We start from the raw sequence: 72089 nt of genomic DNA, 5'->3' as shown, positions 1-72089 counted from the left end.
TTGGCACATATCCTTCTAAACCCTTGCTGTTCATGTACACATCCAAGTGCCTTTTAAATGTTGCAATTGTAACTGCCTCCACCACCACTGGCAGCTTGTTCCTAACTCGCTCCACCCTCTGCATGAAAAAGTTGCCCTCAGGCTCTTTTTAAATCTTTCCCCTCATCTTAAACCTATGCTGTCTGGTTTTAGACTCACCTACCTTGGGAAAAAAGACCTTGGCTATTCACAGTATTCATGCCCATCATGATTTCATTAACCTCTATAAGGTCACCCCTTAGCCTCTAACATTCCAGGAAAAAAAGACCCAGTGTATTCAGCCTCTCCCTGTAGCTCAAACCTTCCAATCTCAGCAAAGGGAGTTAGTGATTTTTTTTCCCCCAAAAAAGAACATGCAGAGTTACAGGGTGAATGCAGGAGAATGTCAGCTCAGGAAATACTTGTTCAGATCACTGGTGCTGACATTATATGCTAAATGGCCTCTGATGGTTCTGTAACAATTCTGCAATTGTGAACAGAACATCTCTTCTTTTTTGATTAAGCTCTTTATAGCCTTCCAAGTCCAACGTTGACTTCACCCAATTTCAAATAATAACTAGCATTTTTATTTTCTCAGACTGCAACTGTTGCAAATAACAATGACACCGTGCAGATAAGTAATTTGTTATTTTACTTGTGTCCCATCATCTCCTTTTGCTTTGCGCATTGCATTATCATTTAATTCCTCCTTCCCCCTCATCTTTCAACTTTGTTCTCCTCCCTGTTAGCTCTGTACTTACTTAAAACCAGTAAGTTTGTTTTTGCAGTGGTCTTAAATTGGATTGCCTTCCTTAGGCCATTTGTCACTAACATAATCCTATGCAGAAATAACATTTCTATGATGCAGAAGAACATAATTAACCTGAAATGTTAACTCTGTTCTTATCTTCTTGGATACTATCAAAACTACTCAGCATTTTTTGTTTTCATTCCCTAGAGTGGAATTGAGTTGATTTCTCCCATTGCAGTGCATAAAACAGATTGAAATTAGAACCAACAATAGACGGGTAAAACAAAGAACTGTGATGCTAAACATCTGAAACAAAAACAGAACTTGCTGGAGAAACTGGTAGCATTTGTGGTGAGAATGCTGAGTTAAAGATTCAGTTAAAAACTCATTTTTGTCTCCACTGATGGTGCCAGTCTCTCCAGAAATTTGTTTTGATTTCAGCAAAGAATGAAACTTGGTAAATCTTACAAACAAAGCGCTTACTGCCTATCATTTTGTGGGAACTGGTGTTGCCGACATTCCATGTAGCCTCTTTGAGGCGTGACCGCTCCTCCACACTGTCAGAATCTGAATCAGACTCCACACTGGCCGCCGCCATCTTCGACCTCCCTCCGCACTGCTTGCGGTTGGGTTACGGTAGAAGGTAGAATAGTTGCAGTATCAGCCATGATTGAATGGCACAGCAGACTCAGTAGGCTGAATGGCCTTATTCCCACATATATTATACACTTGCTGCTGTACTTTTCGTACCAAGAGTGAAATGCTTTCAGCATTGACTAGATTTTGCCTTGTTGAATTTTTCTGTGAATTGCTCTTCTGCAGATGACAGTTCAGCTCTTTCAGCTACTGATGTCTACACAAGTTACTCTCTTACATTCTTCTGATATCACTGGATCCAAAGTGCTATCTACTCTTTGTATTGTTCAAATTTGCAACAGCGCTCACCATGTTATAACATGATGTAATGCCCCCTGCTGGCAACATGTTGTATAATGAATCATACACCATGGCTCATTGTGTTTATGTGCTCACTGGATTCTTTGCCTGGTAGATTTAGGAATGATAGGACCTGCTTTGTCTAGTGGGATGAGAGGAAAACCACTGGGCAGGGTAAATAGAAGAGACTCATTTCTTCAACAATGTATTTTATTACATGTTGGCAATTTACAAACAAGTTACGTTGGATGATAGACATGGTTCCTAAAAGTACCAGGAGACTGGATCTGTCTCCTTCCAGATTCAGAGCTGTTTCCCTATCTATGTCCTCCTGATATCATCATATTTGCTAGGGCTTAATGCACTCTGCAGCATTAACCCTTTTAGAACCAAACATCTCATACAACACATGAAGACACTCATTTAATAGTAACAACAATAAAGTATACAATTCTAGTGAGGGTGCACTAGCAGAAGATCCTGCGTGTGTATGTGCATATAGCATTAAAAGTGGCAGGATAAAGTGGTTAGAAATGTACACAGAGTCCTAATAGGGGCATAAGTGATGAAAATGTGGGCTTGTACAGAACAATTTTAACTTGGCGTCTCTGGGGAAATGTCCCTTGGAAAGGATGTCGGCCTCGGGGCCCCATCGGGATCAAACATTCTACTTGCGAGTCTCAGTTGGATCTGCCACAACACGGAAGCTGAGTTCTCAGTATCTACCGGTACAGTTACCGATCACATTTACAACATCCGGTAGCCAAAAGTACTCTCTGACATCATGCGGATGTTTTTGTTGTCGCAATTTCGTGGTTGCTCTGTAACTGGCCGTCCCCAGTTCCGGGAACAGAATCGTCCAGGTCAACAGAAGAGGAAGAAGGCCCTTCAGCCCATCGGGTGTGCACTGGTCATAAACAATCACCTAACTATTCCAATACTATTATCCAGCACTTTAACCAATTGTAAGCCTTGTCATTCAGATAAGTACATTTCAATATTTTTAAATGATGTGAGGGAAACGCGATTTCTAGAAATTGAGAGTATGTTAAGGCTGAAATTGTCTGAATTAAACAGGAATTCGGAAGGGGAAGCGGTTTAGGCAATTTGGGGAAAAAGCGTTGTAACTTTTTGCGTCGATGAACTTTGTCACTCGCTGAATTTTTATTCCGAAGTTAAACAAGTCAGTTTCACTTTCACAAGTTCACTGCGTCAACAGTTATCGTCAAACGAATAGTGCCAGAATAGATCGCGAACTTTTCTCCCGGGTCGTAAGACGCGTTTGTTTTCTCTCTCATTTTGGGGATCAGGTACAGAATCAGAATTTACCTCCCACTTCGTGTTTTTATTGCTCCATCGATCGGTTTCGTTGTTGTCAGGTGACCAAATGATCATCAGAAAAGAACTGTAAATGAGAAACAAAAATATAAATTACTGGAGCAGCTCAGCAGCGTCCTGATGAAGGGCTAATGCCCTAAACATCGACTCTCCTGCTCTTCAGATGCTGCCTGACCTGCTGTGCTTTTCCAGCACCACACTCTCGACTCCGACCTCCAGCATCTGCAGCCCTCACTTTCTCCCAAATGATGATAGTAGCTCACGACAACTGAATAAATGACAGAACTCAAGGAAATTGGGACCCGGGTCCTGGAAGGTTGGGGAGTGATGGGAATTCTCCAGTTCCCTCTCCTGTTGCAAACAAATCTCTAAACTGCTCAGTGAGCATTGCTTCTCTATCGGTTCTTCTTGCTGAAATAATCCAATAGTAATCCCACTCTCCTGGAATATTAGATGTTTCAAAGCAGAGAACTATAAACATTTCAGAGACATTAAAACGAATCTTCTGCTTGTTCAAGTTTGCAGGCACTTGGAGCTTTTTAAGCCACTGTCATTATGCTAAGTGAAACCAGCCTTTCGGAAACCACGGGCTGTTTTTGTGTGCATGATCTAAATTATCACAAAGGACTCTCCAAGGTACTTCAAGGATCAGTGAAACAGATGACCAAACAACAAGACGTCTTATTTTAAGAAGGGTGGTCTTTAATTGGAGATCCCTGGAGTGAATCATATTGCGACGATTGATGACTAGTTGGTGAGTTTATTTTTATAATTGAAGAGAATGCAAACTGAGAGTCAAATGAAAGAGCTAAAAAGAATAGTTTTCTTTGATCCTAAAGTTGGATGCAGCCAGACAGATGTGACAGAGTTGGGGGTATGCTGTACTGCAGCAAGTTGGAGTTGGAGTTGATCACTGCGATCTTAGATGTTCATATCTGCACCATGTGCTTAGCTCACAGGCCTTCGACTCAGAATTCTTGAGCTGGAGTCTGACCTGCAAATATTGCAGAGTATCAGTGAGTGAGGGAATTACCTGGACAATTTGTTACTAGAGACAGTTGTGTTCCTTCAATTAAGTGAACCTTTAGAGTTGGTTCATGGTCAGGGGCAGGAGGGTGTGATTGCAAGTCAGATTGGTATGGGATACATTAGTGGAGGAGGTGTAGCCATTCACTTTGATGAACAGGTGCAAGTTACTTGCTGTGTGAATAAGAACAACAATTTCATGTGAATGGAAACTGACTGTAGCATGATGACACAAGCACATTCAAGTGAAGATGGGAGGGATAAAAGAATTATGGTGTGATTGGGGACACTGTAACTTGGGAAATTGATACTCTTTGATTTACAATCAAGGTCTAGAGTTCGAAAGATTCTGTTGGCAGGATTAAAAACATCATCTCATGGCTAAAGAGGAACTTGAAGACAATGATCCAGTTGTCCTGGTCCATGTAGGAAACAATGACACTGCAAGGATGAAAAATGCTATTATGCTGAGAGAGTTTGAGAAATTAGGATTCAAATGAAGAAGCAGAACCTTAAAAAGTAATCTCTGGTTTGCCACTGAAACCACATCCCACTTAACACCGGAATAAACAGATTATAGGGTCAGATGCATTGCTGAAAGAGTGGTGTGATAGCAAGGATTTTGCTTCATGGATCATTGGCACATAGAAAGAGGGAGCTGTTCCTTTGCGATGGGCTCCACTTGAACCAAGTTGGGATTGGAATCCTGGCAAATCTTAACAAGTAGGGCTGGAGAGTGCACTTTAAAATAATGAAGGCCAGGTAGGAAGATTCAGAAAAGGACAAATTCAAAGGAGAAAGGGAAATGTTCTTTAAAGTTCTCTAGAGTTGCACACTGTTTTAAGTAAAAATAAGGAGAGTAGTTCAGGAAGTGACAAAGAGAAATGAAGTTAAAATTGTATTCGTGTATAAGGTGATGTCAGAAAAAACAGAAAAAGTCAAAGCTTAAGGCACTTTATGTAAACGTGTGAAGGATTTACAACAAATTGGACACATTAATAACAGAAATTAATTGGCTTAATCCAATAATTATTACAAAGATGTAATTGCAAAGTGATCAAGATTAGGACCTAAGTATTCCAGCGTACTTGTATGAGAGAGATTAAAAGGATGATGGAGTATTCTTGATACTAAGGATGAATGAAGACAGCAGAGAGAAATGATCTTAACTCAAAAAAAAAGGAGGGTCAGGTTGGTTGGAACTATTAAGTAGCGAGTCTGAATGATTCTTTTAACTTAAGGTGCCAGTGAAGCACCTATCACCTTTTGTTCTAATCATCAGTCACTCTGGACACACAATTGCCACAAACCTTGAATAGCTATTTGGAAAAATCTTTAATGACTCATTTCATTCCAATGGATTTTTGGTTTTCAGGCAATGGAGAGTCCACTGTGCATCACATTGTGGTCACTTCTGTTCCTTCAACAGCTTTTCTTAGGTAAGTGCCTTGTCTTTTTTTTCAGGAGTTTCTCACGTGTAATTGACTGTCTGGTTAAATCTGTCTGGATCATGTTTAGTTTTGGTTTTAACAAGTGATCTCTTGCTGAAACACAATGCTGCAGATTTTGTTTTAACAATAAACCAAAAGTTTACTAACAAAGGAAACAAAGATAAAAATGAAGAAACTAAATCATCTAACCGTAACACACATTCAAAGATCTTTAAATGCTTTGTAAGAGTGTAATCCCATAAATCCCAAAATGCACTTTTATAAATTGAAAATAAAATAAAACAGCTTTTGTTTTTACAATACTCATGAAATACATACATTAAAACCCCTGTATCTAACACCATGATAGGTTTAATTTGCTGTGACTTCAACTTACTGACTTGAACTGTGGATAGTTTCTTCTTGGAACTATTATCCACCTTAGTTTGAATATAACCACTTCAGGGTTTTATCCCAACATTCTGGTCTGTGATAACATTGCTCTTCATTCTATAAGGATACTGAGTTCCCTATGTCCTGTCCTTGCCTCTTGGGCTGTACATCCATTCGAGGGCTTTCCAGGACTTCCTCAGTCAAAGAAAACCTAAGAACAAATAGCTGCCTGTCAAAAGCTATGTTTTTTTCCCTTAAGCTTAAACAAACAAGTTCCAAAAGTCTCTAACAAATGTTGAAACTCCAGTATTTATGTTGGTGAGTCCAAAACAAGCCAAAATAATCAAACTTTTATTAATGGTGTACAAAAAGTTTGGCTCCAAAACTGCTTTACTAACAAAAAAAATCACTATGGCTTCGGAAATATTTAAGTTAATTATTAATTTCAGACACACAGAAAACCCACAGGCCGGTTACTCAAAACCAAAATCCCAAACGTAGAATAAATGGCATTACATATAAATGACAAGAGTTTACACCACACTGATATATACAATGAATGAGAATCTAAGGAAGACAGATATGAAATTAGTAAGCCTGTAGAGAAATTGATGTCAGTGAGAATTTGTTTTGGATCAAACTGCAATAGTCAAGCAGAAAAATAGTTAGTGCCATTTGTGATTCTTTTCTTTGAAAGGAAAGCAGTATTAATGGCACATGAACAATGGGGCTATAATTTAAAAAGTTAAGCTCAAGCTGAGGGAAAACAATTTACATTAAATAGCAATACATCACTTCTTTTCAGAAATCCCAAATGCTGAAAATAATAAGTTTTAAAGGACAATTACCACTCTTGTGTGGACAAATACATCAGCCTTTGTGAACAGTAAGAAAACACAAGCCATATATGTAACATTTGGGATTCAGCAGTCATACATCCTTAAAATAAGTTTGACTATTTGTAAATAATTTTAAGGTGGTTTATTACATTTATAAAGAAAACAGTTTAGATATAGTGCTTAGCTAAATAGGCAGGAAAAGTTTACAATCTGTGACAGGGGAAGGCAGTTCTCCAATACCAGTGACAAACGGACACTTGGCACAGAACGTATTGACCTCAGGAGGGAGTGATGGAAGCATTCTGCTCTCTCCAGGTGAAGTGTTGGGGTGGTTCTCCTTTCTTGGTCCATTTTCTATCTGAAGAAAACAGCAGTCTGGTGAGAACTGCCACATCATGATGACTGCAATCCATCTCTGAACCCTTCTTGATTTACTTTATTTCCAGGTGATATACCCTATTTCAAAATCATTCCTTTGAACCTTTCTAACTGCTGAATACAGGCTTTGCATTCTTTCCAAGACGAAATACATAGGGCCTCAGTATAATATCCAAATGGTAGCATTTTATTCAGTAACACACTGAAGTGGCAGTCATGCACTCAAATCCTGAAATAGGATTTGAAACTGTCCATATTGACCAATTACATCACAATCTAAATATTGTTGGTCCAGATACTAGAGTTGAGTAATCATGATTTTACATTTAGACAGGGTTGTAATGGCAGATTGGAAGATAAGATTTGACTTGTGTGGGAAAGGGAGAGCTTTTACACCTTTATCTTGTAGATTGGTTCCTTTTGGGAATTTCAATAGATTGGGCAGAAACCATTAAATGGAATGGATGTTCTGAATGGGGCAAATGACCACTTCTTGTTTCATCCTTATTTGTATATTGTATGTCTAATATTTTCATTAGGTGATGGATCCTTCATCCAGATCTGCGGCGTCTTAGGTGAAGACATCTTACTGCCCTGCACCTTTACTGTTGCATCCAACTTTAGTCTGCAGCAACTTGTCATTACCTGGCAGTGGACAGTCAGTTTAATTGTGGTTCATAGCTACTACAATGAGAAAAACCATCCAGAGTATCAGGACCCAGCATTCAGAGGACGTACTGAACTATTTCCCGAAAACTTCCCCAATGGAAATGCTTCACTCAGATTGAAAGAAGCAGCCACATCAGACATGGGGAACTACACCTGCTTTGTAATTCAGGAGGATGGAAAAGGCTACATTGAAAATTTGGTGGAACTGAAATTATATGGTAAGCTTGTAGATATCTCCCAGCCGTAAATAAAAGTACATGCAAAACTTGTTGAGAGAATTGTGCCCAGGCAGGGAATAATCACCTGGAAATTGTTTCAAATCTTTCACATATTTAAATGTTTCAGGGAGATTCATGAGAATGGAGCTTGTTAGACTGTAAGAAAGTTATATCATATATTCAGTCACTTGTGTGCTGTGTAGAAGATGAACTACACATCAGTTTGAGTAAACCGTTTAACTATCAATTATCCTGTTCGCTTAAATAATTTGTCATGGGCCCCCAACTTTCTTTAGTCTGAGAATACCTTTAGGTTTGAAGTGTTCTGCCCAACTTCACCTGAAACTGCTTTTTTTTTTAGTCAGCTTATTAACAAGACTTAATGGACAGCAGGCATAAGCCTGACACTTGGAAGCTAATGAACCTAAAAGCTCAAATCTGACAGGCATGATGGAAGGTTGTCATATTCAAGAATTTCTTGATGTCCAGTTCAGTTTGGATGACCTCTGCCTCTGATCCTTGTGCTACCATCTGGGAGATAGAGGGACCTGCTTTGTCCCAACTTCCAGGATGTTGTTGCCTCCCACCCTGCAGACAGAGACAGGGTGTTAGTTGAGACCCATTTCTTTTCAAAGATGGTGCTCTTCTGATATTGGTGGAGGAGGATAAGATGGAATTGCTAGTTATTAACGTGTCCCTTGGTACGAGAAATCCCATAATCTCAGTGGAAATCCAGCAATCCCAAGCAAGAACATGAGCACAGAGCCAGTGTTGCAATCTTCCTGACCCTTTATCCCTTACTTTTGGTGATTGAGTTTGAGGGGAAAATCAGACCCCCAATCATCCTGCTAACTCCCAGACATTTTATGCTCCAGTTAGCTGTTCAATGAAGCTTCTGAGCTGGTGGTCACACATTTACTAATAATTAATTGAGGAAACATTAAGGATTTCATTAGATTTATTTGATAAAGGGGAGATTCTAAGGTCTCAAGTACAATTTAAAGTTTAGCACCCACAGGCATTCAAGATTATTATATAATGTAAACTGAATGGCATTACCTATACTTATGAAATATTATACTCAAATGAATGTTAGATATTTTAGGATAAAACACATTTCAGACAGACACAATGTAGCAGAAATGGCCATAGCATAAATGAATGAATAAAAATAAATCATAGTCTAATGCCACCATATGGTTAATTGAAGTATATAGATCTTACTGAAATATCATTACATTCAGATGCAAACTGTAGACCTTAAGTTGGTATCTGGTACTTTTTAACAACCCTATATTCTAATAATTTAACTATTAAGTAGTGCAAAAAATTTAGTTGTTTATTTAGGCAAAAGCTGAAAACAGAAGCTAAATTGGTACTTGGGAAATATGGCATGACTGTCTGGAGTCTGGGTTTAGTGCAAGTTTTGGTCCTTATTACTGATTATCATAATTTAATTTGTCTGGAGGCAATAAAGAAGATTTATTCATATTTAGCACTTAATTTCTGTGGAGAAGATTTTGTGGACTCTTCTAAATCACTTACAGTGCAGGCCTCTGCCTGGTAGATGCACATTAGCGTGTTATAACAAGGGCCAAAGCATGGAGTAAAGTGTGCACAGTTCTTGCATACAGCACTTGAGGTTGGACGAGGTCCAGAGAAGGAGAAAGCACTGAACTAAAAGGCACAGGCACCATTCTTCCATTCCTCCCGTCCCGCTCTCCTGCAGTAGGCAGTGCCATGGCATAGTGTCATGTCCTTCTCCCATTCTTTGTCCAAAACGAATGGGAATCACTAACAAGATTGCCTTGACCAGGTACTCCCTTTCTGCTGCTGACTCCAAGAAGAGTGTCAGAGCACTTAACTCCCTTTTTTTAGGTGAACTCCTCAGAGAATTCTTTGAATAAGTGTTGCTGTAAAGTTATTGAAGAGTTCAGTCTCTAAGAAAGTCTTACAATTTATTCAGTAGCAGCTTCTCAATTGCAGCAGCAAATTGAGATGGTCAAGAGTATCCATTTAAACAGTATTTCAAATCCATAACAACACTTTGTTTACTTCCAAGTAAATTGTTGGGGGATGGTATTAGAACAAGTCTCCTAATTGAGCACTGTAGGCATTTTTAGTATCAGTCAACCCTTTTACAAGCTTCTGAATAGCTGTTCTAAATTGTTCTTTTACTAAGATGACATTCTGCTCTAAACACAGCTGAACTGGCATTTCGGTTTAAGAACAAAGAACAAAGAAAATTTACAGCCCAGGAACAGGCCCTTTGGCCCTCCAAGCCTGAGCCAATCCAAATCCACTGTCTAAACCTGTCGCCCAATTCCTAAGCATCTGTATGTTTCTGCTCCCCACCTATTCATGCATCTGTCCAGATGCACCTTAAATGAATCTACCGTGCCTGCCTCTACTACCTCTGCTGGCAACGCATTCCAGGCACCTACCACCCTGTCTATAAAGTACTTGCCATATATAGCCCCATTAAACTTTTCACAACTCACCTTGAAAGTGTGACCTCTCGTTATTGAATCCCTCACCCTGGGAAAAAGCTTATCTCTATCCACCCTGTCTATATCCTTCATGACTTTGTAGACCTCAGTCAGGGCCCCCCTCAATCTCCTTTTTTCTAATGAAAACAATCCTAACCTAGTCAACCTCCCTTCATAGCTAGCACCTTCCATACCAGGCAACATCCTTATAAACCTTCTCTGCACTCTCTCCAAAGAGTCCACATCCTTTTGGCAGTGTGGTGACCAGAGCTGTACACAGTATTCTAAATGTGGCCAAACTAAAGTCTTGTACAATTTTAACATGACCTGCCAGCTCTTATACTCAGTATTCCGTCCGATGAAGGCAAGCATACCATATGCCTTCTTGACCACTCTATCCACCTGTGCAACCACTTTCAGGGTACAATGGACCTGAACTCCCAGATCTCTCTGCTCATCAACTTTTCCCAAGGCTCTTCTGTTTACAGTATAGTTTGCTCTGGTCACTGTGATCACATCAGAGGATAATTAACACCTGAACATGCTAGTTAAGATAGCTCATTTCATGGGAAGAAGAGTGAACATTGTATCTCAGCTGTTAATGGAGTGATTAAACCATAATTTTATACTTCTAAATATCCTAGATAAACCACTGGTCATTGGAAATGACGATACCGCAGTTTTGCACAGACAAAGAGCAATTTATACACTTGGATTCATAAGTGGAGCACTGATTGTTTTAATTGGATTTAGAGTTGGATATTCGGAAATGCAAAAGAAGAAGCAACAAATTTCCAACGAGAGTGAGTAAAGTGTTCCAAAAAATTAAACACGTGTCAAGCAATTTGCATATAGTAACTGAAGTTTGATACTTTGAAGGACCTACTATGACAGTTACAAAATTTAATGTAATTTGTTTTAATATTTAAGGCTACAGTTTCTTGACACAAGGGAATTTACTCTGTTTCTAAAGTTCAACCTTAGGATTAAAAAAAAATGTTAAGATATGGGACACAGACTGATATGTTTATGGGATTAAAAAAATGAGAATTTCCCACAGGATGTGGGAAATGATTGAGTTCTATTGATGCATGTTTTGTGATATGATTGTTCACTTAATGTAAGGATTTCTTAGGCTTTTTATTGCAAGGCATAGCTTCACTGAAGGAGATTGCTTGCACCAACATTAATAAATTCTAAGGTTAGATTTTCCAAATAGGAAACAGAACTGGGACTTCATATTTTTAAAATCTCTGTAGTCAAGAGTCAGGGATTGACTTGTCTCAAGATTCAAGGGAATTGTTATTGGGAATTCAAGGGAATTAGTATTGTTCAATTGGTAATGTAAATGGCTTCACATTCACTGAACAGTAAACTGTTGCCCAATAAACATCACAGAGTCAATGCTCCACATATTCTTTGTAATCTCAAATTTGGGTGAAACCTGAGTGACATGGACAATAGCAAGATTTGTGGCAGAATTGGGTGGGAGGTCTAGTGAGGGCCATCTCAATGCAGGGAGAAATCTGTTGCATTGATACCGGGTGATGAGGTGAATTTCCCACTAGGCAGCAGCAAGTTATCATTTCAGGGGGATTATAGCTGCAAATTGCCTCATTAATATTCACTTCCTATCTTTCCAAATGTGCTGAACAAGCTAGACATGAAGACATCTCAGTGTGAAGTCAGAGCCCATGTCTGGCGACTTCAGCTTGCTGCTTGGCTGTGAGAAGCTTCCATATTGCTCAGCACCAAACAGCATCCGCAGCCATGGGCTGCACGCACACCTCATCCACAGACATTGCCATCTGACATTTATGAACTCCTCGTAACCATCTTGGCATCTCTCCAATCCACTACAGGCCACTTTGCAAGCACAGACTTGCATTGCCAGGTACAATGGCAACGAGCAATGAAATTCTGCTGCAAGGACACTTTTTACTTAGGCATAGGCACCAGCTCACAGATTGGACAAAGCTGTGTCTTAGGGCTGCTTTCTTGTTTTCTCAGTACCTACGTTTTAGCTTTTATCTGCAGCCTTGCAGTATCCCTGCCTTGCCTTACCTTGCCATTCCTTTTAACACAGTTAGACAACCAAGCAGCTTACCTTGTTGGTCAGCAGTCCTCAATCTAGGGATGTACATCTTGCTGTAGGGCAGCTACATCAATGTCATAAATGTAGTATGTGTCAGCATATTATGCACTAAACAGATTGCGTGTGCAGCAAGCCGATGGCTTATCCTCACTGAGGTTCATGGAAGTACTGGAAGAGCACAGCAGTTAGGAATCCTGCCACAGTCAGTGAGGGCACGCTCTGATGCCAATTAACAGTCAGGCATCCGATCAGGGTTGACTTGTTCAGGGTGCCCATGCAGAGCAGAAATTCCCAGTCAGACCTGTGGCTCCGTTGCAATCAGTTTTGTTTTTTGGGTAGGGGTTCGCTGGAAAGATATACAGGAATGTGTTACGGTCTGGGCAGTTCTTGCTGGCATCTCGTTACGTCGCCTAAGGGAGTGGCTGTGCTCAGTTTGTTGGGTCCATCCTCAGAGGTAAAGGGAAAAGAGATGGAAGAGGGTGCAGCTCCTGTAGGAATAAGACAGGAACCTACTGTTCAGGATTGAGGGTTGCAGGCTTAAGGGGAAAGGGAACGATGATTATGAAGTTGGTTAATTGAGATATGGTAAATCATGGAAGTGAATGGAATCATGTGGCAGGGGTCTTGGGTTCAACCACAGACAGGAGCCCACTGGTTTCAAGAGGACAGTTAATAACCACACCAGGCATGGTCACCTCATAATGCAGGGCCTGGGGGACTGGTACATCTATGTACAGTCCTGTAAACACTTAGGCAGAGACCTGAGGATGTGTAAAGAGCATTTCATGGGAAGGGCTATCTCAAACAGGATCTGAATGTTCAGGATTTCTTCGACACATTGTAATAGTAATGTATTACCATAGAATCCCTACAGTGTGGAAACAGGCCATTCGACCCAACAAGTCCATACCAAACCTCAACAGTATCCCACTCAGATCCATCCCCCTACTCTATAACCTTGCATTTTCCATGACTGATGCACCTAACCTACACATCTCAGCACACTATGGGCAATTTAGCAAGGCCAATTCACTTAACCTGCACATCTTTGGACTGTGGGAGGAAACCAGAGCACCTGGAGGAAACCCACGCAGACACGGGGAGAATGTGCAAATTCCATACAGACAGTCACCCAAGGCTACAATCAAACCTGGATCCCTGACACTATGAGGCAGCAGTGCTAACCACTGAGCTACCCTGCCATGTTACATGTATTTATGAAAATACAGTGAAATATGTATAAGGTGACATAAGTTGGTGCAATTTTAATTACATAAATTACAAAAAGAAATAAATCATACAAAGTTAGGACTAATCTCATTTTTTGTTCCATACATGGTTTATTGATTTCTTAAGTGCTACAGGATACTGTCACACTCTCCAGCCGCCAAAACTCTCCCTGAGGTCACAACACCAAAGCGGAAGCAGCTGAAGCAGCTCCTCTCCACCAGATGTCATCTCTGCCAAAGCTGCCTCATTGCTGCTGACGTTCCAGCCACTGCCATAGCCAGGAGAATGTCCCAACTGTTGAAGGCCAGGATCTGTCTCAACTTCCAAGAAGTGGTAGACCGTCCAAATCAATTCCTGAAGACCAAGAGATCGTTAACTCGCCCGCCATTGCAGACCTCACCAAAACACCGAAGGAAATGAGCGGACCCCAATTCATTGACGCTGGAACAGCCCCTCAAGCTGCAACTGCTATGGCAAGTAGGAATGAACATGACCACCGCTCAACAGTTCTCTGCAATCTCTCTCCACCACCGCAGCCAGAGAAAGAAGAAATTAATTTGATTCAAAAGTTAAATGAAGAAGAGTTAAATAAACAAAGGAAGAAGGATGCAATCTGTCTTGTGAGAGGGAGCAGACGGGTTGGGATCCTGAACACCATCAACCCTGCCATCTCCTTCCATTGTTAGGGAAAATTGGAAGTACACAATGGGAAAGAATATGGCTGCAACCGCACTGAGACTGGGTGGGATCAGTGTCTGAGCCTGTGAGGGAGGCGCCTAGTGCATTAGCTCCTTGTATGCTGCACTCCTCCCTGCCTGGATCTCACCTAACAACCATTCACAAAATGGCCAGGCAATGAATGGGGATGTTTTAGGATGAGGGGTAATGGAATCAGCAAAGTCCATTCTTCTCTATACACTTGGTTCATCCTACCTCTGATTACTGCAGCAGACTCTCAAAACAGATATTGGTCCATGGTGTATCCTGTGTAAATATGAAGTTAGTCCTTCTGCTGGCATAGTTATATTCAGGGCTAAACAGAGACTCAAAGAAACAGATGTGGTGTCAAAACAAGGAAAATGATACAAATGTGACACTTTACACACATGTGCAATGTCACCTGTGCCAGCAAAATGCCCTGAATAGGTTTCATCTTTCTATCCCTGTCTCTACATCTCGGTGTAATCGCTGATTCTGCAGGAGTGGTGGAGGGACTCTGCTTGGCAGTGGAGCTCAGTGATTTGGTCAGGATGTCCTGGGGTGTTTGTGTCTGGATGGCCCAGAGATGTTTTCCCAGACTTCTCTTGCCAAAGGCAAGAGGACTCTTTTCCTAGCTTTAACTTCCAAGGGTCAAAGGGTGTGCAGGCAGGGTGGAGGTGGAGGGTCTAACCACTTCTGGAGTAATCTGGGAGGAGATTCTGAGGTGCTTGTGTGTGTGGTTCCTTCTCCAGTTGGGTGCCTCCTGGCACTGCCCTGTTTCCTTTTGAGGATGTGGGCAGGTTCCCCATCCCCCTGTCACCACACCTTCAGTTTTGAGGGCCAGTGGCTGGAATCCAAGTGAGTTCACCTCTCCAGCAAACTCGGAGGATGCTGGACCTGGCTGTCCAGTGCGACTGTCCATAGAGGCAGCCAGACAATCTCCTGCATAGCTGCACTCCTAAGGCTTTTGGGCATTGATGGCTATTGTCTCCCACATGCCTTGCTTCCAATTCCGTTGCTGCTTGTGCATGTGGATGATGTCCCTGATTGTCAACCCCAAAAGGTCCCCTCCTGCCTGGGGCTAAGCAGGCACTTGGTCTCCTGCAGGCCTCCGAATGCCAGAGGCTTGAGCAGTTTCATCCTCAGCCAGCTGTCACAGTGAGGTGCTCACCAGCAAATGTTCCACTTTCTGTGGCTGACATTCTCACTGAGGTGTCAGTGTTTTCAGTTGAGCAGGTGGCTTCTGGCTGACCCAGCCGTTTCTCCATGGAAGTGGTGAACATTGTGCTGCAAGACAAAAGACAGACAACATGTCGCTGCGACTGGTTAGAAATAGTGAACAATGAAAGAGATAGATTTCAGGGCTACTGTGAGAGGGTTTTAGAATGAAGAATGTTCTGTACTCAGTTGGCAGGAAATGAATGTTTATTTTAATTTCAAAAATATACTTTAGTCATAAAAATGCAGGAGTGATCTGAGTCTTCTGCAAAAGACAGATCTCATTTTCATGGCACCTCAGGATCTAATGTTGTGGACCTCACTACTCATATGGGCTTATTGATGCCTGTCTGGAGACAAAGGGAGGGATTGAGTGAGCTGAAAATGGATGGCAATGCTGTTCGTGCTGGTGTGGGGTGATGGTGGGGGGGGGGAGCGGTTTAAGTTGGTGAGGTTTTCCAAGGGAATGCATAGGCAACTTAGAAACTCTGCAGGATTAGAGTAAATGAGGAAAATGAGGCATACAGTTATGAGAGTATTAGAGCTTGAGCCTTGGTGGAAGATGGGTACAATAGGAGAGAGAGTGATTATGAAGTATCAAGGTGTGATATTTACTTTAGCAGAGCAGAGAAGATCATTGACTTTGCGTTACTGCAGGCTGTTTATCTGCACTGTCAAGACTGCACTGACCAAGGTGGCAACCTCAGACCAGGATGCCAAGGTCTGGTGTTGTGACTCCCCCTACTCGTCTTCAGGAAGAGGATGCCCCTAACTTTGCACCATTCATCCACCAGGACTTCCAGGTCTTTATCAAAGAATTGCAGCAGCATCTGCCCTTCTCCAACATGTTCAAATTCTATCCGTAACAGAGAAGGGAAGCATTAGAATGCTAGCCCTCACTCAGGTGCACATTGGCCTTTCTAACATGGCACCATCACCAGGGATGCCCTAGCCCTTTGGCAAACATATAGTCAATGCTGAGTTGTTCCAGGAATGGCCTCTTGTAAGATAGGGCCAGAATCAATGTGACAGGTGCTATATAGGTGGGGTGAATCATTGATAAAGCAAGTTTGGCAAGATCAGGCAAGAAATCTCACTAGGCCGCATGGTGAAAAACCCTCTTTAAAAAACACGACGCAACTTACAATCAGCCAAAAAATACGTGAGATTCAGTTTGATTGAGTGTGATTTATGGTCAAGATTATCGAATTGTTGCCATTACATTGAATTCTGTGCAGGATTGAACTTCACATATACAAGAGTGGCCTGAAGGTTTAGCTCTCCCCCAGTGACTGAGAGTTCACAGACAGGCAAGTGTCACTGCTGGCCAACATGGTGTTTTCCCAACGCCATCCCATCTTCTATAATGGAGGTCTCTTTCAGGCCATGGAGCTGCAAGAGTCAATCTGTTGTTTCGAATAGCAAATCTATCCTATCAATTGGCCACCACTGGGAAAATCACAGCTGGGTGAATGGCCCCCCAAGAGTGCTGGCTTGTGACACCCTTTTGGCCCCAACTGTGGAGTCCCAATGCCCCTATAGAAAACCCGCCCAGTAACTTGGTGAATCTAATAGATATTGACAGTAAATGATATTGCCCTTAAGAAGCAGACATTAACTCAAGCTTATTTTTTTTTTCTAGATGTGCCTTTACTGGATAAGGCTGTAGAAGGTAATGAACTGAATTCTCTTTTGTGTTCTCATTAGGTTCTAACATATATGATGGCACTACAGCCGACTACAAAATAAATTTGGTATTCTTGTTAACTATTTGATGCATTTCTACCAAAAAACCAACATAATCTTCAGAGGATTGTGATAATATTTGTTTTAGTAAATTAGCGAGGAAAGAATAGAATGTTACTGACTAAACAAATTTGGAATATTGGTTCTATTATCTCGAGATAGAAAAAATTAGATTAAAACTATGTAAGTGCTTTAAAAACATATTAAAAGACCAGTAACCTACCAGGTTTACTTCGTTATGAAACCATTTCTTTAATTCCTTCAGAATCAGTCACAGATGAATAGGGAAGGAGGTAGAACTTAAAAACTGTGATAATGTTATGTGAATGTTCCTTCCCACGCTACTTTGGTAAAAAGTCTGACTTGGTTTTCATGCTCCCTTTCAAAAAAAATGTTTGGAATGCTCTTCCAAACCTGCTTATTAAAGCGTACCAATGTGAGGCTTAAACATTACACCAGTTTAACATCAGATTTTTGTGTTCTGGCATCTTCCGTGGCTGCTGCCAGACATAAACTAGGACTCAACTTTGAGGCTTTGAAACCGTGATGATCTTGCCATGTTGAATAACAAGGTATTAATGACATAGAACACTGAGTGCCCAAATTGTCTATGTCATGCAAATGGAGAGGTGTTGATCTTTGGCATTGGAATAAACTGTCTAGTAGAAGCCGTAGAGTAGATATACGAGTCACATGTTGCCCACAAGGGTCTTATTTTCTGCCAGGAGAGTTAGTGAACTTCTGTGTTGAAATTTTCTGGTTCCAGTGTTGCTGACAGATGACAGGGAACCACATCAAGACAGGTGCAGCACCCTGACACATTTTATCTTTCAGGAAAATGACTAACTGCAAACTAGATGGCAATCCAATTTCTAAACAGACAATATGGTGTCGGGAAATGATGGGTTCATCCATCTGAGTTCCTGCTCCCACTAAGCCATTAAAATCCTGCCCCAGATATTAAGTGCTGAAAATGAACATATAAATGCTATAAATGTTTAGAATTTGAAGTAAAGGGAGGTGGACATTTATGAAAGCTGAATATGTGACTGAATGCCTGGTGCCTGTTTCTGAATGAAACTGTTTCTTCCCACTTTGTGTATTGAGAATTTCAACCATTTCCTTCCAGATGTCATTGAAAGTTACAAAAAGGACATTTTGAAAAATCGAACAGAATTTGACAAAATGTCACATGGGAAGGCCAAAGCCTACAGCTTACTTGACAGAACAGTCAATATCACCTCTCCCATGAAACAGATCACAGGTCTTGCTCCAGATTTTGTGTCAGGAGTGAAAGCTGCACAACTACTGTCATTGCCGCAGAAAGCAAACTACCCTTCAAAGCGAGTCCTGTTGATCGGTGACAAAGGAGTGGGGAAAAGCTGGGCTATAGCCAGCATCCAGCAAGAGTGGGCAGAATCTCAGCTAAGTCAACCAAGGTGCATCATTGTTTTCAGATGCCGTGACTTCAATGGAGTTGAAAGAAAGACGACTCTACGGAAACTGCTTCAGAAGCAGTTTGAGTCATTGTCATCAGTCCTAACAGAACTTCTTCGTAACCCTGAGGATGTGTTATTCGTTTTGGATGGACTGGATGAATTCAGCAATCAGTTGCAATGTAATCCACTGGATGGTGATTTTAACATAGACACTGAGGCTGAAGTAAATATTCTTGTTTACAGACTCATTGCAGGTGATCTCCTTTCAACAGCACAGGTATGGGTTACCTCCCGATGGAATACTGAGCAGCTTGAATCTCACAAGAAGTATTTTGATTGCATCCTTATTATCTCTGGGTTTACCAACGATCAGTTAAGAGGATATTGTGAAATATTCTTTCAGAGAAAACAAAGCGCAGCAGAAATTTATGAACACGTGGTTAAATATGAGACCATCAACTGCCTGATGTCAAATCCCCTCAACAGCTATATCCTGTGCAATATTTTGGAAAGATGTAACTGCAGTTACACTGTGATGGCAGATGTGTCAATGACGCACAGTAAAGTACTCTTGCTGTTCCTTTATAGCCTGGTTCACTGCAGGACATCTGACAAGTCAGTGGTCATTATTGAAAACTCTGGGACTGAACAGAAAGACAAATTGCTTCAAGATACTATCCTGAAATTGGGGGAACTGTCCTTCAACAATTTGCTGTCAGGGAAACTTGAAATAAAAATAGATGATATGTGTCACTATGGAATAGATCATGATGTTCTTTCAAAGTATTTTTCAAATCTTATCTTGGAAGAAGAGTATAAAGGCCAAAGAATCCTTGAGTTCTGCCATGTCATGCTAAAGGAATATTTTGCAGCTTTGTATTGTGCAACTTCACTGAAAGATGACGCTGAAGAGTTGGTCAAATGTCTGGATCTTTGGTGTTTTGGGAGAACACCACAGAATCAAAAAAGCCAATACTATTTGAGATCATTTAAGGCTGAACACACAGAGATGCTGTACAATTTCACGAGGCTTCTCATGGGCTGCTTAAAAGCAAGAAGAGGTAGCAAGTTGTGGGACTGTAATGCTTCACTCCCTCATTCTACAGCCAGAGCTCTAGTGACTTGGTTCAAAGAATGTCTTGAACGAAGTTGCAAAAGGTCCAAGCTGCTGAATTTAATGCATTGTCTTTTTGAATTGCATGATTCAACTATAACAACAGAGGTATCTCCTCACTTCAAGCATGTAGATTTTTTCAACATTTCTCTGAGCCCACTAGACCTTTCTGCGTTATGTTACTGTCTCCGTCATTCTGCTGTGGAAGAATTGGATTTAAGACTCTGTACTATAGCGGATGATGGAATAAAACAGCTCAAGGATGTGCTATTCAAATGCAAAACTGTTCTGTGAGTAATATCATTCATAAGAATTTAAAGCAACAGGTTTACAATCTGCAAGGAATAAAATCTTGCATTTGGGTGCTTTACCGTGTACCGTCTTTCGCTGTGTTTCCCTTTGTCATGCATTTTCTGCTTCAGTTCTGCCCTGATCAAATTTAATGCCTGCATTGTGTCACGTTCCAGTCGTGGAGATAATTTGTACAATACCCCATCAATTATACCTGAAAATTACACTGCAATATGTGATTGGATTTCTTTGCTATAGGTCTTTCTGCTATATTTCAGAGATTCTTTTTAAAAAAGTATTTTTAAATTCGCTTTGTTTGCCTTACTGTTTGGTTAGTTTGCTGTAAAATACATTGATGGCAAGGTCTGCTGTAAGTCTCACATAAACTTAATTATGTATTTGCTATAATCATGACAGGATGAATGTACAGTTAATTAAGCCCCAAGTCATGAGTCACACATATAAACTCATGTGTGTTAAATATGAACATTTAAATTCAACCAACAAAACAGCAATTTTTTTCCCTTTGCACCATTATTCAGAATTAAAGCAATTTTGCACTATATTTCTTCAGTAAAATGAAAATATTCCATTATTCCAACACAAAACCCTTCCTTAACAAAAGTGGCAGGATTGCTTAATATATAAGCTGTAATCCAGAATTAGAATAATGTCCCTTTTCAATCACAAAAAAAAACCTCTCAAACACACAGGACACCAATCACTCTGCAGAGATAATAGTTTTTAAAAAATGAAATGGAAATACAGCCTTATTAAGCAATGGTCTGTGAAACCAAGGATAGAGATGTATGACTCCTCCAGTCCATCAACTTTCTTGTTGGCAAAACTCAAATTGATGACAGCTATATTCTGATCATTTAAACAAGGTTCAATTGGAAATCAAGCTGGAAATTGGTCACAACTTAGCTCTCAGGATTGTAAGTCGAAGATTGTGGTGCTGGAGAAGCACAGCCAGTTAGGAGCAGTCTCTGTGCTGTCCCAGCACCACACTCTTCGACTCTGATCTCGAGCACCTGCAGTCTTCACTTTCTCTCAGGATTGTAAGTTAGTCAAAGTACTCGGGTGTTGACTTTATCAAGTTTCCAAATTTCATGTGAAAGAATTGTAGATTGTGGTGCCAATAGTTGCTGCATAAACAACAGAGCTTGGTTTAAAAGGATGTGGCAGACACTTGATTTAGTCACTGATTGCTAGATCGTAATCTCTTCTGCCAAAATTGCTTACCCTTCCAGAATAATCTAGAGCACAAAGGTGACCCTCTGCTTCCTCTCATCTATATGACTGCACCCTTCTGAGTTGATTTTAACATTCTCATTGTTTCCAAGATCCTGCTGTTACCTACCTCTCCAATCCGGCCCAACCCCTCAACACTTCGAGATATCCAGACTCATCTAAATCTGGTTTCTTCAGCATCCCAAATTATTGCTCCAACTTTCAGCTGTAAATGTGCTATAGTATAGAATTTGCTCCCTTGTACTGAAGAAGGGTCATTGGACTCAAAATGTTAACTTTACTTCCTCTTCACAGATGTTGCCAGACCTGCTGAGTTTCTCCAGCAATTTTGGTTTTTGTTTGATTGCCTTAATTACTTTGCCTTAAATAGGCTTTGAAAGGATTAAGTGACCTTGATACTATTGGTTCCCTTTCTGGTCTCATGCTTTTGTTTTATCATCAAGAATCAGTAAAGAAGACAAACCAGAAGCTAGAAATCTCTCTTGAAATCATTTTTTTTGTCTCAGCAGAACTGGTAGTTTCCACATGCCAGTGTTTCTGTGTTCCGAGTAAAACTGAAGAATTGGACAGTGACCAGTTCCCAAAGACTTAAATCCAAGTTGGAATTGATTTTGTTCATTTGATCTAATGCTCCTTATGCCACTCAGAATTATATTTTGTTCTGTGATGTCACTCTGAAGTTTATTGGAATTCTTTGTTTCGTAGATATAAATTGTTTTGCTGTTGATTATGATCTGTGTGATCTCACTGGGCACAAATTGACTGATATGTTTATCTGTAAAATAGCAGTGACTATACTGGAAATGTATTACATCAGCTTGGAAATGTTTTGGAGAATCCTGAGTCCATGAAGGTGTCATATAAATATATATAATTTCTTTTTTTCTTATCTCTGGTGGGACCAGGAGCTACAGGGCAAATATCTATTGTTTGAAGAGGCCTAACAATTACATCAGTTTAGAAACTGAGATTTATATCTTTGTTTATTTTCATATCAAAACAACCTTCCTATGCCCTAATGAAGAGTCAATGGACTCAAAACATTAATTCTTCTTTCTTCTCACAAATGCTGCCAGACCCACAGAGTTTTGCCAGCAATTTCCGTTTTTGCTTCCTCTGTTGTTACAGATATTTTGTCCAAAAATGTACTTTATTCGTAAAACGTGTATAAACATAAACATTTCAAATCAGACATTCTGGAAAGTGCGATGGTACTTTCAATTTTTCTCCATAGAATATGTTGTATCCTTAGGAATCTCGTGACAATGCAATGGCATTCACTCAATGAATTCAATGACATGCATACAGCCTGATGATTCCATAATTTACCAGCCCTTTGGTGCACTATGGCTGACTGTTTTTAGATGGTGAAACTATCCCCATTGTGTTTTTGTGGGCAGCTGCCTCAAGCTTTAATGTGTCCCTGAGCACGTGGTTCTGACCTTAGAATGTGCCAGTCTGTAATCCACAGCTGTGACAACTTTGCAATAGAGGACCAACAAGGTTCTGGCAGACCAAAGAGTGCCTTCCACTGAAACCACTTCAGATGTCCAGCATCTGCAGTTCTTTGTTTGATGTTTATCTCAGTGTATGTCCCTGGGGATAACCTGTAGAGCACAGAGTATTGCATCACTGAACCTTCCCAGGCCTTCTTTGAAAAGGCACATTTCACAGAAGGTGAATGACAGTGTCTTCATCACCACACTTCCCTTGAGAGACTCAGAGACTTTGGATGTGTATAAAGGGCCTGACGTAGTGTGCCTTTCTGACACCCAGTCATTCCGCACTTTGGTGCTTGTGTCCTGGAGATGATTTGATTTATTATTGTCACATATACTGAGATACAATGAAAAGTATTGTATTCCGTGCTAATCAGACAGATCATCCCTTAGATAAGTACATCAGGGTAATTAAGGAAATCTGCGAAATGACTTTAACAGTCTGCTCACAGAACCATCACAGAATCCACTGTCTCCTTTCCCTCATGACCTTGAAGGTGTTACATGCAGACCAGTGCCAAATGGACCTACAGATAGCGAAGCTCATTATTGAAAGGATGGTTGAATCAAGACATTTTTGTGTATTCGATACTCCAAGACAGTAACAAAGAATCTCTTAAAAATTAAACTATTTAAAACCATTGCTAGATCAAATTTACCTAATAATACCTAATACAAAAATTTTCCTTATTTATCATTGGCCAGAAGCTTATTCCCCTAACAATGCTGCACTTCTTAATATCTTCTTTTCAGTCAGATGATAAAGGGGACATGAGATAGCTTTGGCAAATAGAATTAAGGAGAATCCAAAGGGTTTTTACAAATACATTAAGGACAAAAGGATAACTAGGGAGAAAATAGGGCCCCTCAAAGATCAGCAAGGCGGCCTTTGTGTGGAACCGCAGAAAATGGGGGAGATACTAAACAAGTATTTTGCATCAATTTTGGAAAAGGATATGGAAGATATAGAATGTAGGGAAATAGATGGTGATACCTTGCAAATGCGCATATTACAGAGGAGGAAGTACTGGGTGTCTCGGAACACATAAAGGTGGATAAATCCCCAGGACCTGATCAGGTGTACCCTAGAACTCTGTGGGAAGCTAGAGAAGTTATTGCTGGGCCTCTTGCTAAGGTATTTATATCATCAATAGTCGCAGGTGAGGTGCCAGAAGACAGGGGTTGGCTAATGTGGTGCCACTGTTTAAGAAGGGTAGTAAAGACAAGCCAGGGAACTATAGACCGGTGAGCCTGACCTCGGTGGTGGGCAAGTTGTTGGAGGGACAGGATATATATGTATTTGGAAAGGCAAGGACTGATTAGGAATAGTCAACATGGCCTTGTGCATAGGAAATCATGTCTTACAAACTTGATTGCTTTTTTTGAAGAAGTAACAAAGAGGATTGATGAGGGCAGAGCGGTAGATGTGATCTATATGGATTTCAGTAAGGTGTTCGACAAGGTTCCCCACGGGAGATTGATTAGCAAGGTTAGATCTCATGGAATACAGCGAGAACTAGCTATTTGGATACAGAACTGGCTCAAAGGTAGAAGACAGAGGGTGGTGGTGGTGGAGGGTTGTTTTTCAGACTGGAGGCCTGTGACCAATGGAGTACCACAAGGTTCAGTGCTGGGTCCAGTACTTTTTGTCATTTACATAAATGATTTGGATGCGAGCATAAGAGATACAGTTAGTAAGTCTGCAGATGACACCAAAATTGGAGGTGCAGTGGACAGCAAAGAAGGTGGCCTCAGATTGTAATAGGATCTTGACCAGATAGGCCAATGGGCTGAGAAGTGGCAAATGGAGTTTAATTCAGATAAATGCGAGGTGCTGCATTTTGTGAAAGCAAATCTTAGCAGGACTAATACACTTAATGGAAAAGTCCTAGGGAGTGTTGCTGAACAAAGAGACCTTGGAGTGCAAGTTCATAGCTCCTTGAAAGTGAAGTCGCAGGTAGACAGGATAGTGAAGAAGGCATTTGGTATGTTTTCTTTTATTAGTCAGACTATTGAGTACAGGAATTGGGAGGTCATATTGCAAATGTACAGGACATTGGTGAGGCCACTTGGAATACTGCATGCAATTCTGGTCTCCTTCCTATCGGAAAGATGTTGTGAAACTTGAAAGAGTTCAGAAAAGATTTACAAGGATGTTGCCAGGGTTGGATGATTTGAGCTATAGGGAGAGGCTGAACAGGCTGGGGCTGTTTTCCCTGGAGCGTCGGAAGTTGAGGGGTGACCTTATAGAGGTTTATAAAATCATGAGGGGCATGGATAGGATAAATAGACAAAGTCTTTTCCCTGGGGTGGGGAAGTCCAGAACTAGAAGGCTCAAGTTTAGGGTGAGAGGGGAAAGATATAAAAGAGACCTAAGGGGCAACCTTTTCACACAGAGGGTGGTACGTGTATGGAATGAGCTGCCCGAGGAAGTGGTAGAGGCTGGTACAATTGCAACATTTAAGTGGTATTTGGAAGGGTATCTGAATAGGAAGGGTTTGGAGGGATATGTGTCATGTACTGGCAGGTGGGACTAAATTGGGTTGGGATATCTGGTTGGCATGGACAAGTTGGACCGAAGGGTCTGTTTCCATGCTGTACATCTCTATGACTATGACTCTATGATCCTTATTTGGCAAGTATTCAAAACTGAGTGTCTTTACTATCTTATTTTACAGTGTAAGCTCCAACAAACTGACTGAGAAGTCAGCAGAGATTTTGAGTGACATTCTTCAAGACCCAAAATGCAGAATTGAGACATTATCGTAAGTACTTAAATCATATCATTTTTAAAAAAGAATTTGTTCAAGTTTAGTAAAAAATCTGATCATTGTCATTTCTGTTTCTGAATTGCTTGTTTCATTTAGATGTGGCACAAACTATTTTGGTGCCAGGGGAGCTCAGTTTTTTTGGAAAGCTTTGACAAGAAACCAAAGGCTCAAATCTCTTCGTTTGTATGATAATAAGATTACAGATGAAGGTATAAAAAACATGGTTGATTACCTGAGTTACAATACAACTCTTGAGAAGCTCTAGTAAGTATGCAGCATGTGTGCTGGCACATGAATGTAAATATTTTATGTAAATATGTAATTTCTTGTAAAGTTACAAACAAATGTATGCATATGCATCATTTCTGACTCAGGTTAGTTGGAATGGTGAATGAACGCAAACTGTTGGAAACATAATGCAAATACTAGCCTGCTATCTTATCCCTCCCCCCACAAACATTTGACCTCACTCTCCACCCTAAAGTGTCTGGATTATTTATCAGTGGTGAAATGATTAGTGCCAAATTACTTTCACAAAGAAAGTTTATCTTTTCTGTACCATTGTGTAAGAGTACTTAATCTGTTGTCAGAGGATTTTTTTCTTCAAGACTGGAATAGGAAGCAAATACAGTGTTTATTATAAAATCATGGAAAGCAAGCACACACTCACTGTGAGCTGCTCGCAAGTTCCCTGAATTGAAGGCGTCATACTAATACCAACTGAGAAAGGAGATGGATCAACCTTGTAGAACAGATCATAAACCTTGAAGGAATTTTTAAAAAAGAAACAGTGTGTGGGTTTGGGATAATAAAAGCAGGATAAATAACGCAAGTATATTGGGAACTTGACTCCAACCAGCTTTAGGATAATATATTCTGTAGTAGACCAGCATGTAGGCTATTCTAGACTTGGAATTGTGTAATGAGACAGAATTGATCAATAAACTTAGCGTAAAGAAACCTCTAAATCACAGTGATCATAACATGATAAAATTTGATATTCACTTAGATAATGAAAAATGTTAGACTAGGACAGGTATTTAGATTTTAAAAAAGAGGAAATGATGTGGATATGAGCATTGGAAAAAATAAATTAAGAACCCAAAATCCAAAGTAGGACAATAACAATGTCAGTGATGGACTTTTATTTTGCTTTTGTGATAAATCTTCATTGAGAGTTGTTAATTATGGAACATTTTAAGCAGGCAGTTATTGCCCCTTTTATCAGATCTTAGCCTCAGACTTAAACTTAACAATTGACACTGTTTTGCTTACAATAACGTCCACTACATTTTTCCCCATTAAGTAGATTTATACCTTTTGCACACTTAAATGAGAGATTCCTCATTTATTTGTGAGGAATTCATTGCCTCAGTGAATCATAGAATTCCTACAGCCTGGAAACAGGCCAATATGGCCTATGTAATCCACACCGCCCTTCTCAAGAAAATCCTACCCTGACCCTGCGCTTCTCATGGCCAATCCATCTAGCCTGCCCATCTTTGGACTGTGGAGGGGAAACCGGAGAACACGGAGAAAACCCATGCAGACAGAGACTGTGCAGACTCCACACAGACAGTCACCTGAGGGTGGAATTGAACCTGATCCCTGGTGCTGTGAGGCAGCAGTGCTAACCTCTGAGCAACCAAGCTTCCTGTGATTTCAAGTTTTTCTGGTTGCCAGTTATCTAAGTATTGCTTTGACATATTTAAAGCTGTTCTCTCTTCTTTGCAGCCTGCCTAACACAGCAACCCTCCACCCCAACAAAACTTGCAGCCTCTTAGACGAGGCATTGTGTAATGAGAGAGGATTGATTAGCAACATTGTGGTGCAAGATCCTTTGGGGAAGCATGACCAAAGTATGGTAGAATTTTTCATTACAATGGAGAGTGTTACCACTAAATCTCAAAGTAGGGCCCAAACTTAAAGAAAGCTAATTTTGATGCTATGAGGCGTGCTTTATCTAGGATGAACTCACCAAGGATACTTAAATGGTTGACGGTGAATAGGAAATGGCAAACATTTAAAGAACACATGTATGAATTTCAACAATTGTACAGGTGCAGCAAGGAGTGAAGAAAGCTAATGTTATGCTGGCTCTCATAGCGAGAGGATTTGAGTAAGGATGTCTTGCTGCAGTTATACAGGGCCTTGGTGAGGGCACACCTTGAGTATTATGTGCAGTGTTGGCCTCCAAGTCTGAGGAAGGACATTCTTGCTATTGAGGGAATCCAGCAAAGGTTCACCAGACTGACTCCCAGGATGGCAGGACTGACATATGGGGATAAACTGAATCGAATGGGCTTGTCCTCACTGGAAGTTAGAAGAATGATGGGGAATCACATAGAAATATATAAAATCCCAGTGGCACAGAAGAGGCTAGATGCGGGAAGAATGTTCCTGATTTTGGGAAAGTCCAGAACTAGAGGTCACAGTCTAAGAATAAGGGGTAAGCCATTCAGGGCTGAGATGTGTAAGAATTTCTTCACTCAGTTGTGAACCTGTGGAATTGTCTCCCACCAGAAGCTGTTGGGTCCAGTTCATTAGATATATTTAAAGAGGGAACTGGATGCGGCACTTGTGCCTAAAGGGATCAAGGAGTATGGAGAGAAAGCAAAAATGGGATATTGAGATTGCATGATTATATTGAATGGTGATGGAGGCTGAAAAGGCCAAACTCCTGCACCTAGTTTCTGTGTTTCTGCTGAAAAGCTTAATCCCAGCAGAAGGCACTTTAGGTTGCCCCAGTGATTAAGTTGTCCCAGGAATCTTTAGTGGTATCATGACAAATTCCAATGTTTCGACATGTATTTTGAGCATTGTAGAATGGGAAATGACATTGAGGTCGAAGTTCATCGATGATCTAGTTGAATAGTTGGGCAGGCTCAGAGATCCAATGGCCTACTCCTTCTCTGATTTTCTTTGTTCCTCTATACAGTTCTTTCTGATATTTCTGATCATCACACATTTTGTGAGGATTTATGAATGGTTAACATTTTTGCTAATTATAATTGTCTTCCCATTTTCAGTTTGTGTGTAAATGAATTCAGTGACGATGGACTGAAGAACATTCAACAAATCAAAGAGGTGCAACAGCATCTGAAGATTGTCACTAAAGTCATAGAAGATGAAGATTTGTTACTCCGAGTTGAAACACAGATAAATGAGTTACACTCTCAAAGCAAGGAGTATAACGAGGAATGGCTTCAAACAATCATGAAGTCCATACTGAAAGATCTTGGAGATGAGAGTGAAATAACAGACCAGATGATAAAAAATAGGGTGGGAAACATTAAGGAAAGTATAAACAAATTTCTGTTGAAAAAAGCAGTGATAGCAGTTGGAAGCAAGTCTACATTTAGCATTTCAAAGTTGCCCATTTAGACCGTGAGATGAGAGTGACAGCCTTTGACATCAAGGCTAACATTTGACGGAGTATAGTTTTACAACACTGGGTAAACGCCTCTGCTAATTTAAACCAGCCACACAGAAAAAGTTCACTTCATGCTGTAATCTGTTAAAATTTGAGAGGCAAAGAACTATCCCAGAGGTCACTATTGAAAGTAAAATTAACAATTTCATTCTTTAAGTTCAAGTGAGAATAATAAAATCAACAACTATTTCCAATTCCTTTCCCACAAACCTATCTTTTACCTCCTACTCTACAATACTCGTCCAAAAGAAAAATCCTGATTAAGATTTGCAGAAAAAAATGATATTTCAAGAAAACCAGTCAGCTTTGTTGATTCTGTTTTGTAGATTTTCCATTTGTAGATTTTTCTCTAGGAGAAAGTGAGGACTGCAGATGCTGGAGATCAGAGTTGAGAGTGTGGTACTGGAAAAGTACAGTAGGTCAGGCAGCATCCGCGGAGCAGGAGAATTGACGTTTCAGGCATAAGCCCTTAATCAGGAATGAGGCTTGTGGGGTGGGGGTAAGAGATAAATAGGAGGGGGTTGGGGTTGGGGGCAGGTAGCTGGGAAAGCAATAGGTGGATGAAGGTGAGGGAGAAGGTGATAGATCAGAGGGGTTAGTGATGGACGGGTCCAGAGGGTGGTGCGGAGTTGGAGATTTGGGACTGGGATTTGTGGGGAGGAGGGGAAATGAGGAAGCAGTTGAAATCCACATTTATCCTGTGTGGTTACAGGGTCCCAAGGTGGAATATGAGGCGTTCCTCCTCCAGGCATCGGGTGGTAATGGTTTGGTGGTGGAGGAGGCCCAGGACCTGCATGTCCTTGACAGAGTGGGAGAGTGAGTTGAAGTGTTCAGCCAAGGGGCAGTGGGGTTAGTGGGTGCAGATGTCCTAGCGATGTTCTCTGAAACAATCCGTAAGAAGGCATCCTGTCTTCCCGATGTAGAGGAGACCACACCAGGTGCAATGGATGCAGTAGATGACATTGGGAGAGGTGTGGGTGAATTTCTCACAGATGTGGAAGAATGCCTTGGGGCCTTGAATAGAGGTGAGGAGAGTGATGTGGGTCCAGGTTTTGACCTTTCTGCAATGGCAGGGAAATGTGCCAGGAGTGGGGTACGGACCTGACGAGGGAATCACGGAGGGAATGGTCTTTTCGGAACACTGTTAGGGTTGGGGTGGCAAATATATCTGGTGGTGGGGTCCATTTGTAGGTGATGGAAGTGGCGGAGGATGATGTGTTGTATACGGAGGTTGGTGGAGTGGAAGGTGAGGACTGGGGGGGTTCTGTCCTTGGTGCGTTGGGAGGGGTGGGGTTCAAGGGTGGTGGTGCATGTTGGAGGAGATGCGCTGGAGGGCATTGTCAATCACGTGGGATGGGAAGTTGCAATCGTGAAAAAGGCCATCTGAAACTTTCTGAGGTGGAATTGATCATTCTGGGAATAGATGCAGTGGAGGCGAAGGAATTGGGAATAAGAGATGATATTTTTACAGGAGGTTGGGTGGGGGGAGGTGTAGTCTAGGTAGCTGTGGGAGTCAGTGGGCTTGTAATATATTTTTTTTTACAATTTTACAATTTGACAAACTGAAGAGATACAAGACATTAATTGTTTTATTCATGCATATGCAAGGAGAGTCAGCCCTAGAAGCAAGAAAGAACGTTGGAAAGTTATATATGTATTCAGTTTTTATACACAAGTCATGTTCTGAATTGCTTATGTGGTCAATTCCTAATGTATGTTGACTGAGTTGTCCAAGTATAAATTGCTCTTTTCTACAGTATGTAATAGACATTGTCTGTACCCGAAGTTTCCTTGATTTTTGCTGATTATTTGGCCTATAATTCATATATTCCGAGCCTTGCATATCTGTGGTTCTTAATTACTTCTACTGTTTTAATATTTTTGCCTGAAGATTTAACCCTTAACTAACTAAAACTAGTTAAACCCTTTCAATTTCCCATTTTTGGCACTTGGCCTGGCCCAAGGTAGCCAACTTAATAATAATTCTGTTCCCTTTATGCTCCATTACCCATAGATATTTGCTGGTATAGAGCTTATGGTTGTAAAGATACTTAGTTATACCATCTGTACAGATTGATCCAGTGATATGGGCTTGTTCTCATAAGCTTTGCCCCTCCTTTTCTGAATCCCTTATTCCTTACTATCCCTTTGTGTCCTTCTGCAGTGTGGTGAACCAAATAAGTGATGTGCAAACCAAAATTGGGAGGTGTAGTGGACAGCGAAGAGGGTTACCTCAGATTACAATGGGCTGAGAAGTGGCAGATGGAGTTTAATTCAGATAAATGCGAGGTGCTGCATTTTGGGAAATCAAATCTTAGCAGGACTTATACACTTGATGGTAAGGTCCTAATGAGTGTTGCTGAACAAAGAGACTTGGAGTGCAGGTTCATAGCTCCTTGAAAGTGGAGTTGCAGGTAGGTAGGATAGTGAAAAAGGCATTTGGTATGCTTTCCTTTATGGGTCAGAGTAGTGAGCACAGGAGTTGGACTGTACAGGATATTGGTTAGGCCACTGTTGGAATACTGCGTGCAATTCTAGTCTCCTTCCTATCAGAAAGATGTTGTGAAACTTGAAAGAGTTCAGAAAAGATTTACAAGGATGTTGCCAGGGTTGGAGGATTTGAGCTATAGGGAGAGGCTGAACGGGCTGGGGCTGTTTTTTCCTGGAGCGTCGGAGGCTGAGGGGTGACCTTAGAGGTTTACAAAATTATGAGGGGCATGGATAGGATAAATAGACAAAGTCTTTTCCCTGAGGTTGGCGAGTCCAGAACTAGAAGGCATAGGTTTAGGATGAGAGGGGTAAGATATAAAAGACACCTAAGAGGCAACTTTTTCACACAGAGGGTGGTATGTGTACGGAATGAGCTGCCAGAGGATGTGGTGGAGGCTGGTACAATTGCAACATTTAAGAGACATTTGGATGGGTATATGAATGGGAAGGGTTTGGAGGGATATGGGCTGGGTGCTGGCAGTTGGGACTAGATTAGGTTGGGATATCTGGTTGGCATGGATGGGTTGGACCGAAGGGTCTGTTTCCATGCTGTACATCTCTATGACTATATGTCTGTGGTTAGCACAAGACGGCGCCGATACAGTCAATGATGTAGCGGAGGAACAGGTGTGGGCTGGTGCCGGTGTAACTGCGGAAGATGGACTGTTCCACTTATCCGACAAATAGGCAGGCATAGCTGGGTCCCATGTGGGTGTCTATGGTTTGGAAGAAGTGGAGGGATTGGAAGGAAAAGTTGTTGAGGGTGAGTACCGGTTTACCCAGACGGATGAGGGTGTCAGTGGGAGGGTACTGTTTGGGACAGCATGAGAGGAAGAAAAGGAGGGCTTGATTTTTCTTTAGGTCAGCTTCGATGTTCTGCTTCACAAACTCCTTGTAGACAGGTACCTTTCAGAAAGCTCTTCAACTAGCAGTCTATATTTGTGGATGCCCTTGGCAGTTTGTCTTCTAACTGTTCACAATGTCCAGTTTTACACCACAAAACATGAGATTTTTTCATTGGTTTTAATATTATCAAAATACTAAATTCAAACTTGATTGGATTTTGATATATTGGGGCATAATTTAAACTGATTGGCTGAATTTGAATTTGTTTTTGTTTCATGGCAACTCATCTACAGCTACTTGTTTGCCAGGTGTTACATTCTTACTTTGTTCAGGACTCTCTGTGCTTTGTCAGTCCTTGCTAGTTTTTCATCGCTCTTAAAGGTACAGTACACCTCCACACCTTCATAACACCTCCCTCTTTAAGAAAAGAATGAACCATCATAATGGAAAGATAGCTTCTTTTTTTCTCTATTCCTTAACCACGTTATCATGACATGCATGTGACTTTAATCTAAGTTCATATTAATGTCTTCCCACACAATATACTGAATAGATATCAATCTTATCTATAACTTATCAGTTAAATCTACAACAATACATCTACGATTACATTCTTACAAACTGAAGCATGTATGGTATGTAAATTAAAAGTCTGTATCATAAGCATCCAACAAAATGTCTCATATTCTTGTCTTTAAAGTGTTCTAAGAATGTAAGAGAATTGTGATCTGTGTACACAACAGTCTCTGACACATTTTTTGTGACATACACATTAAAATGTAAGGCCAGTACCAAACTCAATAGTTCTTTTTCGATCGTGGAATATTTCTTCTGGTGGATGTTGAGTCTCTTGGAAAAGTAACCAACTGGCAGTTCAGTCCCATCCTCATCTTTCTGTAGCAGTACAGCTCCAACTCCTATGTCACTAGCAACTTTGAAAACTTTGGTGCAGCCAAAACTGGTATGGTGGTTAGTATTGCTTTCAAATAGTTGAATGCCTCCTGGCATTATTCTGTCCAACGTAACTTTGTGTTCTTCTTCAGCAAATCAGTTAACAGTGCCACTACATTGCTGAAGTTTGAAACAAACTTCCAACAGAATCTGCTCTGTCCCAAGAATCAAAACATGTCTTTCTTCGAGGCTGGTCATGGAAATTCCTCGATGGCCTTCGTCTTTGCTTTCTGTGGGGTCAACCTTCTATGACCGATGTTACGTCCCAAGAATGCCACTTCAGCTTTCGAAAATTCAGTTTTGTTTAAGCTTATTACCAGTTTTGCTTCTTATAATCGTTCAAAGGGCTCTGCCAACTGTACCATGTGATCTTTCCATTACTGACTAAATATCACTACATTCTCCAAATAATAGAACATGGAACATTACAGCGCAGTACAGGCCCTTTGGCCCTCAATGTTGCGCTGCCCTGTCATACTAATCTAAAGCCCATCCCACCTACACTATTCCGTGTACGTCCATATGCCTGTTCAATGACAATTTAATGCACTTAAACTTGGCGAATCTACTACCATTGCAGGCAAAGCATTCCATACCCTTATTACTCTCTGAGTAAAGAAACTACCTCTGACATCTGTCTTATACTTATCTCCCCTCACTTTAAAGTTGTGTCCCCTAATGTTTGCCATTCCCATACTTGAAAAAAGGAACTCCCTGTCCACCCTATCTAACCCTCTGATTATCTTACATGTCTCTATTAAGTCACCTGTCAACCTTCTCTCTAACGAGAACAGCCTCAAGGCCCTCAGCCTTTCCTCGTAAGACATTCCTTCCATACCAGGCAACATCCTAGTAAATCTCTTTGCGCCCTTTCCAAAGCTTCCACATCCTTCTTATAATGCGGTGACCAGAACTGTACATAATACTCCAAGTGTGGCTGTACCAGAGCTTTGTACAGCTGCAGCATAATCTCCTGGTTCCGGAACTCAATCCCTCTATTAATAAAGGCCAAAACACTGTATGCCTTCTTAAAACCCCTGTCAATCTGGGTGGCAACTTTCAGGGATCTGTGTACATGGACACCGAGATCTCTCAGCTCATCTGCGCTCCCAAGAATCTTACCATTAGCCCAGTACTTTGCATTCCGATTACTCCATCCAAAGTATATCACCTTACACTTGTCCACATTAAACTCCATTTGCCACCTCTCACCCCAGCTCTGCATCCTATCTGTGTCTCTCCGCAACCTACTACATCCTTCGTCACTATCCACAACTCCACCGACCTTAGTGTCATCCGCAAATTTACTAACCCACCCTTCTAAGCCCTCATCCAGGTCATTTATAAAAATGACGAACAGCAGTGGACCCAAAACCGACCGTTGCGGTACGCTGCTAGTAATTGGACACCAAGATGAACATGTTCCATCAACTACAATGCTGTTTTCTTTCAGCAAGCCAATTACTGATCCAAACTGCTATGTCTCCCACAATCCCATTCCTCCGCATTTTGTATAATAGCCTACTGTGGGGAACCTCATCGAATGCCTTGCTGAAATCCATATACACCACATCAACTGGTTTACTCTCATTTACCTGTTTGGTCACTTTGTCAAAAAAGTCAATAAGATTTGTTAGGCACGAACTACCCTTCACAAAACCGTGCTGACTGTCCCTGATCAGATTATTCTTTTCTAGATGGTTATAAATCCTATCTCTTATAACTTTTCTAGATGGTTATAAATCCTATTTCTTATAATCTGCACAGTTTGTTAACCCAGCCACAACGCTGTTCATGAGTCTTTGGAATGTGGCGGGTGCATTCTTCATTCCAAAGGGCATCACTTTGCATTGAAATAGCCATTTGGGGTTACAAACGCAGAAATTTCTTTCCCCATTTCTGATAAAGGTACCTGCCCATAACCACTCAGTAAGTCCAACTTGGTAATGTAGCTGGCTTGTCCAACTTTCTCGATACAGTCCGCCAATCTCAGTATTAGATATGAGTCTGATTTTGTAGCGGCGTTGACCTTCCGATAATCCATCTAAAATCGTTGAGTCTCATCTGGCTTGGGAACTAAGATGATCAGCAAACTCCACTCAGTCTGGCTCGGTATGATGATATCCTTGTTGAGCATGGCCTCCACCTCCGGGACCTGTCTGGCTTTGAAAGGATTAAGAGGTGTTGTTTTATCAGAGCAATATTCCCTACGTCTATTTCATGTACAATAGCATTAGTCCTCCCCATCTGGTCCTTACATGGGCCCTCATACTGCAGTAACAAACCTTTCAACTGTGTTCTATTCTCCTGAGACAGATAGTTTACTAACCTATCCCAATCCCAAGGACTTCTTCATTTGTTAATCTATTTTGAGGCGCATCAAAATCCACACCATTTGGATTTGATTCCTCACTCTGCGGGGCAGTAACTAACAACTGTTTCTCAAGTTCTTTGTCTCTTCTAGTTCTTAGGAGGGGACCTACACTCTCATTTATAACCCTCATGAATGGTTCTTCAAATGCGGGAACTGGCAACAAAGGTGCTGGTTTTATAACCAACTGTGGCTTATCTACCATTTGGCATATATGACACGTAAGGCAAAAGTTAATCACATCCTTGTACATTCCAGGCCAATAAAAATGTTTTTGTACCTTAGCCTGAGTCTCGTACCCCTTGGTGACCTCCTACCGGTAGTTCATGTGCTACCTGTAACACTCCCTATCTGTATGCTACCGGCAATACAATCTGGTGCACTCTGGCCCATTTCTCCTCTGCACTAACCTGCCGTGGTCCTATTTCTGTCTTAGGAGTCTATCTTTCGGATAATAACCCTCAGAAATATCCTCTGCCTCCTTTTCGGAGTACGCATCCACATGTATATATTTTATCGTCTTGTCTTTCTGTTGCAAGTCCCTTAGCCTTTCAGGACTAAACACTTCTGTCTGACCCTCTGCCTGTTCAGGCTTTTCCTGCACCAATATGTCAAACAGGGTGTCTGCTAACTGAACCTCAACTCCTTCATCTGTTTCTTCAGTTTTTGCTTCATGCTGTGACTTATGATAATGGGATCTGGTTACCACACAATCTGGGAAAATACCAGGATATTTCTGTTTTAACTCCTCAGTTTCTTGGTCTTCCTTTGGTTTCTCCACAAGGGGTGTCACTCCAACCTTGGATCCTGCTAAATCATTCCCAAGAACAAACAGGATTCCTGGAACTGACACTGTCAATCACTCCCACTGTTACTTCCCCAGTCTTGAGTTGGCACTCCAACCTGATCTCACATAGGGGAATGCTAATGAAGGGCTCCTGCTTGAAACGTCGCTTTCCCTGTTCCTCGGATGCTGCCTGACCTGCTGTGTATTTCCAGCACCACTCTAATCTTGACTCTGATCTCCAGCATCTGCAATCCTCACTTTTGCCAATGCTAAATTTCTGTTCATCTATCCCACAAATTACCAAACTCTTGGGTAAAAATCAGAAAGAGTGCTAATTTGCTCATCTCTTACTATTAGAGACTGGTTAGATCCAGTATCTCTCAAAATTATAATTTCTTGTCCTTCTCCAACTGTTCTGTCTGAGTAAACTTTACCCACAGAGGCAAATTCTTTGTGGAGATCAGGTGTGAACTCCATACTCTAGCCCCTGCCTAGACTGTGCACTCTCCTGCAGCTCCTCAGCTCTTCTTGGGGTCTCCTTTATTACCTTCACTAATGCCACTGGCTTAGCTTTTTTTAACCACATCTTTTCCCACAGTCTCTTTAACGACCAGCACTGTGACTTCACGTGTCCCACTTTACCACAGTGGAAACACCTGAGGTCTTTCACCTCCTTTCTGCCCTCTTGGGCTTCTTTTTTAACCTGTGATAAACTCTGACCAGTTTCTCTACTCTTTCTTTCATAGTGTAGGATTTCCACTTCTCCCAACTTCTATCCCTCACAGGACAAAATTCTGGCCAGAAGCTTGTCTTATGCACGAACGTATTCATCTGCTAATTCTGTTGCCTGTCTCACTTCCTGAACTTTCTATTCCTATATGTGAATTCTTATCATCTCTGGAAGTGAATTTTTAAACTCCTCCAGCAGATTAGTCTCTCTTAGAGCCTCATAGGCACCTATCTATCAAAATGATTATGTTTACTTTGTTCACACTAAACATAAGTCTGACCTGGTTCCTTCTTTGTGTTTCTGAACCACTGTCTATACACTAATGGTACCAATTCACAAGCTCTTAAAATAGCCTGTTTGACCTCTTCATAATTTATTGACCCCTCATCTGGCAAATACCTCACCAGCTCTGCCTACAAGTTTAGTCTAAACTAGTGTTACCCATAAATCTTCGGACCATTCCATCTGCCTAGCCAATTTTTAAAATGAAATAAAGAAGGCTTCAACATCTTTATCCTCAAAATGTAGCAGAGTTTTGACATATTTGTATATATCACTACCTTCTCTTTTAATCTCCATCCTATTTGATTTTGCTAACTAAGTTCAAATTCTCTCTCTTTTTGCTCAGCTAAGAACCTTCTCTCTTTTTCCTCTCTCTCTTCTCTCTTTGCTCAGCTAAGAACTTACTCTCTCTTTGTTTATCTTCTAACTCCATTTTCCTCAATTGTAATTTAAGTTTTTCTAACTCTACTCCACCTGTCTGTTTCTCTGAAACACCGAAGTGTTTGAGTAATTCCCTTATAATTTCAGCTTTACTTTTGTCCTTGGTCAAACCCAAATCTAACTTCTTTAGTTGTTCTAAAAGTATGGCCTTTTTCTTTCCTTCTAAACTTTCTTGGCAAATTTGAGAATCACCTTCAAACCCCAGAAGCTCTTTAGCAATATTAAGGAGCCATTTCTGTCACTTTTCATTTAACCAACCACAAGTCACCAAAATTAAACAAATTGTCTCACCCGCATTTTATTTAAAGAATTAGGACACTAACCTGCAAGTGTTTGAATCTACTGGGCTTTTTTTGTACCCCAAGACTATTCAAATCTGTCCAAATCTCAGACTGGATCTGTCTAAGCTTGTTCAAATTGAGGACGAAAGCCCCCAAACTATTGCGACACAGGTAAACCCTTATGCTAATTTAAACCAGCCACACAGAAAATGTTCACCTCAAGCCATAATCTGTTAAAATTTGAGAGGCAAAGAACTATCCAGATGTCACTATTTAAAATAAAAATTAACAATTTTATTCTTTAAGTCCAACAGAGAATATTAAAACCAACAACTATTTACAACTCCTTTCTCTTAAACCTATCTTTTACCTCCCACTCTACAATACTAATCTGATAAAAAAAAATCCGGATTAAGATTTACAAAAGAAAATCAAAACCAGTCTGCTTTGTTGATTCTCCTTTGTAGATTTTCCACTGTAGATTTTTCTCTACATCGGCTTCGATCTTCTGTTGCCCACAGACAGGTACCTTTCAGACAGCTCTTCAACTAGCAGTCTATATTTGTGGATGTCCTTCTTCTAACTGTTCAAAATGTCCGGTTTTAGATAACAAAACATCAGATTGTTTCATTGGTTTTAATATTATCAAAATACTAAATTCAAATTTGGTTGGATTTTGGTGTCTTGGGGCAGAATTTAAACTGATTGGCTGAATTTGAATTTGTTTTCATTTCATGGCAACTCAGCTGAATTTGAATTTGTTTTTATTTCATGCAACTCAGCTGGAGCTACTTGTTTCCCAAGTGTTGCATTCTTACTTTGTTCAGGATTCTCTGTGCTTTGTCAATCCCTGTAGTTTTTCAACTCTCTTAACGGTACAGTACACCTCTACACCTTCATAACAATGGCATCAAGGAGCCCTAGCAAAACTTGAATCAATGGGCATTGGGGACAAACACTCCACTGGTTAGAGTCATACCTAGTACAAAGGAAGATGGTTGTGGTTGTGGAGAGTCAGTCATCTCAGCTCGAGGACATCTCTGCAGGAATCCCTCAGGGTAGTCGTAAGCCCAACAATCTTCAGAGCTGAAAATGTGTTACTGGAAAAGCGCAGCAGGTCAGGCAGCATCCAAGAAGCAGGAGAATCGACGTTTCGGGCATGAGCCCTTCTTCATGAATCTTTAGGAATGAGCCCTGAAGAAGGGCTCATGCCTGAAACGTCGATTCTCCTGCTCCTTGGATGCTGCCTGACCTGCTGCGCTTTTCCAGCAACACATTTCCAGCACTGATCTCCAGCATCTGCAGTCCTCACTTTCTCCAACAATCTTCAGCTACTTCATCAATGACCTTCCCTCTGTCAAAAGGTCAGAAGTGGGCATTTTCATCGATGATTGCACAGTGTTCAGCACTACTTGCGACTCCGACCAGAATGTTATGAATGAACTTGCCAAGGTGTCCCACAATACCAAAGCGGTCAAATCAATATGAACACAAGCTGGTACCAAAGCAAAACAGTCCCACTTTATAGGAACAAATTACAATAATCTTAAGGGTTATGGTGAGACGCGGGTAAGTGGAGCTGAGACCACGAAAAGATCAGCCATGATCTTATTGAATCACGGAGTGGGCTTGAAGGGCCAGATGGCCTACTCTCCTGCTGCAGGTGCTTATGTTTTTACATTATGTCAGTTACTGGGACAAGACCAGGCTAGATGCTGGGTAGTATTCAACAGAATTCATTTGAAAGGATCAAGGAGATGTTAATTTCATTATGATTATAATTCAGAGCTGCCTACAATTGTTGCCACAGGTGCATTGTTGATTAGGAGCCTACTTTTTGAGATTGAGAGAGATGATAAATGTAGATCAATTTCTTTTACTGAAATAGTCCGTAGGTATGCAGTCATTGTAAAAAGGACAATCACTGCTCTTTGGCCTGTGAAAAGTTTGCAGATTATGTCTTGTGTTTTCAGTTCACAATGGAGACAAATTACAGACTTTTGGTGACTATTGAATTCAAAGAAAATAGCAAATTTGTGACCAAGAGTACAGTGATTGTACAATTACAACATTTAAAAGACATTTGGACAGGTACATGAATAGGAAAAGTTTAGATGGACATGGGCTAAATGCAGACAAATGGGACTAGCTCAGTTTAGAATGACTGGTTGGCATGGACAAGTTGAACTAAAGGGTCTGTTTCCACGCTGTATGACTCAATAACTCTATGAGATTGATGAGATTTAACACTACAATTGAAAACATGCCAGGGAAGAAACAAGCGACATTGTTACAAATTCCTACAGCAAATGCTGAATAAGAAGATTTAAATTTTGTTGAAAATTTAAAAGATCTGTACTTCACTGATGATCAAGTACCTACCAGCAACAACACATTTCGATTAGATTCCCTACAGTTTGGAAACAGGCCCTTCGGCCCAACTAGTCCACACTGACCTTCCAGAGAGTAACCCCCCCAGACCCATTCCCCATATTTACTCCTAACTAATGCACCTAACTCTATGGGCAATTTAGCATGGCCAATTCACCTAACCTGCACATCATTGCACTGTGGGAGGAAACCCACACAGACACTGGGAGAATGTGCAAACTCCACACAGACAGTCACTGAAGGCTGGAATCGAACCCGGGTCTCTGGAGCTGTAAGACAGTAGTGCTAACTGCTGGGCCACCGTGCCGCCCCTAAATAAGATTTGAAATGCACAAAAGTTATATGAAGAATGTGCTCAAATCCATGAGTACTTGTATCAAATATTGGCAAGACTTTATTCTGCAATATTTTGAACAAATATATCTCAGTGTTGTAAATGACTGCTGATTTATAATGAGACATTTGTCATGCCTATAGTCCTCACACTCCATATACTTCAAAGGTTATAGTAGGGTAACTTGGATATCACAAATTATTGAGAGTGCAAAATACTGTCTGTTGCTCATGATTCTAAATCATTAGAAGAGATGATCTCTGTTTTACAATGTGTACTCTCCATTGACAAGAGTGGAATGAAACATGAGGACAGCAGATGAGTACCTTTCCAAACAAATAATTAATTTCAACCGTCACCAAAGAGTACATTGTTGAGACCATCACTGTTCTTTCTTTATTTTACTCATTTTTAATTTGGATTTGGAAAGGCAAGGACTGATTAGGGATAGTCAACATGGCTTTGTGTGTGGGAAATCATGTCTTACAAACTTGATTGCATTTTTTGAAGAAGTAACAAAGAAGATTGATGAGGGCAAAGCAGTAGATGTGATCTATATGGACTTCAGTAAAGTGTTCGACAAGGTTCCCCATGGGAGACTGATTAGCAAGGTTAGATCTCATGGAATACAGGGAAAACTAGCCATTTGGATACAGAACTGGCTCAAAGGTAGAAGACAGAGGATGGTGGTGGAGGGTTGTTTTTCAGACTGGAGGCCTGTGACCAGTGGAGTGCCACAAGGATCGGTGCTGGGTCCTCTACGTTTTGTCATTTACATAAATGATTTGGATGTGAGCATAAGAGATACAGTTAGTAAGTTTGCAGATGACACCAAAATTGGAGGTGTAGTGGACAGCGAAGAGGGTTACCTCAGATTACAACAGGATCTGGACGAGATAGGCCAATGGGCTGTGAAGTGGCAGATGGAGTTTAATTCAGATAAATGTGAGGTGCTGCATTTTGGGAAGCACATCTTAGCAGGACTTATACACTTAATGGTAAGGTCTAGGGTAGTGTTCTGAACAAAGAGACCTTGGAGTGCAGGTTCATAGCTCCTTGAAAGTGGAGTCGCATGTAGATAGGATAGTGAAGGCAGCATTTGGTATACTTTATTGGTCAGAGTATTGAGTACAGGAGTTGGAGGTCATGTTGCGGCTGTACAGGACATTGGTTAGGCCACTGTTGGAATATTGCGTGCAATTCTGGTCTCCTTCCTATCTGAAAGATGTTGTGAAACTTGAAAGGGTTCTGAAAAGATTTCCAAGGATGTTGCCAGGGTTGGAGGATTTGAGTTATAGGGAGAGGCTGAACAGGCTGGGGCTGTTTTCCCTGGAGCATCGGAGGCTGAGGGGTGACCTTATAGAGGGTTGCAAAATTATGAGGGGCATGGATAGGGTAAATAGACAAAGTCCTTTCCCTGGGGTTGGGGGAGTCCAGAACTAGAGGGCATAGGTTTAGGGTGAGAGGGGAAAGATATAAAAGAGACCTAAGGGGCAACCTTTTCACACAGAGGGTGGTACGTGTATGGAATGAGCTGCCAGAGGATGTGGTGGAGGCTGGTACAATTGTAACATTTAAAAGGCATTTGGATGGGTATATGAACAGAAAGAGTTTGGAGGGATATGGGCCAGGTGCTGGCAGGTAGGACTAGATTGGGCTGGGATATCTGGTTGTCATGGACGAGATGGACCAAAGGGTCTGTTTCCATGCTGTACATCTCTATGACTCTATAACTGTGAACAAGTTTTTTTTTTAGATTACTTTACAGTGTGGAAACAGGCCCTTCGGCCCAACAAGTCCACACCGACCCGCCGAAGCGCAAATCACCCATACCCCTACATTTAACCCTTACGGGGTATTTAGCATGGCCAATTCACCTGACCTGCACATCTTTGGACTGTGGGAGGAAACCGGAGCACCCGGAGGAAACCCACGCAGACACGGGGAGAATGTGCAAACTCCACAGTAAGTCGCCTGAGGCGTGAATTGGAACCCGGGTCTCTGGCGCTGTGAGGCAGCAGTGCTAACCACTGTGCCACCGTGCCGCCCACAAGTTGAGAATCAAGCTTTGAACACCAGCTTGTTTTAAAATATAAGAGAACAAACAGTCTGACATTTGCATAAGGGAACTGACCTGAAAAGATAATTGTAGATAAATTATTGATCCAAGAGCACTGCAAATGTTTCAGCAGCAGAAAACCTACAATGGGAAGTGTTCCTACTTCTGGGCCTGGAGCCCCAAGTTCAAGTCCCACCTACTCTAGATGTTTGTTTTAACGCCTCTGAAGAGGTTGTTTAGAAGATATCTAAAGAGAAAGTGCAGGGTTTGGTTCACATTAAGATGCAGCTAGTGTTAACCCATCAATTCCACCATGACCTTAAATTTACCTGGACCATCTCTGACACCTCCCTCCCCTTCCTGGACCTCTCCATCTCCATTAATGACGACCGACTTGACACTGACATTTTTTACAAACCCACCGACTCCCATAGCTACCTGGATTACACCTCTTCCCACCCTACCTCTTGCAAAAATGCCATCCCGTATTCCCAATTCCTCCGCCTCCGCCGTATCTGCTCCCAGGACGACCAGTTCCACCACAGAATACACCAGATCGCCTCCTTCTTTAGAGACCGCAATTTCTCTTCCCACGTGGTTAAAGATGCCCTCCAACGCATCTCGTCCACATCCCGCACCTCTGCCCTCAGACCCCACCCCTCCAACCGTAACAAGGACAGAACGCCCCTGGTGTTCACCTTCCACCCTACCAACCTTCGCATAAACCAAATCATCCGCCGACATTTCCGCCACCTCCAAACAGACCCCACCACCAGGGATATATTTCTCTTCCCTCCCCTTTCCGCCTTCCGCAAAGACCGTTCCTTCCGTGACTACCTGGTCAGGTCCACGCCCCCCTAAAACTCACCCTCCCATCCTGGCACTTACCCCTGCCACCGCAGGAACTGTAAAACCTGCGGCCACACCTCCTCCCTCACCTCTATCCAAGGCCCCAAAGGAGCCTTCCACATCCATCAAAGTTTTACTTGCACATCCACTAATATCATTTATTGTATCCGTTGCTCCCGATGCGGTCTCCTCTACATTGGGGAGACTGAACGCCTCCTAGCAGAGCGCTTTAGGGAACATCTCCGGGACACCCGCACCAATCAACCACACTGCCCCGTGGCCCAACATTTCAACTCTGCCGAGGACATGGAGGTCCTGGGCCTCCTTCACCGCCACTCCCTCATCACCAGACGCCTGCAGGAAGAATGCCTCATCTTCCGCCTCGGAACACTTCAACCCCAGGGCATCAATGTGGACTTCAACAGTTTCCTCATTTCTCCTTCCCCCACCTCACCCTAGTTCCAAACTTCCAGCTCAGCACTGTCCCCATGACTTGTCCGGACTTGTCCTACCTGCCTATCTCCTTTTCCACCTATCCACTCCACCCTCTCCCCCCTGACCTGTCACCTTCATCCCCTCCCCCACTCACCCATTGTACTCTATGTTACTTTCTCCCCACCCCCACCCTCCTCTAGCTTATCTCTCCACGCTTCAGGCTCACTGCCTTTATTCCTGATGAAGGGCTTTTGCCCGAAACGTCGAATTCGAAACTCCTTGGATGCTGCCTGAACTGCTGTGCTCTTCCTGCACCACTAATCCAGATTCTGGTTTCCAGCATCTGCAGTCATTGTTTTTACCAAGGAAACATGAAGGCCAATGGATGCACTCGTCACCATATTTAATGTTACAACCAAGAAAGGAGAGATTACAACTCCCTACCTCTTTAACCTCCTACAATTTTAAAAAAAATTTTGCTTTATGTAGCACCTAGATATCACACTTCATTTCTTTAGTAACTAGATTGAAAATGAAGGAGAGGCAATTCCACAGTCTACTTGACTGGAAACAAGGGGTTTTTTTTAACTAACAAAATATGACATCAGACACAAACAAAAGTACACAAACAAGGTAATGAACTTACAAAGAAGTGGGAGTTACTACATGGTACAGAAAGGAAGGTAAGGCCATCCTCCAAAGGAATCATGAACGGTGCTACAGCACACTTCCATTAGCCCGAAATATCTCTGCAAATGAAGTGCTACCTTTTACAGGATGAAGAGAGACTGATTTATGAGAAAGACACCCTGCTCATCCATTCCAGCATGACGATCACATGAGATATGCACTCCTCAATGAAGCACTTTCATTGCGTCTGCCTCATCAGTCTGTGAGAACTGCATCTCAATGAGCCAATTGGTCACTTGATCTGACAATGTCAGGAAGAACTACACAAACTCAACCTTCTTGGTTGGTGTGCACACTGGTGTCTAAACTGGCCTCACTTCCCAGCCTCATTTTTGTTGCCACTTAAATTTCCAGATCTTAGTGGATCATTGAAGCTCCATCAGCACTGCATTAAATTAGCCTCAATGAATCTGGCTGCTTCCCTTTCAAGTCTTCTGCATCCGTGACTTCTTAGTTTCATTTGGTGTTTTAACATTTCTGGATGGAAGAAAGAGCCCACCTTGCTGAATGGAATAGCGTATAAAAGTAGAGAAATGTTGTTGCAATTGTTTGAAGCATTGGTGAGAATGCATCTGGAGTAACGTCCACAGGTTTGGTCCCCTTATTTGAGGAAGCATGAAATTGCATTGGAGGCAGTTCAGTGAATGTTCACTACATTAATTCCAGAGGTGAAAGGTTAGTCTCATGAGGCAATCTGGGCCTATACTTGCTCGAGTCAGAAAAATAAGAGGAGATCTAATTGGGGTGTATAAGATATTAAAAGGGCTTGACAATGTCAGTGTAGAGTGGATGTTTCCCTTTCTGGAGCAATCTGGAATGAGAAGTCAAGGCTTTAGACTAAGGTTTGGCAAATATAAAACAGATAGAGAGGAATTACATATCTCAAATGGTTCTGAATCTGTGCAATTCTCTACCCTGTGAATGGATAACAAATAAATTTAAGGAAGAAAGAAACAGATTTTTATATTAGTAATGGGTTAAAGGGTTATGAAGAGGTTATATCAGGATTTTGACAACAAAAACTTTTTTTCAGTTTATGTGGAAACTATTTTGCAGATCAGGCTCATAAACTTTTATCAGCAAGTCAAAAAGCACTGAAGAACATTAGCTATTTCACAGATAATGAAAAAGTCATGGATCATATAACCCAATTAAAGAGATAGAACATAGAACAATACAGCACAGAACAGGCCCTTCGGCCCACGATGTTGTGCCGAACATTTGTCCTAGCTTAAGCACCCATCCATGTACCTATCCAATTGCCGCTTAAAGGTCACCAAAGAATCTGACTCTACCATTCCCACAGGCAGCGCTTTCCATGCCCCCACCACTCTCTGGGTAAAGAACCCACCCCTGACATCTCCCCTATACCTTCCCCCCTTCACCTTAAATTTATGTCCCCTTATAACACTCTGTTGTACCCGGGGAAAAAGTTTCTGACTGTCTACTTTATCTATTCCTCTGATCATCTTATAAACCTCTATCAAGTCACCTCTCATCCTTCGCCGTTCCAACAAGAAAAGGCCGAGCACTCTCAACCTATCCTCGTACGACCTATTCTCCATTCCAGGCAACATCCTGGTAAATCTTCTCTGCACCCTCTCCAAAGCTTCCACATCTTTCCTAAAGTGAGGCGACCAGAACTGCACACAGTACTCCAAATGTGGCCTAACCAAGGTCCTGTACAGCTGCAACATCACTTCACGACTCTTGAATTCAATCCCTCTGCTAATGAATGCTAATACACCAAAGGCCTTCTTACAAGCTCTATCCACCTGAGTGGCAACTTTCAAAGATCTATGAACATAGACCCCAAGATCCCTCTGTTCCTCCACCTCACTAAGAACCCTACCATTAACCCTGTATTCCGCATTCTTATTTGTCTTTCCAAAATGGACAACCTCACACTTGGCAGGGTTGAACTCCATCTGCCACTCCTCAGCCCAGCTCTGATGATGGTTGAATTAACGAAGTACAATAGACTGGCTTTCAATCTTTGGGAAATTATGCCTCAAAGATGGCATAGGCCATATTACCAGTCAACACAAAAAAATTAGGCTAAATGCAATAAAGGAGAACATTTAGAAAACAAGTGGAACTGAGGTTTTCCTCACTGCCTAAGGATGACTCAGAGTTTAAGTGCCTTTTTGTCAGCTACTCCTCCATTTCCGTGAGAGTTTTGGAAATCACCAGGCCATTATTGGTATCGTTAATTAACCTGTTCAGCTATGTTAGTGACATACCTCTGGAACAGGTAGGACTTGAATCCTATATGCTCACCATGCCACTGAATAAGTGTGCAGTTAATGGGGAACAGGTATGGTTTTGGGGTGGGGGGGAGAGGTTGCACAGTGGAGGGGCTCCTTATTTCACATTTCCAAGAGGGCAGTCCTAGACCAACAAACTATCAGAAACTAAAGCCTAATTCCATTAAGTGTTGCTTCTCCTATTGAATTGGAATTGGATTGGGTTGGCAGATAGGAAGTGGGGAATCTTAAAATGAGGTTGGATGGGAAGGAAGGCATCATGTCTTTCTCTAACTTGTCTCTATTGGTATTTTCCCAATAGCAGGGAAGGTATTGATGCCTACCTGCCACTTGGCAAATTGTGGCTTTGAAGTAGTCATTTTCAAGTTCTCTTCCTGATGATAGTAGTTAACTTGTCCAATTGCCTTGACCATGCAAATTTTGTTATTACTTCCATTGTGGATAAATACAGGCTCAACTGCATCCCACCTCATCCCCACATTGTTTATAGCTTAATAGAATCATTCTATGCATTTTAGTCATTCATGATTTGAGATGGCATAGTAGCTCAGTGGTTGGCACTGCTGCCTCAAACTGCCAGGGACTGGGGTTCAATTCCACCCTTGGGTGACTGTCCATGTGTAGTTTACATAATCTCATGTCTGTGTGGCATTCCTCACACAGTCCAAAAATGTCCAGGTTGTGGACTAATCATGGGAGATGCAGGGTTGCAGGGATAGGGTAAGGGGTTTGGATCTGGATGGGATGCTTTTTGGAGGGTTGATGTGAATTGGCTGAATGGCCTTTGTCCACATTGTAGAGATCCTATGATGATGTGAATCTGTTCCATTATTTGGATTTAGTGCCTTCTTTAAATTTAGTCGATGTGTTTTATCTTGAACTAAAAGGAACCTGTGTCCGTATTTAACATCTTCCAAACACATATTCTTGTCCATGGTACGCTATTTTTATGTCAACCTTTCTACTCGAAATTGACTTGGTGAGAACTCCAATATTGTTTATCATGGTTTGTTGACTTAAATAAAAGTAAAAGTGAAATATTTCACAAAGTAAATTTAATCCCATTTTTCATTTCAGTAATGGAATTGCTAATATAAAAATAGGTCTTGTCACGTAAAAATTATTACATATGGTGGACATCTAAAATGCAACTTTTTGTAGTTACAATTATTCGTAAATAAATCAATATATTTACATTCCACACCCACTTTATTGATCGTATGCTCTCTGATTGAAGATCCGGAACAGTCATGTGATCGAAAATGGCGGCGACCGCCCCGCACGATGACGTCACGGATAAAGCGGTCTATCCCGGCCTTGTGCGTGGTGCATTGTGGGTTTGGGATGGTCACCTGTTTGTCGTGCGCTGTTGTGCTGGGAAAGTGGTGCAAAGTGAGTTTCACCGGAGTTTGCAACTTCCCTTTGGTTGTGTGAGCTTGCAAAATTACAAAAGTTGAAAGTAGATTGTTTATACAGAGGTAAGGTGGAGTTTCAGGTTGTATAATATAAAAGGATTTGCCTCAGTGCTGAGGGTGGAGTTTGGAATAATGCTGCACAAAATGGGAACAGGAAGGCTACTCCCTGCCAGCATTCAATGGCTGATCTGCGATTTAACTCTGCATACTGAAACTACCTTTAGTCTATATAACACTTTATCAAGCTCAGTTTTAAAATTACGACTTGACGTGGCGCTCCCTACTATTAGTGAAAGACTTGGTTGCAGACAAAAAAAATTGTAGATGCTGAAATCCAAAGGGTTACACTCGAAACATCGATTTCTCCACCTCCTGGTGCTGCCTGGCTTGCTGTGTTCTTCCAGCTTCCTGCCTGTCTACGTTCCTGAAAGACAGCTCCTTAAGCTGAAGCATTACCTTATAAACCATGATTTCTTTACTGATTAAAAACTTGCCTATTGGCCATGCTAAATTGTCCATAATGTTCAGGGATTTGTAAGTTAGGTGCATTAGTCATGGGAAATCTCTAGAGTAATAGGGTAGGGGAATGGGAATGGGTCTGGGTGGGATGCTCCTCAGATGGTCGGTGTGGATTTGTTGGGTCAAATGGCCTGTTTTGATACTGTAGGAATTCTATCATTCTAGATTCACTGTCCTCAGAGTGAAGAAATTCCTTCTCATCGCTGCCTTAAATGAATGGCCTCTTACTCTAGGATTACGACCTTTGGTCTTTGACTCTTCCATAAAGGGAAACAACCTCTCAGCACCTATGTATTAAAGTCAACTAAACAGTGCAATGTATATTTGAGTTCAAAAGTGCTGACTAAATAAACAAACTGTTGAGATATTTTACATAAAGTTAAATGATTAATATCTGATTTAGCTATATTGATGCTGCTAGTGATCAGTAGAATTCAAATGGGACAGACAGGATTGAATAGCAATGTTCCCATTTCACATTCACAGTGACATTTGACTGATATCCTAGTGATGACATATGATGAAGTGGTGGGAGCCTGGTTTCTAATAGAGACAAAGGGATCAAGGACAAGAAAAACAGAAGTTGCTGGAAAAGCTCAACAGGTCTGGCAGCATCTATGGAGAGAAATCAGAGTTGTTTTAAGTCCAGTGACTCATCCTCAGAGGGATCATGGTTTGAATTCTCCCTTTAGAGATAGTAACATTATGCCTGTGACCTTGCTATTATCTTGTGTTTAGACATATGAGATATGATTAGATTAGATTACTTAGTGTAGAAACAGGCCCTTCAGCCCAACAAATCCACACCGACCTGCTGAAGCGCAACCCACCCAGACCCATTCCCCTACATTTACCCCTTCACCTAACCTGCACATGTTTGGACTGTGGGAGAAAACCCATGCAGACCCTGGAGAATGTGCAAACTCTACACAGACAGTTGCCTGAGGTGGGAATTGAACCCAGGTCTATTGGCGCTGTGAGTGCTAGCCACTGTGCCGCCCATTGCATGAATGTCACACATTCTGTCATAATTTTAAATATTTTCTTTGGTGATCTGTAGTTACAATCTGTAAATGTTAAGCCTTCAATTTTGCTTTTTTCTCTGGTCACCAGCCAGATTCCAAAGTGTCAGAATATTTCACTTAATCAGTTCAACATCTGTGCATTAGTATCTGCTTGAAAGTGGTGCTTTCCAGCCTTGCCAGTGGCATCTTGTGTCACCATTAATATTTACCCGTAAATCAACATCACCAAAAGAGTTTGCTGTTTCCCACAACAAAAACTGCACTTCAAAAAATACTTACTTAATTCTAAAATACTTTGGAATATACTGAGGTTGAGGGAGATTCTACATGAATCCACCCCTTTCTTTAAGCATTGTCAATGTTCTCATTAAGCTGTGTGCCCAGTGTGGGAGCTCGTGACTCAGCCTGGTTCCAAGTTATATTCAATGTATTCACAATCTGTTTTTCTAAAAAAAAGCTATTTAACATGACAAAATTCTACTGTAGACATTGAAAATTACAAAAGATTACAATTTAATCTCAGCTACTCTTCTTTGACCCAGTTCTGATTAGGGTCTTTGCATTGAGCATCTTGTCTTAATTACCATCATGTTCAAAAGCCGGCTGGATATTTGTTGAGATTCTGGGCTTTCCTCTTGGATTGGTGAGCCCTATATCATCTTGTGAAGCTGAGGGTCATCTAGTGATTGTTTGTCCCACAGGTTCTGGTGGATATCCAGTGTGTCAATTGCCAGAATGGAGGCTGTGGCACAGTGTGATGTACCTGTTGCTATCCTTCAGAATCAGATCAAAGCTGCCACGGACCCTGAGGAGATAGCGAAGCTTCAGAAAGAGTTGGAAAAGCTCCTTGAGGTAACTGAACAAATGGGATCTTTCCCTTCTAGTACTCGTTTGCTCTCGTCTCTTTGCAACAAATGACTGAATATTATCATTTGGTGATGGATTGTGTAGTGATAGAACTGGGAGCTGCCTGGCTGTGGGTTGTTGATGCCGATCTGCTTTGCAGTATGAAGTTGCTAACACCAGACAATTCCCTGAGCCCTCAGCAGTTTACATGGTTGTTTTGGTTGAAAGGAGAGTAAAATGGTAGATTTAGTCACAGTCAATCCCTTCTGAGGTGGTTGGGGTGTAACTAACAAATTTATTACATTACAGACAAGGGAACTGATCCGCCAGACAGTGCAGGAGATCGTTAAACTGGCTACAGACTCTGAGGAACAAGCTGAACGTATCCTTGCAACTAAACAGCACCTCACGGAGAAGGAAAAGTATTATGCTGCAGTGGAATATTTCCGAGTTGAGTGCTTTGACTGGCACAAGCAGGAGGTATGCTGTGACACTGGAATTTAGTGACTGACCAGCAGAAAAACAACCTGCGAATAGAACACAGCCATGAGTCCCTCAAGTCTGTCAGTCACTTCGTAAGATCTAGACTGATCTGTGGCTTAACTGCATTTGACCACCATTGCTCCATATCCCTTAACAAATTTAAAATCAACAATTGATTCAGCAATTGCCAGTTCCAAATTTCTACCATATTTTGAGTGTAGATGTATGTCTTAATTTCACACCTGTAAAAGTTGGCTCTTTTTTTTGACCTTGCTCCATGGTCCTATGTTCCCCAATGAGCAGAAATAATTTTGCCTCATTTCGGTTTAACCAGTCCATGCCAACCATAATCCTAAACTAGTGCTACCTGCCTGTGCTTGGTCCATATCCCTGTAAACATTTCTTTTAAAACCTGTAAGAAATCTAAAAGAAATGTCTTTAAACTAATGCAGCAAGTGGATGGGAATCTGAATTGTAGTTACAATGTACAGGAGGTTCAGGGTAGTGAGGTCAGGGGTAGATTTACAAGATTGCGAGAGGGCACCGGCAATGAAGATGTTGGTTTAAAATGCGTGTACTTCAATGCCAGGAGCATCCAGAGTAACATGGGTGAACTTGCAGCATGGGTTGGTACCCTGGCAATGTCCTTGTCAGTCTTTTCTGAACCCTTTCAAGTTTCACAACATCTTTCCAATAGGAAGAAGACCAGAATTGCACTCAATATTCCAACAGTGCCCTAACCAATGTCCTATACAGCTGCAACATGACCTCCCAACTCCTGTACTCAATACTCTGATCAATAAAGAAAAATATACCAAACACCACCTTCACTATCCTATCTACCTGCAACTCAAGGAGCTATGAACCTGCACTCCAAGGTCTCTTTGTTCAGCAACTCCCCAGGACCTTACCATTAAGTGTATAAGTCCTGCTAAGATTTGCTTTCCCAAAGTTAAGCACCTCACGTTTATCTAAATTAAACTCCATCTGCCACTTCTCAGCCCATTGGCCCATCTGATCAAGATCCCGTTGTATTCTGAGGTAACCTCCTTCGCTGTCTGCTGCACCTCCAATTTTGGTGTCATCTGCAAACCTACTAACTATACCTCTTATGCTCAAGTCCAAATCATTTATATAAATCATGAAACGTATTGGACCCAGCATCGGTCCTTGTGGCACTCCACTGGTCACAGGCTCCAGTCTGAAAAACAACCCTCCACCACCACCCTCTTGTCTTCTACCTTTGAGCCAGTTCTGTATCCAAATGGCTTGTTCTCCCTGTATTTCATGAGATCTAACCTTGCTAACCAATCTCCCATGGGGAAACTTGTCGAATGCCTTACTGAAGTTCACATAGATCACATCTACTGCTGTGCCCTCATCAATCCTCTTTGTTACTCCTTCAAAAAACTCAATCAAGTTTGTGAGACATGATTTCCGATGCATACAGCCAAGTTGACTATCCCTAATCAACTCACCTGTGACTATCAATGATACAAATGTTGGCAAAGGGTATAAGAGGGAGGATTTATAAACATCTGGAAAGGAATAATTTGATTAGAGATAATCAACACAGTTTTGTGAAGGGTAGGTCATGCCTCACTAACCTTACTGAGTTCTTCGAGAAGGTGACAAAACATGCGGATGAAGGTAAGGTGGTTGATGTGGTGTACATGGACTTCAGTAAGGTATTTGATAATGTTCCACACGGTAGGCTATTGCACAAACTAAGAAATTTTGGGATTGAAGGTGATTTAGCGGTTTGAATCAGAAATTGGCTAGCTGAAAGAAGACAGAGTGGTTGATGGGAAATGTTTAGCCTGGAGCTCAGTTACCAGTGGTATGCCGCAAGGATTTGTTTGGGGCCACTGCTGTTACTCATTTTTATAACTGATCTGGAGGTGGACGTAGAAGATGGGTTAACAAATTTGCAGATGACAGTAAGGTAGGCGGAGTTGTGGGTAGTGCCAAAGGATATTGTGGGTTACAGAGGGACATAGATGCAGAGCTGGGCTGAGAGGTGGCAAATTGAGGTAGTTCACTTCGGAAGAAGTAACAAGAATGCAAATTACTGGGCTAATGGCAAAAGTCTTGGCACTGGAGATGAACAGAGAGATCTCAGTGTCCAGGTGCATAAATCCCTCAAAGTTTCCACCCAGGTTGATAGGGTCGTTAAGAAGGCATATGGTGTGTTGCCATTTATTGGTAGGGGATTGAGTTTTGGAGCCACAAGGTCATGCTTCAGCTGTACAAGACACTGGTAAGGCCGCACCTGGAGTATTATGGGCAGTTCTGGTCACTGCATTATAGGGAAGATGTGGAAGCTTTGGAAAGGATTCAGAGGAGATTTACTAGGATGTTGCCTGGTATGGGGGGGAAGGTCTTATGAGGGGACTGAGGCAGTTTTCATTGGAGAGAAGAAGGTTGAGAGGTGACTTAATCAAGACATATAAGGTAATCAGAGGGTTAGATAGAGTGGACAGTGAGAGCCTTTTTCCTCGGATGGTGAAGGCTAACATAAGGGGACATAGCTTTAAATTGAGGGGTGATAGATTTAGGACAGATATTAGGGGTAGTTTGTAAACTCAGAATAGTCGGGGTGTGGAACGGCCTACGTGCAACAGTAGTAGACTTGCCGACATTAAGGGTATTTAAATGGGCATTGGACATATATATGGATAATAATTGAATGGTGTAGGTTAGATGGGCATCAGATTAATTTCTAAGGTCGGCGTAATATCAAGGACTGAAGGGCCTGTACTGCGCTGTAACGTTCTATTTTTTATGTTCTAAATCTAGAAATAAGTCTGAATCTCAGGAGCATCAAGTTGCTTTGAAAAAGAAGTGGTGTTGTGTGTCTTAAAAAATATTAATGTAGTTCAGTGGTTAACACTGCTGCCTCTCAGCGTCAGGGACCTGTATTTGATTCCAGCCTGTGTAGAATTTGCACATTCTCCCCATGTCAGCGTGGGTTTCCTCTGGGTGCTCCGGTTTCCTCCCATAATGCAGGTTAGGTGAATTGGCCATGCTAAATTGCCCACAGTGTTCAGGGATATATAAGGTAGGACCATTAATCAGGAGTAAATCTCGAGCAATAGGGTAGGGGAATGGGTTTGGGTGGGTTACTCTTTGGAGCGTCGGTGTGGACTTGTTGGGCCAAGTGACCTGTTTCCACACTGTCGGGTTTCTATGATTCAAGATAAGTTCCTGGGTCCCGATGGGATCTATCAAAGACTATTGAGGGAGGCAAGAGAACAAATTGCTGAAGCATTGACAGACATCTTTAAATCCTCTTTAGCCACAGGTGAGGTCCCACAAGCCTGGAAAATAGCCAATGTTGTCCTATTGTTTAAGAAGGGTAGCAGGGATAATCCAGGAAATTACAGGATTGTGAGCCTCATGTCAGTGGCAGGGAAACTATTGGAAAAGATTCTCAGGGACAAGATCTAGGTGCATTTAGAAGCAAATGGATTTATTAGCGATAGACGGCATGGTTTTGTTTGGGCGAGGTCACGTCTCACTAACTTGATTGAGTTTTTTTTTGAGGAGGTAACGAAGATGTGTGAGGGAAAAGAGGTTGATGTTGTCTGCATGGATTTCGGTAAAGCCTTTGACAATATCCCTCATAGCAGACTGGTACAAAAGGTAAAGTAACATGGCATCAGGTGAGCTGGCAAGATTGATACAGAACAGGTTGAGTCAAAGGAGACAGAGGGTAGCAGTGGAAGCATGCTTTTCAGAATGGAGAGTTGTGACTACTGGTGTTCCACAGGGATCAGTGCTGGGACCTCTGCTGTTCATAGTCTACATAAATGATTTGGGAAAACGTGACTGGTCTAATTAGTATGTTTATGGATGATACAAAGATTGGTGGAGTTGCAAATAGTGAGGAGAATTGTCAGAGGATACAGCACCATATGGATCAATTGGAAACATGGGCAGAAAAATAGCAGTTGGAGTTTAATCCAAACAAATGTGAGATGATGCATTTTGGAAGGTCAGGTACAGGTGGAAATTATGCAGTGATTGGCAGAACCCTTGGGAGTGTTGATATGTAGAGGGATCTGGATGTGCTGGTCCACAGATCACTGAAGGTGGCAGTAAGGTCACAAAAAAGGCCTATGGAATGCTTGCCTTCATTGGAAATGGCATTGTGTGTAAGGATAAGCAAGTTATGCTGCAACTTTATAGAACTTTAGTTAGGCCACACTTGGAATATTGCGTACCGTTCTGGTCACCACACTACCAGAAGGATGTGGATGCTTTGGAGATGATACAGAAACAGTTTATCTGGATGTTGCCTGGCATGGGAAATTTTAGCTATGAAGAAAGGCTGGATAGACTGGGTTTGTTTTCACTGGAACACAGAAGGATCTGAGGGGTGACTTGAAAGAAGTTGATAAGATTGTTAATAGCATGGATAAAATGGAAAGTATGAGGCTTTTTCCCAGAGTGCTAGGGTCAATTAATAGGGACACAGGACCAGGGTGGGGGCTTGGGGGGAGGTGGTGGGGTGTGTTAAAAAAAAAAGATGTGCAAAGCAAGTTTTCACACAAAGAATGGTGAGTATCTGGAACACGCTGCCAGAGCAGGTGGTGGAAGCAGACACAATAGCAGCATTCAGGAAGTGTCTTGGCAAATTCACGAATAGGAAGGGAATAGAGGGATGCTGATCCTGTAAGTGAAGATATCTTTAGAATGGAAGGGCAGGGTGTGCCAGTGCGAGCTTGGAGGGTCAAATGGCCTGTTCCTGTGCTGTTTTCTTTCTTGAGCATCTGCTATCTTAGAATCATTCTGGTAAATCTACATTCCACTTCTTCCAAGGCTACTCTATCCTAATAAGGTATGGTAGCCAGAACTGCTCACAGAACTACCAGTGTGTTCTAACCAGGTTTTTGTATAGCTGAAGCATGGCATCTCCTTTTTTGTATTTCATTCCTCGACACAAAAGGACAAGTAGTCTAGCCTACTTGATTATTTTCTGCTGTTGACGTTTTAATGAGCTGTCTATCTGAACTGTGGATAATCTTTGGAGTATCAAGTGCAGTTTCCAGTCTATAGGTGTGTCTCCTACATCAGTAGCACTTTGAGGGATTATTTAAAAGCAAAATATTGACAATGCTGGAAAAACTCAACAGGAACCATCTGAGGGGAGAGAAAAATAGGGTTAAGTTTTCAGATTAATAACCTTCTGTCTGTTCTAATCTTAAAACCTGGGAGAGAAGCCATTTGGCCCCGAGGATTTGTTACCATTTAGTGCCATTATTTTCTTCATTATTTTTCTCTTTAGGTCAATTTTGTTGAGTCCCTGTCCCTTACTCATTAACAATTAATTTGGCCAGCTGACTAATTCCTCTCCTGTAAACATTGATACAAAGTAATTATTGAACAGTGTGCTATTTCCTTATTGTTATTCATTGAATTATTAAAATATTGTGAGATTTTGAATCTCTTAATTTCTTTGTGCAGTCTTTTTGTAGCTCTTTCTTACTATTTTTTTCACCCTTTGTTCCTTCTGTTTTTCCCAGTTGTTGGGATCTTCTCTTGGCCCCCCAACTTTAATTTCAGCATAAGTACCACTTTTCCTAGCTATTAATAGTTCTGATGAAGAGTCACCAGACTCAAAACATTAACTCTGCTTTCTTCCCACAGATGCTGCCAGTCCTGTTGAGTTTGGCAATTTCTGTTTTTGTATTCAATTCCTTTATCATTTTAGAGCATCTCATTATTGTAACTGATGTTGACACCAAGTAGAATTGTTTATCTGTGGTTCTGTTGTTGCAGTATGAATATGCTCGTCACCAGCTGAGTGCCTTTGTCAATTTGTGTGAACAGCGGGTCCCACTGACACGGTACAGTATTACTCAACAACTGCATACTTGGATATTAAGTTAACGTCTAGTGAAAGATTTGATGTTAAGAAATATTGAGAAACAATGCAACCTAATACAAGAAGAAGGTTGAAAACAGAGTGGACTATTAGTGGCAAATACATTTAAACATAAATAAGGTAATACTTTAGTTGGAAAAGAGAAATATAAATTACACCTCATAAAATACAAAGCAAAGATATAGAAAAACAAAGATGTAGAAAAGCAAAGAGATCAATTGTTAAATGTACATAAATGATTAAAGCAGCATCGCAGGTCAGCAAAACAATTAAAAATGTCAACAAAACTCAGAAATATATCTTCAGAGATTTTTAAAAATTCATTAGTGGGATGTGGAGCCATTGCTGGATGAGCCATTGTTTTAGCACTGTTCCTATTTGCCCTAGAATCATAGTCATACAGCACAGAAACAGATCCTTCAGTCCAACTCATTTGCACCGACCAGACATCCCAATCTGACCAAGTCCTATTTGCCAGCATTCACCCTGTATCCCTCTAGACCTTTCCTATTCGTATACTCATCCAGATGCCTTTTGAATACTGTAATTGTACCCACCTCCATCATTTCCTTTGGCAGTTTGCTCCATACACTACCATCCTCTGCATGAAGATGATCCCCAAGAGGTCCTTTTTAAATCTTTCCTGTCTCACTTTAAACCCATGCCCTCTAGTTTTGGACCTCCGACCCTAGAACAAAGATCTTGGGTATTCGCCTTGTCCATGCCTCTTATGATTTTATAGCCCTCTATAAGGTCACCCTTCAGAAGATGATAGTGAGCTGTGTTCTTGAACTACAGCAGTTAATTTGCAGTAGGTAGTCCTGTAATACCATTGGGGTGGTGTGTGGTTTCCAAGTATCACTGAAGGAATGACTATATATTTCTAAGTCTGGATGATTGTAACTTAGAGGGGACCTTGCAGGTGGTGATGTCCACATGTACCTATTGCCCTTGCCCTTCTAGATGGTAGATTTGTTTGTTTGGAAGATGTTATCTAAGGAGCCATGGAGTATTTCTGTAGTTCATCCTGTAGATGGTACACAGTGTGCGACTGAGCATCTGAGGTGGAGGAGGAGAATGTTTAGAACATAGAAAAGTACGGCACAGAACAGGCCCTTTGGCCCACGATGTTGTGCCAAGATTTAATCCTAATGTAAAATTTAGTAACTTAACCTACGCACCCCTCAACTCACTGCTTTCCATGTGCATGTCCGGCAGTCACTTAAATGTCCCCAATGACTTTGCTTCCACCACCACAGCTGGCAACGCATTCCACACATTCACTACTCTCTGCGTAAAAAACCTACCTCTGACGTCTCCTTTATACCTTCCTCCTAATATCTTCAAACTATGACTTCTTGTGCCAGTCCATCCTGTCCTGGGGAAAAGTCTCTGGCTGTTGACTCTGTCTATTGCTCTCATTATCTTGTATACCTCGATCAGGTCACCTCTCTTCCTCCTCCTGTCCAGAGAGAAAAGTCTGAGCTTATTCAACCTTTCTTCATAAGGCAAGCCCTCCAGTCCAGGCAGCATCCTGGTAAACCTTCTTTGCACCGTCTCCAAAGCCTCTGTATTTTTCCTGTAGTAGGGCGACCAGAACTGTACACAATATTCCAAGTGTGGTCTCACCAGGGACTTGTAGAGTTGCAGCAAAACCTCGCAGCTCTTAAACTCAATCCCCCTGTTAATGAAAGCCAAAACACCAAATGCTTTCTTAACAACCCTATCTACTTGGGTGGCAACTTTGAGGGATCTATGTACTTGCACACCCAGATCCCTCTGTTCCTCCACACTGCCAAGAATCCTGTTATTAATCCTATATTTGTGGATGTGGTGCCAATCAAGTGGGCTGCTTTATATTGGAGGAGAAAGTGAGGTCTGCAGATGCTGGAGATCAGAGATGGAAATGTGTTGCTGGAAAAGCGCAGCAGGTCAGGCAGCATCTAGGGAACAGGAGAATCGACGTTTCGGGCATTAGCCCTTAATCTGAAGGGCTAATGCCCGAAACGTCGATTCTCCTGTTCCCTAGATGCTGCCTGACCTGCTTTATATTGGATCATGTCAAGCTTCTTGAATGTTATTGGAGCTGCTCTCATCCAAGCAAGTGGTCAGTATTCCATCACACTCCTGATTTATGCCTTGTTGTTGGTGAACAGGAGTCAGAAGCCAAGTTAGTTGTGTGGGATTCATATTTATATGGTTAGTTGTATTTATATTGCTAGTCTAACTCAGTTTCTGGTCAATTGTAATTCCCAGTATGTTGATACTGGGAGATTCAGAAATGGTAATGTCATTGAATGCCAAGAGGTGATGGTTAAATTCTTTCTTAAAAACATAAAAATAAGGATTGTTTCAGTGTCTGAGATGGATGAATGAAATAGTGAAGTTATGCTAAATTTGTATCAGACCTTGGTTGGGCCACACTTTGGGTACTTTAATTTTCCTGGTTTCCTTATGATAAAAAGATGTACAAGAGCGGCACCAGAACTAAATAATTATAACTATGACAAAGATAACAGGTTTGAGCTTTTTTCCGAAGAAAAGAGGAGACTTGATCATGGTTTCTAAAATTATGAATAGATTGGAAGGATAAATGTAACAATCACTTGATGGTTACTAATAAATCCAATAGAGAAATTAGAAACTTCAGTCAATGATTGGAATGCTAATTTTCTTAATACAACTGTGGTTGATGCAAATAACTTAGGTACTTTCAAAAACAAACTGAGGATCACATGAGAGCAAAAGGGAACCAAAGGCAAAGCTGAAATACTGAGGCTGCTTCTTGTTTTCGAGAGAAATGAAAGGAGACTCATGTAGATAATAAACATCTGTGAAGAGAGATTCAGAGCTAACTCTTCAGATTAATGACCTTTCAGAGTCCTGATGAAGGTGCATTGACCCTGATACATTGACTAGATTCTGTCGCCACAGATGACACACTATCGGCTACTCCAGTATTTTCCGTATTTATCTCAGATTTACATATAGGTTAGTGAAGTGCCTGTTGCTGTGCAGTGTATTCCATATAAAGTTTATGCAATTAAATTGTCCTAAAGCTTTTCTCCTAAAATAAATGGCGTAAATTCAATTATATAAATGCTGAGAAGGTGTAATCGTGACAAGTGCTAAGTGCAGATATTTCCAATTATGACAATAATACTTCTGTTGAATGAAAATCTATTACGTCAGTTATTGCAAAATTATTTACTTACCCAGAAACTGGGAAACAGGCTATCAACTTTGAGTATAACAAATGACAAACTTGGCCGTCAAGCAGGGAAACCTAAGCATGGCCAGTGGTCCCCAAAGTTAACACCTCTTTTTAGTTGTTGATTCTGGCTGGCCAAATTGCAAATTCTGTCTGTGTATTAATTGTTGAAGTATTACCAGATGTCATTACAAAATGATGTATAGGATTTGCACAACAAATTTAAGGCATTGGGAAGCACGTAAGTTATCAGCTTAAAAGACTCTAAACCTCGTCAAGTTGAATCTAATAAAGCTTTTTGAAAATTGGTGGCTCACTGAATCGTTTGTCTCAGAAAGTACCAGGTCCATCAAATTATCTGATTTGTTGTCAAAGTTCATCCCTATCTGAACTTCAGTGGTACATCTTCTAGGAGAAAGTGAGGACTGCAGATGCACGAGATCAGAGCTGAAAATGTGTTGCTGGAAAAGTACAGCAGGTCAGGCAGCATCCAAGGAGCAGGAGAATCGACGTTTCGGGCATGAGCCCTTCTTCAGGAAGAAGGGCTCATGCGCTTTTCCAGCAACACATTTTCAGTTCAGTGGTACACCCACTTACAGAATAAACCAAAAGCCAAACAACACAGAAACCTGAAATAAAAGAGCAAGTACTAGAGTAGCAGTTAAGGCAGTGTCTGTGGAGAGAGAAACTGAGTAAGTATTTCAGTTCAATAATCTTTAGTCAGAACTCTGAAAGTTCATGAATCTGAAGCATTAACTCTGAATCTCTTTTCCACAGATGCTGCCAGATTTGCTAAGCAAGTCCAGCATTTTCTGCAGAATAAATATTACTTTTAGATATCTTTTCTGTGTTTTGTCTTGGTAAATAAGCTATATTGTAATCACTTTGTCTTTGAACAGAATCAAAGAAGCAATCAACCAAGTGAGCAAGAAGCTGAAGAAGTGACAGTGGACCCCTCCCACCTCCATTTAATGGAGGCAAGCATCTCCCTCTCTTGTTTTATCTCTTGCAAATGGAATCAAAAAGTTTGAAGCTGCTGGGTTCTGTCTCTCATGCTGCTGTTTCAGCCGAATTATTTAGAATAACTGGATGTGGGGTCAGTACTGACCAGCAAGTCACCTGATACAAAATCAAACCATAAAGAATCCTTATACATTTTTTATATATATCATGCACTGAAAATATAACTACTTGGCATTCATAAAGTAAATTCTGTTATATAACATGCTTTGTTAATGTAATACGCACGCACTTGTCATGTCAATTTTGAAGCCTTGAGGTATACAAAAGGATAGACTGTTTGCCTCTAGGCCATGCTCATTGTATACTATGGTTTACAGGACAGATCCTGTATTGATCCCACAAGGATAAATCACGTGGTTACCTGATAGGTGCACTAGTCAGGACCACTTGGTTTTACGTACAATTGTTACTGCTATTGTTACTGGGGCATTGTCTTTATTTAGGGGATCAACTTATTGCTTTGGGAGGGTGGAGGAAATGTTTACTGTGTGAAGCATTTGATGAAATGAGTGATATCATTCTGTAGTCCATCTGCAAACAAAAGGAAATTTTTCAGCAAAAATCACTTACTTGAAGAATGTGTCACTTTAAAAATACTAGCATTTTCAGGAATGAGGTCAAATGTCGATTTACTGTTTGATTAATTTCACCGTATTCTGTGATTTTAATTTTCCAAGATATATCCATTTCCTCCTGAACTAATTTCTATCAATTCCTTTATTTGTTTCATTAATACTGAATTAACACAGGCTTGTCTAGGCTTCTCTATGATTGGAGAGTCCATCTTCATGAATTGGGCTCTGTAACATTTTAATTGAGTCTCTTGATATTTGAACTTTTTACTGCAGTAGACATTTTGCCTGGCTTAGTTCACAGATCCTCCACTTGAATTTTTTGGTTCAGATCTGTAAATCTATTCTTTTCACTTGGTTTTAGAGATCCCACTGGATTGTCAACATCACCTTCCTACTTATCGGATTATACAACAAAAATACTGCATGAATAAAGGCCATTCAATCCTTTAAATTTATTCCATCCAGAGTCCACATCTAATTGACCATCAAGAATCTCTGTCCCACATTGTGTCAAAGTCCCCACATTTGAAAATGTCGATTTCCTTTAAAGAACTCCTGCAGCAATTTAAAAACAAACAAGTGTCATTAATATCTCTCTAGCCTTCAATTTCCTTTCTCAACAGATGCAGGCAAAGCTTGAATTAAATACCACCTGGTCTCAAAACTGCCCAGTTTCATCTACTTTAGCCATTCATATTTCCAGCCTGCAACGTTTTGTCCAAATCAAACTGTTTATTTACTTCTTGATACCTTCCACTTATTTGAAGGGTAAGTCATGTCATCTTGGAACGCCTTCAGTTCTTGTCCCTGAACTTATGGTACCTATAGAATTCTTGTTTTAGGTCATACTATGAAGCTCCTGAGTTGTGTTAGAAAACATGCTTTTGTTTGGAAACACAATAATATTTTGAAACCATCTATAACAGTTATGAAGGTATACAAAAAAAAATATTTTTTACTAAACTTTTTCTCTTCATTTCCTATGACTGCACTTTTAAAGTAATTATTTGGCTGCGAAGCACTTTAAGATATCACTGAGTTATGAAAGATGTTTTATAAATGTATTTGCTATCACTAATTTTGTTTTAAATAAACAACTTAGGTATTGTTCCAATTGACTTTGCTTGTCATCTCTTTCCTTCCCCATGTTCTTTAGTAGTGGAGGCATGTGTTAATATGTCTCAACGCTGAGGCTAAGATGACCCTTAAACTTCTCAGGGATTATTAGAACCATTTTCTGTTGAATTTATTTTAAATTTACTGTTTTGGTCAGCTCTGAGAGCAGGTGAGAATGAGAGTTTTATGGGTTAATGCTGAACTAATATCTAGCTTTTCCTTAACTTAATAGTTAACTAAATTTCACTGATTAAATTAATTCTTTTTATTTGAACCTGAAAACAAGAGTGCACATACTGAGGGCATGTGCAGCTGTTTATGAGGTGAGAGGTTAAAACTAGTTTCCAAAGCTTGAATTGAATTGTTTTCTTTTATGAAGCATCATACGAGGCCTCCATAGTACTGTTTTGAACTTCACTGAATCCTGATTTGGGTAACGTGGGAGTTTTGGTGATGAGAAGAAAGAGGTGCTCCTTTCTTTTTCAACCTCCAGTAGTTGACTCTTATTTTGGGACAGGTGAAGAAGCTGATTTGCTATTCTGTTACTCAAATTCTAACAAAGATTTTTAATATATGCTATGGTAGATCAGCTCAGCTGAGTGGAACATACAGCATGTGGAAAGTAACAGATGCATGTGTCCTATTTGTAGGAAGTGTTACAAACTGCACAGGTTTGAGCTCTGTGTTTCAGAACTTGTGCAGTAACGGGAGTACATCGACAGGCAGAGAGCTACAAGGAATCCCGTCTACCTGGATTCACCTGTTCCTACCGCACCATTCCGCCCCTCTCCCCACCCAAACCCTTCTCCTACCTCCCTCCTTTATCTGCAGCTCCCCTCACCCCCACCCCCACTCCTGAAGAGGGGTTACACGCAAAACATCGACTTCTGCACCTCCTGATGCTGCCTGCCTTGCTGTGTTCCTCCAGCCTCCTGCCTGTCCCTCCTGATGCTGCCTGCCTTGCTGTGTTCCTCCAGCCTCCTGCCTGTCCCTCCTGATGCTGCCTGGCTTGCTGTGTTCCCCAACAATACATTTGGTCACATCATAGTTTAGGAGCATACAGGCAGAGGGGGAATGGGTGACTGCCACATTGTTTAAGAGAATTGGCCTGCAGTGTTTTGCATGGTGGATATTGGCGAGGCAGTGGCTCATCAGGGGAGTTGTTCCAGACCAAAGTCTGTGGTACCATGGGTGATTCAGCTGGAAAGGAGGAGTTGAAGAGCTTTGGAACAATGATATGTATGACAGTACATAGCTATGAATAATCTTTAAAGAATTATTATAGTTTGCAACAACTATCTATTCCTTCAAGGAAGAAAAACCCTAAAATGTCAGTCAAGTGTGGCTAAGAAAGGATGTTTATGATGGTGTAAGATTAAAAGGAAGAACTTATAAAATTGACACAAATAGAAATAAAACTGAAAATAAGGATTTTAGAGTTCAGTAAAAGTGAATCAAAGAACAGTTAAAGAAAGGGAAAATAGAATGTTAATGTAAACTATCAAGAAAAAGCAAAATGGACCATAAAGGCTTCTCCAGCTACATGAAAAGAAAACATCAGACCGAAACAAATGTGTCATAGAACCATATGTCATTGAAACAGGCTCTTTGGTCCACCACATCTATGTCAACCTACAAACACCAAACTACACTAATCCCATTTATCTGCATTTGGTCCATAGCCTACTGTACCCTGGCATTTTAAGTACTCATCCAGATGCTTCTTAAATATTATGAGATTACTTGCCTTCGCTACACTCTCAAGCAGTACATTGCATTTCTACCGCTCTCTAGGTGAAAACATTTTTCCTCAAATCCTATCTAAACCACTTACTCCTCAACTTAAACTAATATGTTCTGATCATAGGCCCAAAACAGCAGAGTATCTAAATAATTACTTAGTCTTCATTGAGGTAGAGTCATAGAGCTGTACAACATGGAAACATGTTCGGTCTAACCCACCCATGCTGACCAGATATTCCAAATTAATCTTGTCCCATTTGCCAGCACTTGGTTAATATCCCTAGAAACCCTTCCTATTCATATACCCATCCAGATGCCTTTTAAATGTTGTAACTGTACCAGCCTCCACCACTTCCTCTGGCAGATCATTCCATACACGCACTGCCCTCAGTGTGAAAAAGTTGGCCCTTATGTGCCTTTTAAATCTCCCCCCCCCCCCCCCCCCCCAAACCTACGCTGTCTAGTTTCGGACCCTGCTACCCTGGAAAAAAGACCTTGGCTATTCACCCTATGTCCCTTGTGATTTTATGAAATTCTATATAAGGTCACATCTTAGTGCTCCAGGGAAAATAGCACCTGTAGCTCAAACCCTCCAACCTTGGCAACCTCCTTGTAAATCTTTTCTGAACCCTCTCAAGTCTCACAACATCCTTCCTATAGCAGAATTCAATTCAGTATTTCAAAAGTGGCGTAAGCAATGTCCTGTACAGCCTCAACATGACTCCCAACTCCTATAATCTGTACTGACCAATAAAGGCAAGTGTACCAATTGCTTTCTTCACTATCCTATCTACCTGCGATTTTACTTTCAAAGAACTGTGAATCTGCACTCCAAGGTTCCCCAGGAACTTACCAATAAGTGTGTAAGTTTTGCCTTGATTTACCTTTCCAAAATGCAGCACCTTACATTTATCTAAATTAAACTCCATCTGCCACTCCTCAGCCCATCTAATCAAGGTCTTATTATACTCTGAGGTAACCACTTTAGCTGTCCACTACACCACCAATTTTGGTGTCATCTGCAAACTTACTAACCATACCTCCAATGTTCACATCCAAATCATTTATATAAATGATGAAAAGCCATGGAACTAGCACTGGTCATTGTGGCACACTGCTGGTCATAGGCCTGCAGTCCTCCATTGCCACAATGAATCAAACCACAAATTGGAGGAACAACACCTCATCTTCCGCTTGGGCAGCCTACAGCCTGGAGGACTCAAAATTGAGTTCTCCAATTTCAAATAACCTCCCCAGCCCCTCCCCCTGCCTTCTATTTCTCTCAGCCACCTACCGAATTCATACCATTCATCGACCAACTAGGTCATACCCTCTCCTGTCTTCACCTATTCCCCACCTCACCATCCTGCCCCCCCCACCCCCTTTATCCGCAGCTCCCCCTACACTCCGCCCCAGCCCTGAAGAGGGGTTACACCCTAAATGTCAACTTCTCCACCTCCTGATGCTGCCTGGCTTGCCGTGATCTTCCAGCCTCCTGCTTGTCTATCCAGGCTGAAAAGCAACTCTCCACCACCACCTTCTGTCTTAAACTTTCAAGCTAGTTCTGTATCCAAATGGCTAGTTCTCCCTGTATTCCATGTAATCTAACCTTGCTAACCAGTCTAAAATGCGGAGCCTTGTCAAACAACTCACTGAAGTCCAATAGCAAGATGTTGCTATTTACAGTATTTTCCCAAGTTCTCTATCTTCCATATCCTTCTCCACTGTAAACACTGATGTAAAACACTCAGTTAGTATCTCCTCCATCTGCCGGGGTTTCATACGTAGGTGGCCTTGCTGATCTTTAAGGGACCCTATTCTCTTCCTAGTTACCCTTTTGTCCTTAATGTATTTGTAGAATCTATCTGGATTCTCCTTAACTCTGTTTGCCAAAGCTATCTTATGTCCCCTTTTTGCCCTCCTGATTTTTCTCTTAAGTATACTGCTACTGCCTTTATACTCTTCTACGGATTTACTCGATCACTTTTGTCTACACATGACACATGCTTCCTTCTTTTTATTGACCAAAACCCCAATTTCTCTAATCATTCAGCATTCCCTACACCTTCCAGGCTTTCCTTTCACCCTAACAGGAACATAAATCTCTTGACACTGGTTATCTAATTTTTGAAGCTTTCCCACTTCCCAGCCTTTCCTTTACCAGTGAATATCCACCCCCAATCAACTTTTGAAAAACCTTGCCTACTACCATCAAAATTAGCCTTCCTCCAATTTAGAACTTTAACTTGTCAATCCAGCCTATCCTTTTCCATCACTATTTTGAAACAATTAGAATTATGATTACTAACTGCAAAGTGCTCCCACACCGACACCTCAGTCACCTGCCCTGCCTTATTTCCCAAAAGTAGGTCAAGTTTGCACCTTCTCTAGTAGGTACATCCTACTGAATCAGAAAATTTTCCTTGGATACACTTAACAAATTCCTCTCCATCCAATCCCTTAACATTATGGCAGATTCGGTCTATGTTTGGAAAGTTAAATCCCCTACCATAACTACCCTATTATTCTTACAGATAACTGAGATCTCCTTACAAATTTGCTTCTGTTTCCATCTGACTATTGGGGGCCTATAGTGCAATCCCAATAAGGTGATCATCTTTTGCTTATTTCTCAGTTCCACCCAGATAACCTCCATGGATGTATTCCCAACAATTTCCTCCGTACATACAGCTGTAATGTTATCCCTAATCAGAAACACCACTCTCTCTCCCCCCAACCCCCTTTCTATTCTTCGTATAGCATCTATACCCTGGTACATCAAGCTGCCAGTCCTGTCCATGCCTGAGCCACGTTTCTGTAATTGCTATGATATCCCATGGTCCCATCCAACCTTGCCCTGAGAGAGATATCATGTAGAATTAGAGATCTAAGGAAGTAAGGAGAATGAGGAATTGAAGGAAGGTTATGTTTGAGATATCAATAGGACAAAAGGTTGATTAGTCCCTGGGCCTTAATATTTTACATTCTAGAATGTGGAAAGAAGTAGGTATGGAGTGAGTGGATGCATTGATGATTGTCTTCAAAACTTTTATGGACTGATGCCTGCAGATTTGAAGATAGCAAACATCACCTCACTATTTTAAGAACGGACAAGAGTACAATCAGGGAACTACAGACCTATTAACCTTACATCAATAATAGGAAAAATGCTAGAATCCATCACAAAGGATGTGATAAATGAACACTTGGATAACAATGATCCAAATCGGAATAGTCAGCATGGATTTATGAATGGGAAATTGGGTTTGATGAACATATTGAAGTTTGTGAGGATCTCATTAATGGAAATGATAAAGGGGTGTTGGTGGATTTTTGGATTTTCAGAAGGCTTTTGTTGAAGTCTCCTACATGATGTTGATTAGCAAAATTAAAGCACATTGGGTGGAGGCTATTATACTGATTAAGTGGCTACTGACAGAAAGTAGGAATAAACAGGTCATTCTTGCATTGGTGGACTGTAACTCGAAGAGTATCACAAGTACTTGGTCCTGAGCTGCTCACAATAGATACATTTGTCAATGATTTGGATGTGGCAATGAAATGTAATATTTCCAAGTTTGTGGATGACGCACAACTGAGTCAAAATGTATGCTGTAGGGATCCAAGAGTGAGCAACAACATGGCAGTTGAAAAATATTATGGAAACATGGGACATCTTCTGTGGTAGGAGTAACAGATAGAGTCATAGAGATGTACAGCATGGAAACAGACCCTTCGGTCCAACCCGTCCATGCCGACCAGATATCCCAACACAATCTAGTTCCACCTGCCAGCACCCAGCCCATATCCCTCCAAATTCTTCCTATTCATATACCCATCCAAATGCCTCTTAAATGTTGCAATTGTACCAGCCTCCACCACATCCTCTGGCAGCTCATTCCATACTCTTTTATATCATTCCCATCTCACCCTAAACCTATGCCCTCTAGTTCTGGACTCCCCAGCCCCAGGGAAAAGACTTTGTCTATTTATCCTATCCATGCCCCTTATACTTTTGTAAACCTCTATAAGGTCACCCCTCAGCCTCAGACGCTCCAAGAAAAACAGCCCCAGCCTGTTCAGCCTCTCCCTGTAGCTCATATCCTCCAACGCTGGCAACATCCTTGTAAATCCTTTCTGAACCTTTTCAAGTTTCACAACATCTTTCCAATAGGAAGGAGACCAGAATTGCATGCAATATTCCATCAGTGGTCTAACCACTGTCCTGGACAGTCGCAACATGACCTCCCAACTTCTGTACTCAATACTCTGACCAATAAAGGAAAGCATACCAAACGCCTTCTTCACTATCCTGTCGACCTGTGACTCCACTTTCAAGGAGCTGTGAACCTGCATTCCAAGGTCTCTTTGTTCATCATCACTCCCTAGGACCTTACCATTAAGTGTATAAGTCCTGCTAAAATTTGATTTCCCAAAATGCAGCACCTCGCATTTACTAACTGTACCTCTTATGCTCGCATCCAAATCATTTATGTAAATCACAAAAAGTAGAGGGCCCAGCACCGACCCTTGTGGCACTCCACTGGTCACAGGCTTCCAGTCTGAAAAACAACATTCCACCACCACCCTCTGTCTTCTACCTTTGAGCCAGTTCTGTATCCAAATGGCTAGTTCTCCCTGTATTCCAAGAGATCTAACCTTGCTAATCAGTCTCCATGGGGAACCTTGTCGAATGCCTTACTGAAGTCCATATAGATCACATCTACTGCTCTGCCCTCGTCAATCCTCTTTGTTACCCCTTCAAAAAACTCAATCAAGTTTGTGAGACATGATTTCCCATGCACAAAGCCATATTGACTATCCCAAATCAGTCCTTGCCTTTCTAAATACATGTACATCCTGTCCCTCAGGATTCCCTCCAACAACTTTCCCACCACCGAGGTCAGGCTCACTGGTCTATAGTTCTCTGGCTTGTCCTTACTGCCCTTCTTAAACAGTGGCACCACGTTTGCCAACCTCCAGTCTTCCGACACTTCACCTGTGACTATCGATGATACAAATATCTCAGCAAGTGGCCCAGCAATCACTTCTCTAGCTTCCCACAGTGTTCTTGGGTACACCTGATCAGGTCCTGGGGATTTATCCACCTTTAATCGTTTCAAGACATCCAGCACTTCCTCCTCTATAATCTCGACATTTTGCAAGATGTCACCATCTATTTCCCTACAGTCTATATCTTCCATATCCTTTTCCACAGTAAATACTGATGCAATATATTCATTTAGTATCTCCCCCATTTTCTGTGGCTCCACACACAGGCCGTCTTGCTGATCTTTGAGGGGCCCTAATCTCTCCCTAGTTACCCTTTTGTCCTTAATATATTTGTAAAAACCCTTTGGATTCTCCTTAGTTCTATTTGCCAAAGCTATCTCATGTCCCCATTTTGCCCTCCTGATTTCCCTCTTAAGTATACTCCTACTTTATTTATACTCTTCTAAGGATTCACTCGATCTATCCTGTCTATACCTAACATATGCTTCCTTCTTTTTCTTAACCAAACGCTCAATTTCTTTAGTCATCCAACATTCCCTATATCTACCAGCCTTCCCTTTCACCCTGACAGGAATATACTTTCTCTGGATTCTTGTTATCTCATTTCTGAAGGTTACCCATTTTCCAGCCGTCCCTTTACCTGTGAACATCTGCCTCCAATCAGCTTTCGAAAGTTCTTGCCTAATACCGTCAAAATTGGCCTTTCTCCAATTTAGAACTTCAACTTTTAGATCTGGTCTATCCTTTTCAATCTGGTCTATCCTTTTCCATCACTATTTTAAATCTAATAGAATTATGGTCACTGGCCTCAAAGTGCTCCCCCACTCACACCTCAGTCACCTGCCCTGTCTAATTTCCCAAGAGTAGGTCAAGTTTTGCCCCTTCTCTAGTAGGTACATCCACATACTGAATCAGAAAATTGTCTTGTTCACACTTAAAAAATTCGTCTCCATCTAAACCTTTAACACTATGGCAGTCCCAGTCGATGTTTGGAAAGTTAAAATTCCCTACCATAACTACCCTATTATTCTTACAGATAGCTGAGATCTCCTTGCAAGTTTGTTTCTCAATTTCCCTCTGACTATTAGGGGGTCTATAATACAATCCCAATAAGGTGATCATCCCTTTCTTATTTCTCAGTTCCACCCAAATAACTTCCCTGGATGAATTTCCAGGAATATCCTCCCTCAGCACAGCTGTAATGCTATCCCTTATCAACAATGCCACTTCCCCTCCTCTCTTGCCTCCCTTTCTATCCTTCCTGTAGCATTTGTATCCTGGAACATTAAGCTGCCAGTCCTGCTCATCCCTGAGCCATGTTTCCGTAATTGCTATGATATCCCAATCCTATGTTCCTAACCATGCCCTGAGTTCATCTGCCTTCCCTGTTAGGCCCCTTGCATTGAAATAAATGCAGTTTAATTTATTAGTCCTACCTTGTCCCTGCCTGCCCTGACTGTTTGACTCACTTCTATTCTCAGCTGTACCCGTCTCAGATGGTCCTGGATCACAGACTGACTCACATTACCTTCTCTTTCCCTTTATCCTGCACTCTGATCTTGGTGAGGTTTTACTTTGCCTTGATGATCATAGTTTATTGGATTCTCTTTTTCTCTGTCCAAAAATGCAAGCAAATGTTAGCAAGAGTCTGATGATTTCTGGTAAATGAGATCAGTGATTTCTGTAACAGCTTTTCAAAATGATTTGACATGCATTTTAACTATGCATTGATGCAACTTTGGATACTAAAGA

General features: G+C 41.3%; 2 protein-coding genes and 1 long non-coding RNA gene across 7 annotated transcripts; 2 read left to right on the top strand and 1 right to left on the bottom strand.

Moving 5' to 3' along the window:
* Positions 1-1897: 1897 nt before the first annotated feature.
* Positions 1898-3349, bottom strand: LOC148145823 (uncharacterized). The gene is made up of 2 exons (XR_015761080.1): positions 3219-3349; positions 1898-3110 (listed from the first exon to the last, which is right to left on the bottom strand). It is a non-coding gene; the product is annotated as an uncharacterized LOC148145823 (long non-coding RNA).
* Positions 2388-29776, top strand: LOC122561804 (NACHT, LRR and PYD domains-containing protein 1 homolog). Of its 2 annotated transcripts, XM_043713982.2 has the most exons (10): positions 2388-2670; positions 3562-3797; positions 5445-5508; positions 7649-7996; positions 11130-11288; positions 17370-17399; positions 18603-20316; positions 25749-25835; positions 25938-26105; positions 28871-29775. In XM_043713982.2, the coding sequence occupies exons 3-10, from the start codon at positions 5448-5450 to the stop codon at positions 29223-29225; spliced, it is 2922 nt and encodes a 973-aa protein (XP_043569917.1). In that variant the 5' UTR covers positions 2388-2670; positions 3562-3797; positions 5445-5447; the 3' UTR covers positions 29226-29775. The 2 variants fall into 2 exon arrangements, with proteins under 2 accessions (XP_043569917.1, XP_087855551.1); XM_087999425.1 differs by lacking the exons at positions 2388-2670; positions 3562-3797 and having other exon boundaries at positions 28871-29776.
* Positions 29777-48815: 19039 nt separating this feature from the next.
* On the top strand, positions 48816-63583 carry LOC122561805 (legumain-like). Of its 4 annotated transcripts, XR_015761079.1 has the most exons (6): positions 48824-48956; positions 51139-51289; positions 51593-51763; positions 57551-57618; positions 61767-62146; positions 62178-63583. XR_015761079.1 is itself a non-coding variant. In XM_087999434.1 (5 exons), exons 2-5 carry the CDS (start codon positions 51173-51175, stop codon positions 61810-61812), a joined length of 402 nt encoding a protein of 133 aa, XP_087855560.1. In that variant the 5' UTR covers positions 48816-48870; positions 51139-51172; the 3' UTR covers positions 61813-63583. The 4 variants fall into 4 exon arrangements, 3 of the variants coding, with proteins under 3 accessions (XP_087855560.1, XP_087855559.1, XP_043569918.1); XM_087999434.1 differs by having other exon boundaries at positions 48816-48870; positions 61767-63583; XM_087999433.1 differs by having other exon boundaries at positions 61767-63583.
* Positions 63584-72089: the final 8506 nt, after the last annotated feature.

Source organism: Chiloscyllium plagiosum, unplaced genomic scaffold (assembly GCF_037043375.1).
Source record: "Chiloscyllium plagiosum isolate Xiang-an unplaced genomic scaffold, Cpla_swu_hap1 HiC_scaffold_23, whole genome shotgun sequence".
NCBI classification, from domain to species: Eukaryota; Metazoa; Chordata; class Chondrichthyes; order Orectolobiformes; family Hemiscylliidae; genus Chiloscyllium; species Chiloscyllium plagiosum.
This window is presented reverse-complemented; position numbering and strand designations above follow the sequence as displayed.

What these genes read in the sequence shown, in the direction of transcription:
- LOC122561804 (XM_087999425.1), top strand. Translation starts at nt 5,448, where the DNA reads ATGGAGAGTCCACTGTGCATCACATTGTGGTCACTTCTGTTCCTTCAA. An exon ending in GGTGGAACTGAAATTATATG is followed by an intron (nt 7,997 to 11,129) that starts GTAAGCTTGTAG and finishes TAAATATCCTAG; the next exon opens with ATAAACCACTGGTCATTGGA. An exon ending in ACAACTCTTGAGAAGCTCTA is followed by an intron (nt 26,106 to 28,870) that starts GTAAGTATGCAG and finishes TCCCATTTTCAG; the next exon opens with TTTGTGTGTAAATGAATTCA.
- LOC122561805 (XM_087999434.1), top strand. Translation starts at nt 51,173, where the DNA reads ATGGAGGCTGTGGCACAGTGTGATGTACCTGTTGCTATCCTTCAGAAT. An exon ending in TTGACTGGCACAAGCAGGAG is followed by an intron (nt 51,764 to 57,550) that starts GTATGCTGTGAC and finishes CTGTTGTTGCAG; the next exon opens with TATGAATATGCTCGTCACCA. An exon ending in CAGCGGGTCCCACTGACACG is followed by an intron (nt 57,619 to 61,766) that starts GTACAGTATTAC and finishes GTCTTTGAACAG; the next exon opens with AATCAAAGAAGCAATCAACC.